Below are 71,487 nucleotides of genomic sequence, written 5' to 3'. Positions count from 1 at the left end.
GATATCCCCTGCCCCTTATTTCTTGGCAATCTTAGCCCTTGGCTCAAAATCACTCTGTCTAAAACTTTCAATTCTGGGTGACTTCAATATACTTGTAGGTGACTTTCCAACCTCTGGCCTTTCACTTTCCTGAACTTCTTCTACAACTTTGGCCTTCATCTTACCTCAGCCACTCATTTCCATGGTCACACACTAGACCAGCGCTACTTAGTGTGGGCCATGGGCAAGTGCTAGTGGATGAACTCTTGTTACTAGTCCTCATGCGGTAAGCACAGAAATTCTAGAGGAAGCATTCAGATACTTTCATAGCAATTTGACATTGCTGTGACATCCAACCATGTGATCAGTGCTTTTTGGGTCAGTGTATTTTTAAAAATGTCTTAAAAAAGAAAAAACTCCATTTGTTCCAGTTATGTGTGTGTGTGTAGGGGGGGTTGTGATGGATTGCATGAGGGACAAAAAAGAAAAACACTTGCTCTATCACCACAGTTGGCTAGCTGGCTTGAGATGCCCTGCCTAGACCTTGTCACTACCAATAACCACTTCTGTGACATAATCTCACTCTTTTTAAAAAATATTTTATTTATGTATTTGAAAGAGAGAGAGAGAGCAGGAGGAGGAGGGACAGAGGGAGAGGGAGTGAGAATCCCAAGCAGACATCCAGTTGAGCAGGGAGCCGGCTGTGGGGCTCGATCTTAGGACCCTGAGATCATGACCTGAGCTGAAGTCAGATGCTTAACTGAGTGAGCCACCCAGGTGCCCATTTGTTTGTATCTTTTTAAGTGTGACATAATCTCTCTTCTCATGCCTTCCACTTCTGACTTCCATCACTTACGGTATCTCCAACAATCATTTGACCCACCAGAACCCCTAATCCATTAATCTGGTCACTTGTTCACTATCCCTCTTGCCTTTTGTTCCATCCCCACCGAGCTTACTTTCCATGATCAGTAATTATCATCACACCCTCCCCTTGCTTATCCCTCTTTCACTTCAGCATACTCACTTGGCAAAACCTCAAGACTGATTAAATCCACCTCTCCACTTGTTCTGGCTTCATGCCCATGGAGCTGAACAAGCTGGGGAAAAACACTTTCAATGCACATCAACAGCTTCAGTTGGATCCCTGATACTGCCCAGGATTCATATTACACTTCCCTTGTCCATTCACTCCCCTATTCTCCTAGATGGCTATTGCACAGATTCTCCTTTGTCCTCAAACAGCTGACACCTCCTTCTCTGTCTTCACTCTCAACTGTTGGCCTTGCTTCCTACTGCAAGGATCTTAGAATCTTAGCATGTATCTTCTACATCTCCTACTGCCCCATCTACCCAGCTTTACCATTGGCACCCGCATACTCTGTTACCATAGATGCTGCAGTCATTATTCATGCTCTTATCTAAAGCCAATCCCTCCCCTTGAACATTAGATCCCATCGTCTCTTGTTCATTCAAAGAAATCACTCCAGTGATTTCCCCTTCCTTCCCCACACCATCAATGTTTCCCTTTCTCCTGGATCATTCTCATCTGGACAAAAGTACACTGTTGTTGCTCACATCTTAAAAAACAACACAAAACAAAAAAATTATCTTAATTTTACTTTAATGATCATCTACCCCTCTATGTCTATACTTTGCAGCCAAACTCTTCTGAAGGGTTGTCTGTGTTACTATCTTTAGTTTTTTTCTGCATTCTCTCTTAAATCCTCTCCATTCTGGCTTTCATGTTCACAGAAAAAAACCCTGAAGCAGTTCTTTTCATGATCACCAACAACCTTCACGTGGAGAAATCCAGTCTTGGTCCTCCTTTTCCTTAAACCATTAGCATTTGACACAGTTGATCACTCTTCTACTTCACCGGATCTTAGGACATCTGGTCTCTTGGTTTTCTTTCTACTCATTGGCCATTCTCTCTCAGTCACTTTTGCTGGTTCTTCACCTTCAACTACCTCATGCTAGAGTGAGTGTCCAAAGACTCTTTCCCTGGTCTCCCTCTATTTACATTTATTTCATTGGTGATGTCATCCAATCATATAACCTCAAATTCCAGGTATATAAAAACCCCAAATTTATATATCCATATAGACTTCGATCTCAAATTCTAGACTTGTGTATTCAAATGTTTACTCAACATCTCTGTTTAGATGTCTGGTACACACCTCACACTTATGCACAAACTGAACCTTTGATCTTTGCCCACAAGGTCCTGTATCCACAGCCTTTCCCATGGTGAACTCATTCTTCCAACTGCTCAAACCAAAAACTCTGGAGTCATCCTTGATAGTCTCCTTCTCTTAAACCCAACACCCAACCCATCAGCAAATCTGGTTGATTCCATCTTCAAAGCACATCTAGAATTCACCTACTTCTCATCATCCCCACTGCTTCCATCCAGGAGCAAGCCACCACCACTTCTTGTCAGGATTATCAAAACACACTTAAGACTGGTCTTTTGCTTCTATCCTTACCCTCTACAGTCTGTTATCTACCCAGCTGCCACAGTGATGCTTTTCAGTGGTAAATCTGATTGTGCCGATTCTCTTCTGAGAACCCTGCAATGGCACCCATTCCATTCAGAATAAAAGCCAAAATCCTTCCTGTATTCTACAGGGCACTAAATGATTTGACCCCACCATTACCTTTCTGATCCCCTCTCTTATCATTCTCAACCCTGACCGTTCCACTCTAGCCACACTGCCCTCGTTGTTATGCTGCAAACATGTTAGGCGTGGCCCCTCTTCAGAGTCTCTGGACCTGCTATTCCCTCTGTTTGGAATATTCTTCTCCCAGAGGCCCACACAATTCCTCTGTCAGCTTCTGCCCTTCTTTGCTCAATATCACATGGTCAGTGGAGGCCAACACTGATCATCATATTTGTAATTGTAATCAGACTTCTTCTCCTCACTGGCACTCCTAGTCTTCTCACCCTGCTCGGCTTTGCTTATCACTTTCCAACATGCAATTCAAGCTATCAATGTATATTTGCATCATTTGTTTTCTCCACAAGAATTCCTTAAGGTTAGATATTTATCAGATTTGTTTATATACATATATCCCAAGTACCTAAAACAGTACCTGACACTTAGTAGTCACCAAATAAATATTTGTTGAATGAATTTAGACTCATAGGTACAGGAAACAAATTGATTACAGGAGGGTGGGTGGGCAGCAAAATAAGTGAAAGGGATTAAGAGGGACAAACTTTCAGTTATAAAATAAATGTCATGGAGATATAATGTACAGCATGGGAAATATAGTCAATAATATTGTAATAACTTTGTAAGGTGACAGATGGAAACTAGACTTATCATGGGGATCATTTCATAGTGTATAAAAATATCAGTATACATCTGAAATAGGATATTGTATGTTAATTATACATCAATAAAAAATATTTGTTGAGGGACGCCTGGGTGGCTCAGTCGTTGGGCGTCTGCCTTCAGCTCAGGTCATGATCCCGGGGTTCCAGGACTGAGCCCTGCATCGGGCTCCCTGCTCTGCAGGAAGCTTGCATCTCCCTCTCCCACTCCCCCTGCTCACATTCCCTCTCCCGCTGTGTATCTCTCTGTCAAATAAATAAATAAAATCTTTAAAAAATATATTTGTTGAATGAAGGAGTGAATGAATGAAGAGTGAAGACAGGGCTGAATAAGAAATCACAAGAGAATCCTTATTTGCAGACTCAATCTATCAGTGAGGCTGGGGAGGATGAGGGGATGAAGAGATATTCCTAATTGTGAGCAGAGTTGGTCTTGGTTGTTTGAGGAGAGGTAAAGACTAAAATAATTCACTAACCATGAACCTTATGTCATGAGTAGAATTCTTTTTTTTCCCATGAGTAGAATTCTTGATGTCTTATCTTATGTCCTGACCCTTCTTCCATACATTTCTCCTGCAAATAGCACCACAGAGAACTCACTTCCTTTAAAGATTAAATGATGATAATAATAATTATAGAAGAAGAAGAAGAAATGTTAAAGGATGTATACAGATACCCACAAGAAAACAAAGGAGAGGGGTGCCTGGGTGGCTCAGTCGGTTGAGCACCTGACTCTTGCTTTGGGTTCAAGTCATGATCTTATGGATTGTGAGATTGAGCCCTATGGCAAGCTCCTCAGCGGGAAGTCTGCTTGAAAGGTTCTCTGTCTCTGCCCCTCCCCCTGCTTATGCTCGTGCTCTGTCCCTCTCTCTCTCAAAATAAATAAATAAATCTTAAAAAAAAAAGGAGAAAAATAACAGAAAAAAATGGTAGATGAAGAGCTCTCGCCAGAAAAATGTCACCTAGGAGTAGACAAAAATTTGACCATACATATTGCCATGACTTACAACATTCAACAAAGAAAGCTCAAGAACACAAATTAGAGCTCCACAAGATTAATAAGCTATAATGAGATAGCAAAAGGAAATGAAGGGAGTGACATGTGTAAAATGGTGGACTAGAAAGCCCTACCTCAGGAATTTCGCTTCTTACTTCAGGAACTCATTTACCCACAGAAACATTGAGAAAACAACAAAAAGCTGTCTGAATAAACATGGTAGGAGCTCTAGAAACCAACAAAAGGTTTTAGCAACGAAGCAAACACTCAATCAAGAAAAAACCACCTTCTCAATGGTGAGAAAGTTTTGTGGTAAAGGTAAGTACATGAATAAACATAAAATCCATATCATATGATAGTATTTCATATTTTATTATATTAAACTTCAACATTTTACATTTTATAATTGCAATACTGTTTGTAATTCCACTTTCTAGTTGCTGCAGGATTTAAAAGACAAATGCACGAAAATAATTATGTTAGTGTGTACAAAATTACATAAAGATGTAATTTGTGACACCAAGACATAAGAACATAAAGAAGAGGGATAGAGCTTTATAGGAGTAGAATTTTTGTGTGTAATTGGGTTAAGTGGTATCAATTCAAATTAGATAGTAATAACTATAAGATGTTATATGTAATCCCCAGGGTACCACAAAAAAATCTATAGAATATACATCAAAGTAAATGAGAAGGATATAAAAATATGTCATTGCCAAAAAATCAGCTAAACACAAAAGAAGGTAGTAATGGAAGAAATGAAGGACAAAAAAGTTATAAGACCTACAGAAAATGAATAGCAAAATGGCAGAAGTAAGTCCTTCTTTATCAGTAATTACTCTACTTTTTTAAAAGATTTTATTTTTAAGTAATCTCCACACCCAACGTGGGGCTCGAGCTTACAACACCGAGATCAAAAGTCACATGTTCTACCGACTAAGCCAGACAGGTGTCCCCTATCGATAATTATTTTAAATAAAACAGATTAAAGTCTCCAATCAAAAGGCATAGATTGGCAGAATGAATTAAAAAACATGATCAAACTATATGCTCTCTACAACATACTCACTTTAGATTTAAAGATGCAGAATAATTTGAAAGTGAAACAATGGAAAAAAATATTCCATGCAAACAGCAACCAAAAGAGAGCAGAGGTGGCTACATTAATATCAAACAAGACAGATTTTAAGTAAAAAACTGTTATAAGAGATAAAGAAGCACATAATATATTGATAAAAAGGTCAATTCACCAAGAAGATATAACAGTTATAAACATATGTACAACAAACATTAGAACATCAAAACATAAGAAGGAAACATTGGCAGAATTGCAGGGAGAAATAGACATTTCTATAATAATAGTAGAAGACTTCCACATACTACTTTCAACAATGATAGACAATCAATAAGGAAATAGAGGACTTTAACAGCACCATAAACCAAACATATACAGAACACTTCTCCCAACAGCAGCATATACATTCTTCTCAACTGACTTCCTGAACATTTTCCAGAAAGACCATATGTTAGGCTAAAAAACAAGTCTTAATGAATTTTAAAGGATTAAAATCAAAGTATCTTTTCTGATCGTGATGGAATGAAGCAAGAAATCAATGACAGAAGGAAAACTGGAAAAGTCACAAATACATGTAAATTAATCACATGCTTTTACACTAAATTCCACACCAGAAACTAATATTACACTGTATGTTAATTAACTGGAATTTAAATAAAAACTTGAAAAAGGAAAAAATAAACAGCATGCTTTTTTTTTTTAAAACTTTTATTTATTTATTTGAGAGAAACAGAGAGAGCATGAGCAGAGGGGAGGGGCAGGAGAGGAGGGAGAAGCAGACGCCCTGCCCAGCAGGGAGCCTGATGCAGGGCTCCCTCCCAGGACCCTGAGATCATGACCTGAGCCAAAGGCAGACACTTAACTGACTAAACCACCCAGGCACCCAACAGCATGCTTTTAAATAAAAAATGGGTCAAAGGAGAAATCACAAGGGAAATTAGAAAATACCTTGAGACAAATGAAAACAAAGACACAAAATACCAAAATGTATGGGATTCAGTGAAAACAGTGCTAAGAGGGAAATTTATAGCAGTAAATGCATACATTGAAAAAGAAGACATATCTCAGATCAATAACCTAACCTTACACTAAAAAGGGGAGCAAACTAAACCCAAATCTAGCAGAAAGAAGGAAATAATAGAGATTAAAGCAGAGATAGAAGTGGAATAGAGAATAGAAAAAACAAATAGAAAAAAAGCAACAGAAAAAATCAATAAAACTAAAAGTTAATTCTTCAAAAAGATCAATGAAATAAACTTTTTTTTTTTTAAAGATTTTATTTTAAGTAATCTCCATACCCAGCGTGGGGCTTGAACTTACAACCCTGAGATAAGAATTGCATGCTCCACCAACTGAGCCAGCCAGGTGGCCCTAGACAAGCTTTTAGTTCAATTGACTGGGGAAAAAAAGATATAAAAGACTCAAATCATCAAAATCAGAAATGGAAGTGTGGACATTATTATAAATTTTGTGGAAATAAAAATATGAATGTTTATATGCCAATCGACAGGATAACCTAGATGAAATGGACACATTTCTAGAAACAATCTAACAAAACTAAATCATGAAGAAATAGAAAATCCAAATATACCTACATCATTGAGATTGAATAAGTAACCAAAAACCTCCCCACAAAGTAATGTCCTGGGTCAGATGACTTCACTGGTGAATCCTACCAGCTATTTAAAGAATGAACACCAATCCTTCCCCAATTCTTTAAAAAACTGAAGAAGAGGAAATACTATGCTATGAGACCCTGATACCAAAAACAAAGACACTATAAGAAAAGAAATTTACACACCAATATCCCTGATGAATTTTGATGGAAAAATCCCCCAATAAAATACTAGCAAACTGAGTACAAATGATAATTGGCCCTGCAAATAAAAATTTGGATTTGTTAAAAAAAAAAAATACCAGCAAACCAAATTCAGCAGCATATTAAAAAAGATTATCTGTCTTGACGAAGTAAGATTTATTCCTGGAACGCAAGCCTGGGTCAATATACAAAAATCAATCAGTGTAATACATCATGTTAACAGAATGAAAGAGAAACCCACATAATCATCTTGGCTGATAAAGAAAAAGCATTTGACAAAATTCAACACACTTTTTAATAAAAAAAAACTCCCCACACTTAATAAACTAGGAATGGAAGGATGCTTCCTCAACATGATAAAGTCCATATATGAAAAACCAATAGCTAACATAATCCCCAATGGTGAAAGACTGAAAGCTTTTCCCCTAAGATCCAGGACAAGGCAAGGATGCCCACTTTTGCCACTTCTGCACAACCTAGTGCTGAAGTCCTAGCCAGGGCAACCAGGCAAGAAAAAGAAAAGGCACCTACATTGGAAAGGAAGAAGTGAAATTATCTCTATTTACAGGTGATATACTTTTATATGCAGACACCCCTAAAGAGTCTATACACAATAAAACAGAGCTAATAAATACAGCAAAGTTGTGGGATACAAGATCAATGTACACAAATCACCTGCGGTTTTTTTAAGGATTTTATTTATTTATTTGTCAGAGGAGAGAGCACAAGCAGGGGGAGTGGCAGGCAGAGGGAGAAGTAGGCTCCCCACTGAGCAAGGAACTCCATGTGGGACTCAATCCCAGGACCCTGGGATCATGACCTGAGCTGAAGGCAGACGCTTAACGACTGAGCCAGCCAGGCATTCCTCACCTGCAGTTTTTTAAAGATTTATTTATTTTAGAGAGAGAGAGAAAGAAAGAGCACAAGTGAGGGAGAGGGGCAGAGGGAGAGGAAGGCACAGAATCTCAAGCAGACTCCCCACTGAGCATGGACCCCCCCCCCCATGCGGGGCTTGCTCTCAGGACCCCAAGATCATGACCTGAGCCGAAATCAAGAGTCAGGCGCTTAACGGACTGAGTCACGCCGGCACCCCCAGCTGGATTTCTATACATGAACAATGAACAGTCCATGAAAGGAATTAAGAAAACAATTCTGTTTAAAACAACATCAAAAATAATTAAATACGTAGGAATGAATTTAACAAAGGAGGTGAAAGACTTGTACACTGGAAACTCAAAATATTACCCCCCCAAATTAAAGAAAGATATAAATAAATGGAAAAACATTTCCTGATGAATTGAAAGACTTAGCACTGGGCAATATTCCCCTAAGTGATCTACAGATCCTGTGCAATCCCTATCAAAATCCAAGTGATATTCCTTGCAGAACTAGAAACACCAATCTTAACATTCATATGCAATCTCAAGGGACCCCAAATTGCCAAAGCAATCTTGAAAAATATCAAAGTTGGAGGACTCAGATTTGATTTCAAAACTTATTATAAGCCTACAGTAATTAAAACAGTGTTGTTCTGTCTGGCATAAGGACAGACATATAGACCAATGGGATAGAATAGAGAGCCCAGAAGTAACCACTCACGTATATGGTCAATAATTTTTAACAAGGGTGTCAAGTTCACAGCAAATGATGCTGGAGTATCTTGTAGCGCCAGAAAGTAAGCAAGTATGAGGAAAAAAAAAAAAAAAAACCCATTGGTGGGGATGTGTCAAAGGGTACAGGAGCCTGCTGAAAGAGCTCCCAGTGGCCAAAACTGCAACAATTTGAGCCACAAGATAAAGAAATGCTGTGTTATAAACCAAAGTATAAAAGAAGTATTTGTGAGTCCACACTGATATAAATGATTGACTACATTACTAAATGGGAGAGAAGAGACAAATCTCCTATACAGAATTCCAAATAAATTAAATAGATCCTCCACTGAATTCACAGCGATCAATTTCAGTGCCAGAGGAAAAATTGTGTTGGACTTACTGAAATGAAGTCTATTGATTCCAACACCTCACCTTCTTAAGGGATTTTCAAGGGCAGTTTCAACGGTGATTTTTGCTTTACATGCTGAGGGCTGACTTCAGAAGTTAAACCTGAAGATGATGGGACCCTGTTAAATTCCCTGCCTGTTAAAGCCCACTACAGGGCCATACACGAGGCAGAGCTCCATGTTTGCTTTTTAAAAAGTCATAAGGGTGGGGCGCCTGGGTGGCTCAGTTGGTTAAGCGACTGCCTTCGGCTCAGGTCATGATCCTGGAGTCGCGGGATCGAGTCCCGCATCCGGCTCCCTGCTCGGCAGGGAGCCTGCTTCTCCCTCTGACCTTCCTCCCTCTCATGCTCTCTCGCAAATAAATAAAATCTTAAAAAAAAAAAAATTTTTTTTAAATAAAAAGGCATAAGGGTGCGTTAAGGGTGTCACGTGATATGAGTTTCCGCACTCATTTGGTGTTGAGATTGGAACGTTCACGCAAAGGTCAGATGCTGGTGCTGATGGAGCTGACACACTCCACCTTCTTTCTAAACAAATCGGCCTCCTCGCTGCCTCCTCTTTCTATCAGAGACCTGCCCTGTACAGCCTTCTCATCCATTGCCTTAGGTGTCCGCCCTCACCTGCTACATTCGCGCCCACCGTCTATCCCACTTTAAACCTATGCCTTCCTATTAATATCTCCCACTAGAGTACTGATGATTAATATTCCCTAAAACAGAAGTGACTTGGAAACCCAGCTTTCCCATAATAGCTGCAAAGACCTGGCCCCGATTCAAGCCCACAAAACACAAGCCAAATTACACACTGGGTGGTGAAGGCATTTTTCTTTTTTCTTTTTCTCCAAATCCTGCCCTTGTGTGAGTTAAAGTGGAAGAAGTATTTGTGACCACATTGTTCAAACATAGGGAGATGATTGTACTCCTCCAGCTTGGTTTTCATTTCTTGGTTCTTCCCCAAGCCCCTGATTTCCGACTGTACTTCTTTTTGATGTCTCCTCTTCCTTAGAAAAGGGCGGAGGGGAGGGCAGAGGGCAGTATGGGGCTTCATCCCCTAGAAGTGCAGAGCCATAGAGGTTTCTAAGAAGGTCAGATTTATATTTTTGTCTTAGAAATTAAGCTCAGGCTGATGGCAGAGGTTGCGTCTCCCAGTGATTTTCCATAGGAAGAATGATCATGTAAGCAATCAATTTCAAAGGGACTTCAAGGGTTGAAAACGACTCAGCAAGGGTGGGGTACCCTCAAAGCCCGCAGGCTTCCAGCACACCTGAGTTTGAGCAGATATGCTTCTGAGGCTTCCTGTTTTTTTTTTAAGATTTTATTTATTTATTTGAGAGAGAGAGAAAGCACATGAGAGGGGGGAGGGTCAGAGGGAGAAGCAGACTCCCTGACAAGCAGGGAGCCTGATGCAGGACTCGATCCAGGGACTCCAAGATCATGACCTGAGCCGAAGGCAGTCGCTTAACCAACTGAGCCACCCAGACGCCCCCTGAGGCTTCCTGTTTTAATGTCACCACTGGCCCCGTTTCCAATGCCCATCAAAACTGACACTGAAGGGACAGGAGTTGTGAATGGAGCACTATTGTCCCTCTATGGGGAGAGCAGTGGTCATTCTCGGCACATCTAGGTCAGTCCAAAGTTGAGAGGGGTGGGAGCTCATATGATCTCAGGATACCAGGACACTAGGAGAAAGGCAGAGACATGAGGTTCAGAAGTTCTGGCCCAGAAAACAAATTGTGTTTAACTAGCCATGTTTCCAAATCTTTGTCCAATCCTGATATACATAAAAAAGGGGTATTTGTATAGCTCGCTGGGATCAGCTTGAGGGAGCTTGGATAATTCTAAATGGAGCTTCCTGGAAGGGCGCCTGGCTAGCTCAGTTTGTAGAGCATGAGACTATTAAATGCAACTTAATGGATAATCATTATTTACATTGTCTTTATATATATTCTTAAAAAAATAAAGATAAAAACAAAAAAAATCTATGATACTCTATAATTATGAGAAGAAAAACAAAAACAAAGTGTGGGGGCAGATTTAAATATTGAATCCATGTAAAATTTCCTGGTAACAACTCTGTGATTTTTTTTTTTTAATGAAAAACTACAGCTTGTTTCTCTGTCTCTTTTTTATACCAAGTTTTATGTTTAAATCTGCACAGAGGGGCACCTGGCTGGCTCAGTCCGAAGAAGGTATGACTCTTGATCTCAGTTTTGTGAGTTCAAGCCCACGTTGGGTATAGAGATTACTAAAAAATAAACTTAAGAAAAACAAAAATGAAAAAAATGAAAAATAAAATGTCTGCACATAAATTCTGATCAAGACTTTTTTTTTAAGATTTTTAAAGATTTGTGATTTAAGATTTTTTAATTTATTTGAGAGAGAGAGAGCACAAGCAGGGGGAGGGGCAGAGGGAGAGGGAGAAGCAGACTCCATGCTCAGCTGGGAGCCCGATGCAGAGCTGGATCCCAGCACCCTGGGATCATGACCTGAGCCGAAGGCAGACGCTTAACCGGCTGAGCCACCCAGGTGCCCTGAGCAGTCGAAATTATATTTAAAGGCTCTAGTAGCTCTTTTCTTCCATTAACAATGGTAATGTTACATTTTTTTTTCTGATAATGTGACTGGATTTTGAATCCCAAAGAACTCAGTCACACTAAGTATTTGGAAACGATGAAACTCATCTATGATTTGGGCAAGCTTGGTGAGGGGCCTTACTGCTGCCCCCGCTGAGATGTCACCAGAAGGCCCACTGAGCTGCAAACGAAGAGACATTTCTTAAATATGTGAGCAAGGATTCAGGACCACTCCCAGCAGCAGTAGTGACAGGAGCTGTCCCCCTCCCCCCAGGGCCCAGGGGTTCCCATCTTAAGGCTCCCTGGCGGGGATACTCCAACTTGCATTATCGCCACCTGCCTGGCTTTGGTGCAGCCGTGATACTAATTCTTTGTCTCAACCAGAAAGCCAAGGAGGTAGCAGACATATCATCGTACCCATAGTACAGAGGAGGAAGCTGAGGCCCCAAAGGTCAGGGATTATCCCCCGAGTGAAGCCAGAATCCCTGCTTCCCACCTCTTTGTTCCTGCAGAGCCTGGCTCACAGAGACTATCTTCTGAGAACAATATTCTGCTGGATGCTGCAAGGCTCTCCTATCAAAAGGAGGAATGGAAGACCCAAAATCAGAATTCCAAGGGGCCATATGAATGGGGCACATCTCTCAGAAGTCCATTTTCCAGTGAACATCCCAGGGAGGTGATTGCTATTCTCCCAGAACCTATGGAGGGTTCCTGGGGGATTTTTCTGTTTTCTTGTGGTTCTCTCTCCCTCCCCTCTCCCATCAGTGCCTAGTCCTCTCCTCCTCTTTCCTCTCCTCCCTCTCTTGCTTAACTCTCTCCTCCCACTTTTTAAGTCGTTAAAATACAGGATTGGAAGATTCTAGATACACATATTCTCCTTGTATCTATTGACAGAAGATATATGTTCTCTGTTTTAAACTTTAAACCAGGCAAATTTAATCTTTTATGTCTTTGAAAACAAAATTAAAAACCAATTAGGTTGCTCTGTAACTTTCTGGCTGTGGGCTCTGGGCAAGTTATATACCGCTCTGTGCCTCAGTTTCCTCACCTGTAAAATGGGGACACAAACAGCACCCATTTTGTAGGGTCATTGTGAAGATGAAATGAGTTGATACATATAAACAGTCTTTTTTCACCTTCTTTTAACAGCTTCAGTGAAATTATTAATATATCATAAAATTTACCCTTTAAAGTACCCAATTCAGTGGGTTTTAGCAGAGTCAAGAGTTGTGCACCCATCCTCATGATCTAATTCTAGAACATTTTCATTACCCCCAAAAAGAAACTCATTTGCCATTACTCCCCATCTCCCAAATCCCCCAGCCCTTGGCAAACAGGGATTTGTCTATTCTGGACACTTTAAATAAATGGAATCATACAATACCTGATCTTTGGTGCTTCTTTTACTTAGCATAGCGTTTTCAAAGTTTCAAGGTTCATCCATGTTTTAGCATATAGCATATTTTTTTTTTTTTTTTTTTTGGCATTCTTAAATGAACTTTTTTTTTAATTAACACATAATGTATTATTTGTTTCAGGGGTACAGGTCTGTGATTCATCAGTCTTACACAATTCACAGCGCTCACCATAGCACATACCCTCCCCAATGTCTATCCCCCAGCCACCCCATCCCTCCCACCCCCACCACTCCAGCAACCCTCAGTTTGTTTCCTGAGATTAAGAGTCTCTTATGGTTTGTCTCCCTCTCCGGTTTCGTCTTGTTTCATTTTTCCCTCCCTTCCCCTGTGATCCTCTGTCTTGTTTCTCAAATTCCTCGTATCAGTGAGATCATATGATAATTGTCTTTCTCTGATTGACTTATTTCACTTAACATAATACCCTCTAGTTCCATCCACATCACTGCAAACGGCTATATCAGTACTTCTTGTCTTTTCTTTTGATGTGTGTATATGTGTATGTATAATTTATTTTTTCTTCTTGGTGCTTTAAAATTTTTCTTACAATTTCTTTTCTTCCTAACTTTATTGAGGAATAATTTACAAATAAAAATTGTTTATATTTATGGTGTACAATGTGATGACTTGATACATCTACACATTGTGAAATAATGACTGCAATCAAACTCATTAACACATCCATCACTTCAAATTGTTACCTTTTTGGTGTGTGGTGAGGACACTTAAGATCTACTCTATTAGCAAATTTCAAGTATACAACACAGTATGATTCACTCTAGTCACCATGCTGTGCATTAGATCCCCACAACTCATTCGTCTTATAAATGAAATGGTCAACAGGTAGATGAAAAGGTGCTCGACATCACTGATTGTCAGGAAAATCAGAAGACACAAATTATAACCACAAAGAGGTATCACCTTACACCTGTTAGAGAGGCTGTCATCAGAAAGACAAGAAGTAAGAAGTGTTGGTGAGAATGTGGAGTAAAGTAAGTAGGAATGTAAACTGGTGCAGCCGCTATGAAAAACAGTATGCAGATTCCTCAAGAAATTAAAAATAGAACTATCATGTGATTCAGCAGTTGCACTTCTGGGTATACATCCAAAGGAAATAAAATCAGGATTTTGAGGAGCTATCTATACTCCCATATCAGTTGCAGCATTAATAGCCAAGATATGGAAACACTGTAAGTGTCCACTGACAGATGAATGGATAAAGAATATCACACACACACACACACACACACACACACACAGGAATATTATTCTGCCTTGAAAAAGAAGGAAATCCATTTGCAACAACATAGATGAACCTGGAGGGTATAATGCTAAGTGAAGTAAGCCAGACACAGAAAGACAAATACTGTATGATCTCACTTATATGTGGAACCTAAAAAAGTCAAAGTCACAGAAGCAGAGAGTAGAAGAGTGGGAGCTGGGGGTGGAGGAAATAGATCCTGGTAAAGAGATAAACAGCTTTGAAATGCATGTAGCACATTAATGTGCTAAGTGCCAATATTATGAAGTGATTTTTTTTAACCCTCTCTGTGGGTGGGTGGGTCTCAATTTTATGCCTTCTACCTTGTAGTAGGAGCTCTGCGATTATTTCAGGAGCACCTCTTACTGAGATTCTCCAATGGTTAGGCAGGACTTTTCCATTTAGTTGGCATAAGTGATGATTTACCATTGAGAAAAAGAGAGTGAGGAATTCAAGACCAATCAGCACCTGGCTCCTGGAGGACAGTTGCTGGAAGGTTCTGACAGAGAACTGGGTCTTGAATCTTCTATATTAGGTGATACTGACTCTGGAGCAGGAATCCACACCCATACTTAACTTTGGGGAACAGTTCATTGCTGTCTTAGCTTGGGCCGCTGTAACAAAAATACCAAAGACTGCATGGCTTAAACAACGGAGATTTGTCAGTTATGGAGGCTGGGAATTCTGAGATCAGGGTGCCAGCCTGGTTGGGTTCCAGTGAGGGCCCTTCCTGGTTTACAGACAGCCGTCTTCTTGCTATGTCCTCACGTGGTGGATAGCAAGCTTTAGTTTCTTGCTCTTCTTATAAGGACACTAATCCATCCTGGGGGCTCTACCCTCATGACTTTATCGAAACCTAACTACCTCCCAAAGGCCCCATCTCCTATAACTAAGGGGTTAGGATTTCAACATAAGAGTTTTAGGAGGGGACACAAACACGCAGTCCATAACGAATGCTACTTGTTAACCGTCTCCCTGTCTTTTTTTTTTTTTAAGATTTTTTAATTTATTCATTTGACAGATAGATACAGCGAGAGAGGGAACACAAGCAGGGGGAGTGGGAGAAGGGGAAGCAGGCCTCCAGCAGAGCGAGGAGCCCGATGAGGGGCTCCATCCCAGGGCCCTGGGATCATGACCTGAGCCAAAGGCAGACGCTTAACGACTGAGCCACCCAGGTGGCCCTCCCTGTCTTTTTTATTGTGATTATTGGATATAGGGGTCTGCAGTCATTCTCTCATTTCAGTCATTTATGTGACAGTAATCACACAAAATACCCTGTCAAGGGTCATAAATATTTAAATAGATAATCTACTTTTTCATTTGACATTGTTAACACATAAAGGATTTTTAAAAGTAGAATAAAACTACATTTAAAGAAGACAAATTGAAAAATTAGTCACAATAGAATGAAAGGCCATCTAACTCTGACAAATTCTAAGGCCATGTAGCTCTGCTGAAGGCTCACTGACTCAGAGAAAAATATCTGGAGTCCACCACAAGTAAAAAGCAGTCCAATATAGTTTTTTTTTTTCTATTAGAAAAGTATACAAATATACTTGAATTAAAGTTCTTCTAACTCCACGGTCTATTAAGGCAGGAACCCAGTTTTCCAATTCAGTGGTACATCCTCCTCTGGCTGAGAAAAATACTGTGGACAAAATGTGATTTGAAAAGAGTATTTAAATTTTTTTATTTTATTACATTTCTTAAGAGCAATAATCAGGGCGCCTGGGTGGCTCAGATGGTTGGGCGTCTGCCTTCGGCTCAGGTCATGATCCGTCCTGGGATCGAGTCCCGCATCGGGCTCCCTGCTCCTTGGGAGTCTGCTTCTCCCTCTGCCTTTCTCTCTCGCTTTGTCTCTCATGAATAAAAAAAAAAAAGAGCAATAATCACCTCATGCCATTTATGCTGAAATAACAGAAACTGGAATAGCAAGGCACTACAGAAATGAATGATGGAGAAGCCCTTGGGTGATCCTAACCAAGACATGGCCCTAATCAACATTGTCCACAGTTGTTTCCATAGGAAGAAGCTTACTCCCTGTGAATTCCAGTGGGAAAGAATGACTTAATGGGAATACTCTTCATTGTCTGCTCTATCAGATACTTTATAGTTTCTGGAAAGCCAAACTTCTTTCTACCATAAGGAAAAGTGAAAATGATGTCTTGCACAATGCCTGACGCATTCTATCATTCATTCATTCATTTATTCATTTTCCTAGTAATGTGGGAATCGGGAATCCTGTCTTATTGGTGCGGGAACTGAAGTTCCAAAGGTATAAAGGTGATCTCTTAAAGATTACACGGGAAACAATTTGACCAGCGCTTTTCTTATCAGGAGGCAACGAGGCATCGCTGCTCAGTTAGCATGCTCTTTAGCCAGAAGACTTTCGGTTTTAAGAAAAATCAGAGCCTGACCAGGCAGCACACAGCATCAAGATGAAAACAGGTGACAGTGTCTACAACATTTAATTATGAATCTTCAAGCAAGAACTCCATCTTCTGGTGGCACCTGCCCCTCCAAAAGGGCAATGAGGCTGCGTTTGGGGAAGCTGGTATGGAGCAAAGGACCCGGCTCACCGTCGCGCTCAGAGGGGACAGGTGTGTGTGTGCGTGCCACGGTCGGGAGGAGAGGCAGAGGCACTCCTGCCCCATGACCGCACCCGCAGCCACGTTTTCCGCGGAGCGAGACGCCGCTCGGCTCTCGATTGCTCGCGCCTGGCGCGGCGGGCGGCGCACCCGGAGGCCGGGGCTCTGCGCTCGAGCGGTCGAGCCTGACCCGTACCCGGAGAGAATCGCTCAGCGACTGCCCCGGGCTCGGGGCGGGTAGGAGGAGGCCTCAGTGGCCGGCGCGGGGATGTCGAGGAGCTCGAAGGCGGTGCTGGGCCTCTCGGTGGTGCTGACGGCGGCCACCGTGGCCGGCGTGCATCTGAAGCAACGGCAGGACCGGCAGGTCGGTGTCACGTGACCGCCTCTTCCGGGGCCCGCGCGCGGTGGCCGCGGCGACGGCGACCTTGGGCCCGCTGGTCTCTCTCCGCGTGGTTCTCCGCTGCTCCTCGTCTTTCCCTCTTTCGTGGGCTCCGCGGCGGCGCGGCCCGCCTCCTCCGCGCTCTCGCGACTGCGGCCTGGCCGCCGCCCGCCGGGTCCTGGGCGCCGCAGTCCCCGCGGCCGCGTGCACCGGGAGGCCCCGGGCGACCCCGTCCTGGCCGGCGCCTGGGAGCCCCGGCCCTCGGCGCTGCAGCCGCCCGGCTCCCGCTAAGGCCCGCCCGCGGCGTGGTCGGCGGTCCGGTTCCCAAGTCACCGCCAACCTGCAGTGACACCGACCTTTTAGCGTCTCACCTGGGCTGCTGCAAAGTCGAAGCGGGGAAGGGGTTTGCGTGGGGTGCACTCAGCAAGTTGTCGGCCTCTCCCCAACCCCAGGCCCAAGGTTGAGGCTCAATCCTAATGTGTTTCAGTGCTAGTGAGATTTTATCCCAGGATTAAGGAGGCTTCCCCGCATTCACTTTCCGTGCCTTTGGCCAAGGTAATTTGATGGATGCTTTTTTTTTTTTTTTTTTGTCTTTTGTCTTTTAAGGAGCAGTTTGCTATGGAAACCAGATTCCGGGAACTGGAGATACCAGCCTGCATATTTTCTTTTTTTCGGTACTTGTATTTCTGGAAATAACCGTGACTTACTGATGGGTAGAATGGCCGTCCATTCTGTGTCTCTCAGTTCCTATTTTCTTTACTCTAGTTGGCGCATGTTTAATGACCGATCTTTGTGTGTTAGGCACCACACTAGGCACGTTGAGAAACAAAGATAAGGAAGGACAGGCGTCCCTGAGTCTGTAACTGATTCACAGCAATGCGGAACATTGAGTGTGAGAACAAGCAACTAGGTCAGCGCGTGTGTTAGGGTTGAGCCTAGTTTGCTAAGGGTGGAAATGAACTGGATGAACTAGTAAACAGTCTTTTCTTGCATTGGGCTGAGCAGTGTGCTTGGTATACAGAGATGAAGCAGATGAGGTCTTTGTCCTTGTTGTTCACAGTTTGTGGAAATCAGAGAAAGGTGTGATGGTGTAAGAATTTTGGGGAGGGGGTGTTGGGATGAATCATGACAGGGTGTGAAAGGTTAGAGATTTGGGAATAAAGTATGGCTTCTGAGGGGGGTAGCTTTTGGAACACAGGAGAGTTCCTCTTCTAAGAAGTGAAAGGAAATGAGGGTGATCAAAAGAAATTTGAGATGGAGTAGAGGATTTAGCTCTGAGGTCAGTGAAGGCAGAGATTTTCAAAGAGTATGGGGTAGGATGGGTAAGAACTTGGTTCTGAACTAGCCACACATCTCATGTTCCTGGGAAGTTTTTTACAACCTAACCTACTCCAGACTTCTTAAATCAGAATCTCTTGGAGGTGGGGGATCCAGCTTAGGTATGTTTTAAAAGCTACCCAGGGAATTCTAACATGCAGGCCGGGTTGAATATCACTGTGCTAGAGAATGGAAGAACAGAAAGAGCTAGATATTTGGAAGTTAGGTGAAGAGAAGATTGACCAGAATAACCTGTGTTTATTTTACATCCAGTCATTCACCGTGGACTTTCTTTCTCGCCTGGGAGGGAGTAAAACAGATGATTGGACACTGTGGGTGTGTTGGAAGTTTCAAGGAAGCAAGAAATAAAATAATGACTGTAGTTTACTATCATTTTTGACTGTCTGCCACATACCAGGTACTGACATTCATCCTTACAGGAACCCAGCAAAAAGAGTAGTGCTATATGAGTAACGGTCAAGAGGTCTTGGTGGTTAGGAAGACAGTTAAGTGGAAGTCACAGGCAATCAGCATATATTGAAACTTGGAGGAAGGTAGCAAATGGTGGCCGGAGAATAGCTCCTAAGTCATATGCTTAAGTCTGAGAGAAAGGAAGGGTGGGAGCTCAGAGGCAGGTGTGGGAAGAATGATTCCAGCCAATGGTGTGCGCTTTGGGAGGTGGGGTGGGAGTGTGGGTGGGTGTGTCATGGTTCATGGAGCACAGGACCAAACACCGGGAGAGGGAGGAGTCAAATGTCTCTGGAGATGTGGTCAAGGAGCAGTGTTCCAAAAAGTTGGTTTTCAGTTGTATTGTCTGTTCCAGGACTCTTAAATTCCCCAGACTCCTTGGTAAGAGCAAATGACACTCTAGGCTTGGAGGAGGTCCAGCAAGTAGGTACTTTGTGAGTTTTTAAAATAGACCTGATAGTTTAAAACAAAAAAACAACCCCAAGCCTGGGCCCCACCCCCATTAATTCTACCTCACAAGGCCACTGTTAAAAAAAATTAGAGTATTTTGTGACCTAAAAACTGTAAAATGGTAATTATTAGTAATGACTGGATTTTTGCTTTAAAAAGTCTCACCTTAAGTGCTAGGTCCATGTTCTGGAATTTTCTGCCTGTCTTTAGTGCTTATCAAAGTAACTACCACTGATGGGCCTTTATTTTTTTGTCTGGTAGTAGCAGAGTCTCGGTTATGTAACTGGTTGGTAATTCTTTATAATTTTTGCTTCTTCTCTTTACACACTAGAAAAAACCAAGTTCTTTCCTTTCTTGCATCCTATTTAAATTTCAGTAACCTTTTTTCTTTCTTTGATGTTTATTATTCAGTGAGGATAATTGCTAACATGAGTGTAGTTCATAGAGTTACTGTGGTAAATCTCACCAAGTCTTTTAAAGCATTGAGTATCAATTAAGCTTTTAAAGTTCAACACAGGAGCAGTTTTTTCCTTTTTAAGTTAATGTTATTTCCCATTAAGTTTCTATATTGAATGTTCAGGAATTTCTTAAAATAATGGTAAGAAGTCATTTTAGTGATAACACTAGTGGAGCACACTACCAAATTAATCTGATGGTTTATTACATTTTACATTTATGCAGAAAGTTGAAATAGTAATTGGGTATTTGGAGTCTGAAAGTTTTCAGTGTATTTTAGTAGCACTGTTACTCGGATTGAATGGCACGAGGATGGGAACCACCTGTTCAAGGTGTTACTGAAATCTGTTTCTTACGTTTTTAGAGGCTTCATGATGGAGTGATCAGAGACATTGAGAGACAAAATCGGAAAAAAGAAAACATTCGTCTTTTGGGAGAACAGATTATTTTGACTGAGCAACTTGAAGCAGAAAGAGAGAAGATGTTATTGGCAAAAGGATCTCAAAAAACATGACTTGAAATGGATGTCAAATATTGATGGGACAGTGTCAAGTGTGGGTGTGCGAGTGTGGATGGAGAATAGCTTAGTGAGGTCTTTAACCTTTTTTTGGTCACTGTCCTTTCCAGCTTGACCAAAGAAAAGGACAGTGGACCATATATTCTAAATTACTGCTTTAAAAGTCCCTTCTGAGTCAAGAAGCAGGCAGACACTCTTCTGAAGAATTTCTGTCTGTGTGGTCCTGGTAGAAGCCCCGGTAAGCTTGGTGTCCAGAGCTTAGGATTGTTAGTGAAAAGCACTTTGGAACGGTGAGAGGAAGGGATGGATAGTAACATGCACCTGAGTAGTTTGATAAGCCGGCACGATGATGAAGCCACGAGAACATCTACCTCAGAAGGGCTGGAGGAGGGGGAGGTGGAGGGGGAGACTCTCCTGATCGTGGAATCGGAGGACCAGGCATCAGTGGACTTATCTCATGATCAGAGTGGGGATTCCCTCAACAGTGATGAAGGAGATGTGTCGTGGATGGAGGAGCAGCTGTCCTACTTCTGTGACAAGTGCCAAAAATGGATCCCGGCCAGTAAGGAGCTTCTCAATTCCTTTGATTTGTCAATTCCTGCGTGAAGGTTGTTTTTCTAACCTGTGAGCCAAATATGAATGTAAAATGGACCTAAATAAAAAGATAATTAATATATTTATTATTAGTTTAGTTGGTTAATGACAGATTTATATAAAACATAGACACATTTGTATTAATAAAAATTACTGTCAACCTCTCACGTTGTTAAATTAACGTTCTTGATGGCAACCCAATAAAAATCAGAAAATTGGAAATTCTGCGTTATTTAAAGAATTAGCCACATTGTTCTAACAAGATCATGTTACGGATTTGGGGCCAAATAATAGGCCCAGTATAGAATTAAAGTTCAAGTTACTCGGGTAATATTTAACTCCCATGGAAAACTGCTGTTGTATGCTGAAGTAAGTCAGAATTAGCAGATTAAGAGTATTTTGTGCTCTTTTTTTGGGACCATTCTTGTTTTCTGCTTGCTGGCCTCCTAGATCTGCTGGCAAGAGATACACACACACGTGCTCTCCTGATACCTCACTCTTTCAACTTAATCTTTGCATCTGCCAGCTTCCAGGCTCTCAAGGAGCATGCTCTGCCAGCCATCATGAGTCTTAACCAAAACAGGATTTTCCCATTAGGCAGAGACTAGTAAAGGAATTCTTTGTGTAATAGAGTTTGTAACTAGGTCAGAGGAATTTGTGTGTGTGTGTGTGTGTGTGTATACACATACATACATGTGAAATGGGTCATTTTCTGGTATGTGGAAATGTGTTTAAGATGGATTTAACTGGGCGCCTGGGTGGCTCAGTTGGTTGAGTGACTGCCTTCAGCTCAGGTCATGATCCCAGGGTCCTGGGATCGAGTGCCGCATCGGGCTCCCTGCTCTGTGGGGAGCCTGCTTCTCCCTCTCCCACTCCGTCTGCTTGTGTTCCCTCTCTCGCTGTGTCTCTCTCTGTCAAATAAATAAATAAAATCTTTAAAAAAAAAAAAAGATGGATTTAACTATTCAGAATAATAGTTACTATTAATAAATTAACATTTTCATAGGAAACAATCTAGAACTTTCTATGCCTTAGCTAGTGTTTGCTTCTGAGCAGTTTCTGCTTATTGATTCACGCACCTGCCTGAAAATCTCAGTGGCATTCCCCTTGTCCTCTCAGGATGTGTTTTAAGCTGTCTTTCACGATAGGGTCCCTACTAACTTCAGCTTCTCTCTTCAGTATCCTGTTGCCACACAACCAGCACTTTGCAGTTAGGGTGAGCTTTTCTTCTCCACAAACATTTCTTTCTTACCCCAAGGTCTTCACACATTTTCATTTCCTCTCTGGAATATGTGTCTCTCTAGCCCCCATGGCCTCCCTGCCAAACACACAGGCACCCCTTTTCACCTGGCCAATTCTAGTCATCCTTCAGGCCCCCTGCAGACCCACTTTTTCTAGCCCTCCCATCTTCCTAATATGGGTTGGGCTTCCCTTCTCTGTGCCCTCACATTGCCCTATGGCACACACTGCGTTCCATTCCAGTGGTTGTCTTGTCTCTCAGAGCATCAGCATCACCTGATTCTGGTGATTCAAGGCAGAGACCCAGACCCCACTTTCAGAGAGTGATTCATTCCAGGAGGATGGAGAACACTGTGCTGTTGTGATGACCTATTTCCTCATCTGTGGCCCTCCAAATTTGTAAAATGCCAAGAGCACACCTGCCTTGGGTACTGTGTATTCCAGTTCCTACACCAGTACCTGGCATGCAGCAGGAACTCAGATATTTCTTGAAAGAATGTGTCAAGAGACCCATAGGAGTAAGGAATGTCAACAGTTGGAAAACCCAATGACAGCAATAAAAACTTGCTTTTTCAGTATCTTTCTCCTAAAAGTTAGGGAACCACAGAGCTCAACAGGTATACACTATGTTAGAAAAATAAAAATCTTTTCTTCTACCTTCCCCATTCCCATCCTGCTGTCATGGGTTGGCTAAAAAAGAGGAAAAACATGGGAAGCAAGGAAAATCTGGTTGATAAACGATAAATGCCACTGTAAATAAACCTATGATGTGCCTTTTTGTTTTTCTCCTAGGTCAGCTGAGGGAACAGCTCAGTTACCTTAAGGGTGATAATTTTTTTAGGTTCACTTGTTCCGATTGCTCGGAAGATGGCAAGGAGCAGTATGAAAGGCTGAAGCTCACGTGGCAGCAAGTGAGTAAAAAGCTCTCCCCCCTCGAATTCATGAGGTCGATCCTCCAAAGAATTTAGTGGAATGAATATTCAGAGAATGAGGAGCTTACTTCTAGGCTTTTGAGCGGTTTTGAGAGTCACTTTCTATACCACAATGAAAATCATATTCCAACTATATGGAGAAAGGAGTTCTTGGTAAAAATACTCAACGCTAACTTAGTGAATTAGGTTTGAGATTCTTGAAAACCTCAGATACACATAGAATTTCATTTATATATAATACCAAACTCTGATTTTAATGGAATTAAAAGGTTCACATTTTTTCTGGCAGCCATGTTTAGAACAATAAAACCATTTTTAAAAATGTAAAGATGGCCACATTAGAAATAGTTGAAAGGTATAATGTGGCAGAAGCCAACATAAATCTGGCTTTTCTGTATTTGAACACAGACATGCTTGAAAAATTTTTTTCAATCAATGCCTATGGCCACCTTTTAACCATCTTTGGTACCAGCACCCTAGTCCAAGCCAATTATAGCATGAACAATAGCTTTTTACTGATCTCCAGCTTGCATTAAATTTTTTTGGTTTTGTTCTTATATTAATATGTCTATAACAGGGTACCAACGATAACAGTAAGTTCTAAAAATGACTGGAGTATACATACTGAGTGCCTCGGACAAACCCGGTGCTGTCGTAGGCCTGGAGACTGCTGTGCTGAGTGAGACAGCTGGGGAGCTGGCATTCTAGGCATTTATTTTCAACAGTAAGCAGACAAACAAATAAGTTAATTACCCATAGCACTTTTTTTGCTAGGAAATAAGCAGGGTAATGAGAAAGAGTTTAGATGAAATGATCTCAGCCACTTAAGGTATTCCTTATAAACTGCAGTTGCTTTAGCAGCTTAGACTGTTATCTTAATTATCAGTGCTTCCCTAGGAGATGTACTAATGAAATCTGTCAGTGGTGAATTTAGGGAGCCTTTTTTTGACTAGCCAAAAATATGCAAGTAGAAAATGAAGGGAAGTTTGTACTGAGGATATAACCTCATAAATGTAATTGTGATGTTTTTCTCAACATGTACATGGGATATTGCATCTAGGCAAGGTCAGATTAATATTAATAGATTATTCTGATGCATATACCCACGACAGATTTGTGTTTGATCTGCAAGTAGCTTCTCAAAAAGCTGTAAAGTGGAAGAAATAGCAAGTATGTATAGTTTATTTGCAAGAATACGAGTTTTCTGTGGAGGTTCTTTTGAAAAGAACAACCAGCTTTTGGTTATATTGCTTAGAAGATATAATATTGGTTCAGTTTGCACTTTTAATTAGACTAACATCACTTGAAAATTATGTTCTCACTGCCAGAAGACAGACTGATGGGAGATAATACCCTGGTATGATGAAGTGGCAGATCAGACACTTGGTAGATCTGGTCTTGGTAAACTACTGACCAGTATTTCTAGTTGCACCTAAAAGACCGAGACTCTCAAGAAAGAGCTGAAAGAGAATCAGATGGTTTTGGATAGATTCTATTGATGTCACCAAATAGGTGGGTTTTCTATCCTTTTAAATCTTAAACTTTGTTGATTTTTGCAAGTAATAAGTAGAAATGCTTGTTTGATCACAAAATACCATTAGTAAAGCAGTCTGGTCTCCTGACCTTTCTTCCATGTCCTTTCTTGTGTCCTCTCCTCCTTAGTGATTTGTGAACCACAGTTGGAAATGCAGGAGAAACTCTATCATGTGTTTGGGAAGGGTAGGGTACTTGTTACATTCTCATCCTGGACACTTACTCTTCCATGGCAGGTAAAGAATGTACCATGATCTGTACTCATTATTTTTCTAGGTGTTTCCCAGCTTGTGAAGTGCCTACTGTGGCTCAGCCAGCCCTGAGCTCCTCCCTGGGGACACACTGTTACTGATGGGCTTGGGCTGCTAGTGGGAGAGCAGAAAACCCACCTGGGATTCCTTTTCTTCAGATTACAGATTTCAGGAGAGGAGGAAAACCATGTCCTTCATATATTGAGTTTGTAGTTTGCGCAGTAAATATTAAGTGATTATAGAAAAAGTTATTTTCAAGTAAATATATGAATTTTAACTTTTTAAATATTTCACACATACCAAAAAAAATATGTATATATATACACCAGAAATAAAGTAGCAGACAATGTCTCTACCACTGAGATTAACAGTGAATACATGTGTCTGAGGTAGTCTACAGGGGTCTGGGAGTAGGCAGAAGCAGCTCATTTCAGTCTCTCCTTAAAGTATTTCTTGAACAATAACTTTTTTAAATTGTGGTAAAATATATATAACATGAAAGTTTACCATTTCATCCATTTTTAAGCATATAATTCAGCGGCCTTAAGTACATTTACAGTGTTTTGCAACCATTGCCGCTATCCATCTCCAGAACATTTTTATCTTCCCAAGCTGAAATTCCATATCCATTAAATAGTAAGTCCCCGTGGACAGTTTAACTATTTTAAGGAAGATGTTTGTTGGCTGATGTGGACCTGTTGCAAAAATGCGTGGAAGAACTTGAAAACTCTGTTGATGGGGTTAATTGTTTGGTGGGCTATCTATAGGTTTCACGAGTCTAAGGAGGGGAGAGCTCGGGTAATGGAAGCGTCAGCAGTATTAGAAGTGTCAGCATTACCAGGCCCTTGGAGTCAGAGGTTTTCCCATGGACCATCGGGGGTCTCAAGCTGTGAGCACAGGTGCTGGGGAGCCTGAGACGCAGTTTACTAGCCCCCTTACATTTTCAGGATGCGCTTTCTGGAAAGAAGAATCAAGTTAGATTCTTTTCATGGATTCTTTGTCCCCTTTTCAATTTCAATGGCCCCAAATCAATCACTGTTTCTATTAGGTTGAAAACATAGTTTTGAATAATTGGTATCATTTTGTCCATTTACACAAAATTACATAATTCAAAATTGCATATAGATGTAAGAAGAAATGCCTGAAAGCATAGTCCTTGAATGTGTCAAAAGTGATTGTTTCTTGATGGTAGATTTAGAGTGATTTTTACCTCCTCCCTTGCTCTTCTATTATTGAAATCTTCTACAGTGAACATGTGTTACTTATATTTCTGGAAGACACTTCCCAATTCGGGGCCATGAATGCATTACCTGTAAACGAGGAAGCTGGACCAGATGAGGAGTTTTCACGTGGAGCTCCGGGGGTGTCTTGGAGCCTCTGGCTGAGCAGCCAGGCCTCTCGGCTCTGGGCCCCTGTCTAATGCTAATGTCATCCAAAGAAAGATTTCCATGTATGAAAATGGCCAAACACTGAGTAGATGGTGACTACATTATTTTCAGCTTTGAAATTCTGAGAGTCTTTTGTTTCTGCTCCTTACAGAGCTTAGAAAAACATATAGGCAGGGGTGACTTTCAAAATATTTAATAAAGATCAGCCCCAGCAGTCAGAAAATGTGGGCTGTAGCAGGTACCTGGAGGCCTCACGGCCAGAGGTTATCACCTTACCTAGTGCCGCATTGTGTAAAGTGGAGAGATGCAGGGACAGGGCTGGGGGTGGGGGGTGTACAACAGGTAGATTGCTTAGTTGCTTAGGATGGCAGTTGTTTATCATAATCAGTTCAGCCACACCTCAGCCCTGCATATGCAGCGTGTAAGGAACAACTGTACATACTTAGGTGGATTAGTGCTATTCATCTAATGAAAGCAAAACAGGAAATAAAATTCTCTACTGAGACTATTCCAAGGTAGTATCCTTTCTTTAACCCCTCTGTTCCCCACCATTCCTGCTCAGATTATAAAAAAACGAACATTTCCCCTGGAAGGTTAACATCCCTAGTCATGCTTTTCTCCCAGCCCTTGTTGTGTTTGTGTTCCAGGTTGTCATGCTGGCAATGTACAACTTGTCTCTGGAAGGAAGTGGCCGGCAAGGTTATTTCCGGTGGAAAGAAGATATCTGCGCCTTTATTGAGAAACATTGGACCTTCTTACTAGGGAATAGGTAATGTGATTTTTGAAAAACTTACACTTCCATGAAGAAGTAAGGAACAAAGTACATGAGGTTTGAGACAGCCTAACGAAGCCCCTTAGGAATTAGTACTTGTGGCAATTACAAAGAATATTTTAATTCCAGAAGATATTGTTACTTTTTTAAGTTAAAAAACTTATTTACGGAAACTAAAGTGGAAGTATATACTATTAAAAGTATAGGTTTCCAGGGACGCCTGGGTGGCTCAGTCGCCTAAGTGTCTGCCTTCGGCCCAGATCATGATCCCAAGGTCCTGGGATCAAGTCCCGCATCGGGCTCCCTGCTCAGCAGGGAGTCTGCTTCTCCCTCTGCCTCTCCCTTCTGCTTGTGCTCTCTCTGTGTGTGTCTCTCTCTCAAATAAATATATAATATCTTTAAAAACAAGTATAGGTTTCTAGACTTTTCTCATCCTACTTTAGAGGAAACTCTTAGTTTCTACTGAGCATGAAGAGATTTGAAGAGATTCTTAGAAAGTTAAAAAATAGAGCATTGGATTGCATGAGGCTGTTTAACAGTTGGATGAGTAACTCTGTAACGTGAGGATATAGGATCATTAAGTCCTTTTGAAATGAATATCTTACAGAAGGTCAGAGGAAGAAAAACAGTGGCAGTGACGGGCTGTACCTATTTAAATTGCTCCTCGTTGATAGACTCTTACCCGTTCGGTATTTGTTTTTATTAACTACCAGGTAGAACCTGTTGATAAAGTTTTGGTATTATAGCGCTTAGCAAAGTCTAGGCATGTTAATACACATACGGCTTGTTCATTCATTCCTCTCCATGATAGTGCATTGACTTTACTGCTGAGCATGCCTCCTTGGTGCTCTGCTTTGGCTCGGCAGACCTGGGTATGCCAGTGCACAGATGTTGAGACCACATGTTTTAACTAAAGGTCCCTGCAGATCAACAAGATTTTTATTGCTATTAGGGATTAGCGAGTTTGCAACTGCATTGGCAAATTGTGTGAGATGCTGATTGTTAGTTGCCATCTGAAGTCCCGTGTGAGGTTCATAAATCTTGCCTAATTGGGTCAGTGTAGACGTGCCACAGGCTCTGATCACAATCAGAACAGGGAGTTTGTGCCTGCCCTCACTCTGAAGGCACTGCAGCCTCTGTTTCCTGGGGCACTGAGAAGTCAGCTCCGCCAGCATCGCTCGGAGCTCAGGGCGGGCAGCCGACAGGAGCGGCAGCTTTCTGAAGGCTCGGCTGCGGGGAGAAAATAGAAGAGATTCAGTACGGTTGTACAAAAGGAGTTATTTTTGTTCTTGAGTTATTTAGTGCTACTAAGAAAAGAATTGACAGTATAACTGGTTCTTTTCTTAAAGAAAGGAAATCTGTTGTCTTAGTTTAATGATTTAGCACTATTTATGGAACTTAATATACCCCATTTATAAGGCGCAAGAAAGGGAAAAAACCGATAAAATTAGATCTTGGAACATTTTCCTGATCTCTCAGTGCCATTCTGCTTAGTAGATTGTCTTCTGGAAGAAATTGGATTTAAATTGCCTGTTTTTAAGGATTTTGCCATATTTTAACATAAGTTGTTCAGTTGTTTCATTTGTTCATTTGTATAGCATGTTCTGAGAGGAATCAGCCAAGGCTTTTTTTTTTTTTAATACTTTACTGAAAGGCATTAATTACTCTCCAGTTTCTGTGTAATTTAACCATTAAACTAGTGGGTTTTGGCCGTGTTAGTGTATCACTTGAATTACCATTTACTTATTTAAATCCAGTCACTTTTTTTTAAATAAATACATTCATTTTAAAAAGAAACTTCAAACCACCATGATAAGTAGAAAACCTGTATCATTTGCCATACATAGAATGGCACTATAAAAATAGGTGTGCTAAAAATAAAACGGTGCTATTAAATTATAGCTGGATCCCAAGGCCTGTAAAGGCAATCAAGGCCCTCTGTCTTGATTAAAAAGGGTAGTAGCATGTGTTGGGGAGAACTTAAAGCAGTGAACTTTCTCCTTGATCCCACCAGAAGGAATGAAAGATCACTAAAATTACTCTGTGTGGGGCGCCTGGATGGTTCAGTTGGTTAAGCTTCTGACTCTTGGTTTTGGCTCAGGTCATGATCTCAAGGTCGTGAGATTGAGCCCTGCCTGCTCCATGCTGGGGGTGGATTCTCTCTCTGCTCCTCCCCTGCCTGCTTGCGCCTGCGAGCTCACATGTGCGCTCTCTCTCTCTAAAAAAAATCACTCTGTGATTCCTTGTCACTCAGTTTTCTGCCTCAGTGCTGTCCTTCACTTTGGGAACTCTGCTGTCAGTATCCGTGATTGGAAAAGCCACCTACCTGAAACCCCTCTCCAGAGGCAGTCACCACATACTCACATCTCTGTGTCTGAACTTCATACACGGAATCACTATGCCCCAGGGAAGCAGCCTGCAGAGGACATGCACATTTAGAGTTTTTTCATAGCTACTGAAGATTTAAATTCTGCTATCCATAGAACATTCTTTAAATTCTTAACGATAAGCATTTCTCATTTGCCATAGAATCTAAGAGTATAGTATACTGTGTAATGAAGTATAAGATTTGAATACATTTTCTTTCAGATGTTTACAGGCTTTGCTTTTATGCCTTTAATGTTTTACTAAAGTTGGAATAGGTAAAGGTTTATTCAAATGACTTTATGTACCTATTGTGGAAACAAGTTTAAACGGATACGAAAGCTTTAATTAATTGCTGCAGCTTAATTGCCTTTGTATGTGTGATCATTTAATCTGCTTTTATAATCCTGGCCTTGAATTTTTCTAGGAGGTGTAACTTTTTTCTTTTAATTCCAGTGTAGTTTAACAGAGTCTTCTATTAATTTTAGTATATAGGAGGTATATCTTTGATTAGTGAAGAATACTTTGGGTTTTTTTTGTTTGTTTTTTAAAGATTTTATTTATTTATTTAGACAGAGAGACACAGCCAGAGAGGGAACACAAGCAGGGGGAGTGGGGGAGGGAGAAGCAGGCTTCCTGCGGAGCAGGGAGCCAGCCTGATGTGGGGCTCGATCCCAGGACCCTGGGATCATGACTTGAGCTGAAGGCAGACGCCCAACGACTGAGCCACCCAGGTGCCCCAGTGAAGAATACTTTGAATACTTTTCTCTATTACCATATTTCATTGATTTTTACGATGCACACATTTTTAAATTTTCACATCTCTGACAACTGGATACAAACTGGACACAATCTTGTAAGGGCTAGTGTGTCATAACTGATGGCTAGTTTTCTTTTTTTGTTGTACATAAAATGGTGTATCTTAAAGTCAATGAATCTTACATTTGATGAAATATGATAAAACTCATTCATAGTATTTAAAAAATTTTTAAATAATATGACAAGGATTCTAGGGGGAGGGCAGAGTAGGAAGCACCAGAAGTATCTCCCCACCTAGAAAACAGTTGAAATGGCAGAATCTGTCTGATGTAACTATTTTGGATCACTGGGTCTATTTTGAAGGCTTGCAACTTCCAGGGGGAGGCTTGGAAGGTAAATTGCATTGATTTTGGTGGATTTCAGCTCTTAGCACAGTGACATTTCCCCATTCCACACCTTTTAGCCCCGTGGCAGCCAGCAGTGCACTTGTTCCCAAAGCAGCTTATACACAGCTTGTGGGAGTCAGGGTAGACAAAAAGGACCCTGTCCTCCAGATATCAGGAATCTGCTCTGATCACTGATTGCTGCTTCTGATCACAGAAATGAATATGAAGAGGTGGGTTACACCTGCCCTGAATTGTTGTAGACCTTTTTCCCTCTGGCTGCAATGACTTCAAGGGGACTTAAAAGGCCGGCACTTTCCTCCCTGCCTTCATTTTTCCCTTTGTCCCCTTTTTGGAGCCAGATATCGAAAACTGAGACAATCAAAAGTAACCACATACACAGAGGAAATTAGAAAGTCACCGTGTATGCCCAGGGGAATGACCAGAGAAGAACTTAAATTTATACCTCAGGCTGATCTTTGATACAGAGACACCCTACAACAATCAGAAAAATAAAAACCCTTAAACCTCAGGGAAGGAAAATAATCTGATTTCCAGAGTTACTACATTTTAAATTCAAATATCCAGTTTTCAACAAAAAATTACAAGGAATACAAAAAAACAGGAGAGTATGGCCCATTCAAAGGAAAAAACAATAAACCAACAGAAACTGTCCCTGAAAACGACGTACCGATAGATCTACCAAAGACATTTATTTATTTATTTTTTATTTTTATTTTTTTAATTTATTTATGTTTAAGATTTTATTGATTCATTTGACAGAGAGAGAGAGAGCACAAGCAGGGGGAGCGGCAGGCAGAGGGCGAGAGAGAAGCAGGCTCCTCGCTGAGCAGGGAGCCTGACACGGGGCTCGATCCCAGGATCCTGGGATCATGACTCCAGCAGAAGGCAGATGCTTAACCAACTGAGCCACCCAGGCACCCCCAGACAAAGACTTTTAAGCAACTGTGCTAAAGATGCCCAAAGAAGTGATGTGGAGAAAGTCAAGAAAATGAAGTCTAAACAAAATAGAAATATCAGCAGAGAGATTAAAAACCTAAAAAGAAACCAAAAAGAAATTTTGGAGCTGGAAAGTACAGTAGCTGAAATGAAAAATTCCTTGCAGGGATTCAGAAGCAGGTTTGAGCAGGCTGAAGAAAAAGTAAGCGAATCTGAGAATAGGAGAGTGGGAGTTACTGTGAGCAGAGCCTGAGGGACCTGGGGAAGGGACACCATCAGCTGGACCAACATACCTGCTGTGTGAGAAAGCAAGTGGAACGTGTCTCCCCACCCCACAATATCCTTTGGGCAAGAGTGGGGTTTGGAAAGGTTAGGAAAAGGTATGAATGTGGGAGAGATGCTCTGGGACCAAAACACTGGGGCGGAAGCTAAGGTGCTCATGCCTATCTAAATGTTTATATTTGTGGTTTTTGTTTTCTAGCACATCTTTGTCTGTAAGAATGCTTTTTTCTTTTTGCCTCCTTAACAATATTTTCCAACTGTTAAGGCTGGTCTTCTTATGAGAGACTGTGTTTCAGGATTTCTGGTAATTATGTTTTCAAGGTGGAAATACAACAGTTGCCTTTAAAAGCATTTTCAACGGGAATCTGAATAGTTGATGTTTTACGTATCATTTAAAGTTTTTGTTATATACTTCTTTTTTTTTTTTCAAAGCTGGTTATTCCCCCAGAGTTCAACTCTATTTGTGGAACATACTGTATAGTTTTATTCCACTCTATTATGTACAGGCAAATAGGAGCAGACTGAGAGGTGCATCTGACTCCTGGGGTAAAATGAACTGTTTACCAGGGCTAATGATTCTCTTGCTTGCTTTCCTGAGAGCTGTGTTTAATTCACATATAAAAGCAACTTAAGTTCACTTCAGTTAGCCTGTGGAACTCCATAATCATGATGATTGTGATAAGTGTTTTATTATGAGCTTTGTTTGAATTATTTAATTTAATCCCCATAGCAGCCTTATGAGCTAAGTTCTGTTATCCTGATTTTAAAGAAGAAACTGAGGCAGCCAGAAGGTGGTAGAGCCAGACAGGCTCCAGAGCCTCTTTTTTTTTTTTTTTAAGATTTATTTATTTATTTTCAGAGAGAGAGAGAATACACATGAGCAGGGAGAAGGGCAGAGGAAGAGGGAGAAAGAGAATCTCAAGCAGACTCCCTGCTGAGCACAGAGCCCACGTGGGGCACAATCTCATGACCCCCAGATCATGACCTGAGCCGAAACCAAGAGTCAGAGGCTCAACTGACTGAGCCACCCAGGTGCCCCCAGAGCCTCTCTCTTGACTATTAGGCTCTGTTCCTTCAAAGATTGGAGGTTCCCTAGCATATCATAGGCTTTGAGTCCTAGAGTTATACAGAGTATATTTTCTACATAATGAGAGAATTGAAAAGCCAATAATTTTTAAATTCTTGGACTGTCCAGGAAAAAGACTTCGACTTGGTGGAGCACAGTAGCAGGTTGCCTCAGCGTGGGAAGCCCGATGTTCTTCCGTTCAGGTGCTCAGGAGTTCGGAGAACCAGGATGGTGGAAGCTTGTTCACAACAAGCCCCCAACAATGAAGCCTGAAGGAGAGAAGCTGTCTGCCTCAACTCTGAAAGTAAAAGGTACTCTTGTGAGAGTGGTACAGGACATGCTGACCAGGCTGAAGCCAAGCAAGCGTGAGCTTACGAGACATCCTGCTTGTACCAGGCATGGCCCATCTGCCTCTCTGGAGTGACTCTGTCTGGCAATTTCATTATGACACATATTGTGTGTGCTATAAATAAATACCATACAAAAAATATTTGATCATTTCCTAATCAAGTGGCCAGTTGTATATGTGCTCCCAAGGTGAGCATTCAAGTTATGAGTTCTGTAAATTTCCTTTGGTATCTGAAAGGTTCTCTAGTTCCAATCTCATTTAGTTTTACACCTTTTTAATATGGAAATTTTTAAACATACACCAATATGAATAGAGTAATGTAATGAATCCCTATGTACCTTTCATCTCGCTTTAGCAGTTAACTGCTAGCAGTCTCATTTTATTTAGATCCCTGGGTGCTTTCCCCCAACCCTCCACCCATCCCACGCCTTGGATTATTTAGAAGGAAATCCCAGGCATCAGCATTTAATTCTTAAACATCTTAGTATGCTGGGCACCTGGGTGGCTCAGTCGGTTAAGCGTCTGCCTTTGACTCAGGTCATGATCCCCAGGGTCTTGGGATTGAGTCCTGCATCGGGCTCCCTGCTCAGCTGGGAGCCTGCTTCTCCCTCTGCCCCTCCCCCCACTCGTGGGCTCTCTTGCGAGCTCTCTCTCTCTCATAAATAAAAAATAAAATCTTAAAACAAACAAAAAACATCTCAGTGTGTTAATTTTAGGAGGTAAGAACTCTTTCGTAGCCTAACTATGATGCCATTCTCACACTGAAAAAAAAAAAATTAACTCTTTACAGTCACACATTGATCAGATTTTTTTAATCTAAAAAGTTTTAGTGAGCTTTAAAATTTTAAAAATATAATTGAGAAAAAAAATCAAATAGTATTGAAAAGTAGAAAGCCTGACAGTGTCCTTCTCCCCCACACCTACACCTACGCTTTTTCACTCCCCAGAGTAACCACTGCTATCTCTTGTGAATGCTTTTGGAAGTTATTTCTGCATATTTCAGCATTTTTATTGAAAAAATAAGTAAAGTCATACTGTAATACCTGCTGTTTATTCCCTCTTCCCCTTACGAGGATACCTTGGATATCTTTCCATAGCAGTACATGTAGATCTACCTTCTTTTCTTTTTTTCATTGTATCCCAGTGAGTGGCCTTAATATGGTGATATATAATAGGCCATTCCCCTGTTGATGGATGTTTTGGTTACTTCTACCTCGTTGTTGTTGTTATTTTGAACAATATTACAGTTGTACGCATTTGTGTGTAAATTATTTGTGATAAATTCCTGGAAACAGGTTGCTGTATTGAAGGGAATTATTTATTCAGAATTTTAATTGGTGTTGCCAAATTACCCTCCAAAAAGTTGTAATAAAATGTGTGCCTTACTAGAAAGGCATGAAAATACCCATTCCCCATATTCTTGCTGAGCATTACCAAACTTTTTTTTTTTTTTTAATATTTTATTTATTTATTTGACAGAGAGAGACAGCGAGAGCAGGAACACAAGCAGGGGAAGTGGGAGAGGGAGAAGCAGGCTCCTCACTGAGCAAGGAGCCCGATGTAGGACTCGATCCCAGGACCCTGGGATCATGACCTGAGCCGAAGGCAGACGCTTAACGACTGAGCCACCCAGGCACCCCCATTACCAAACTTTTAATGTTTACCAATTTCAATAAGGAAAAGATAACATTTAATCATTTAAATTTGTGTTATAATCCCTTTTTTCTTAAGAAAGCTCTAAGTCTTAGTTTAGGGCATTCATTGAACATTTCTCTATTTTGAACATGGTGGTAAGTTCACAATAATAAATTAGCAAAAGAAGCTAAAGCTGAGGTATTTATTCTTTAAAATTTAGGTATTTATTCTTTCCTGGCAGCCTCAAAACCAACTTTAGATCCCATCATTACTGTTGAGGGCCTTCGAAAACGGGCGAGTCGGAATCCTGTGGAATCTGCCATGGAATTAAAAGAGAAAAGGTCTCGTACTCAGGAAGCAAAGGACATTAGGAGAGCCCAGAAGGAAGCGGCTGGTTTTCTTGACAGGAGTACTTCTTCGACTCCGGTGAAGTTCATAAGCCGTGGCCGCAGGCCAGACGTGATTCTAGAAAAAGGAGAAGTGATCGACTTCTCATCCTTGAGCTCCTCTGACCGGACCCCTCTGACCAGCCCATCTCCTTCTCCATCTCTGGATTTCTCTGCCCCTGGGACCCCCGCCTCTCACTCGGCCACACCCAGCTTGCTTTCAGAAGCAGATCTGATTCCAGATGTGATGCCACCACAAGCCTTGTTTCATGGTAAGACCTGCCTTTCTTGCATCTTTGGTTTTATGTGTGGGCCATGATATAATGCATGTGTTTTCACCTCGTGGGCAGTGTGCGCTACATTTCTTCTTTCCTCAGTCTTGATCACGCTGTCTTGCGCTCTGCACAGATGATGATGAGATGGAAGGCGATGGGGTCATAGACCCAGGGATGGAGTACGTTCCACCCCCCGCTGGGGCAGCAGCGTCCGGGGCAGTAGTCGGGGGCAGAAAGAAGGTCAGAGCGCCGGAGCAGATAAAGCAGGAGGTAGAGAGTGAGGAGGAGAAGCCTGACAGGATGGACATTGACAGTGAAGACACAGATTCCAACACATCTTTGCAAACCAGGGCTCGAGAGAAGAGGAAGCCTCAGCTGGAGAAGGACAGGAAGCCTAAAGGGCCCAAGTACACCCCTGTGAGCATCTACGAGGAGAAGCTGCTCCTGAAGCGGCTGGAAGCTTGCCCCAGTGCGGTAGCCATGACACCGGAAGCTCGCAGACTGAAGCGGAAATTGATTGTCAGGCAAGCGAAAAGGGATAGAGGATTACCACTTTTTGACTTGGATCAAGTTGTTAATGCTGCTCTTCTGTTAGTTGATGGGATTTATGGAGCCAAAGAAGGAGGAGTTTCTAGGCTTCCAGCTGGACAGGCCACATACAGAACAACCTGTCAGGACTTCAGAATCCTTGACCGATACCAGGTGAGACTCGGGCGGGCAGTGGAGGTGGGGCAGGGAGCACCACAGAGTGGGCACAGCTGTGCTGGGGCTTAAACTCCTGAGTGATTCTGGGGGAGAGAGAAAACAGCAAGGGAGAAAGATACCAAAATTGCCGGGCTTTATGTTTTGAAACTATTCATTATGAATACCCCTTAATACATCGGGGTTTGTTTGTTGCCTTTTGGGTGTTCAAGACAGAGCCTTGACATTTTCTTTGTCTCTCCTAGTCCCTGGCGGGTACTGAGTTTGCACATGGTTTGTGTCATAGCTCTGAGTGACACTTCTGTGGAGGGCATAGGATGTGCCAGACCATGTGCTGAGCAGGCTCCGAGGACACGTAAACATCTGTGTAGGTAGGAGACCACACATAAGAGTAGATGAGTGTGTGTCATTGCTGCTCAAGAATATCCAGAGGAATCCAGGTCTGTGAGTGCTCCCGGGAATGATTAATTCCACTCAGAACTTAAAGAATACACCTTTCCACAGCAGGAATGAGAGGTCTTATTTTCCTGAATCTTTGCTAGCTCTTGGTCCTAAGCAGCCTTTAACTACTTTTGCTAATCTGATGGCTGTGAAGTGAAGTCGTATTTTTTATTTATATGTCTTTGTTTACAGGTGAGTTTAAAACATTTTTCATGTTTCCTAGTTGTTTCTCTGCCGGTGAATTGCCTATTTGGATTATTTGCACATTTTTCTGTCTTCTTTGGAAACTAGTGGGCTGATACTGCCAGTGTTCTGATCTTATTCTGTAATGTACCATGTGTGGGGCTTTTTCTTCCATTGTGTTGGCCATGTGGTGTGTGGGCCCTTTCAGTTTGACACTCTCCTGGAATTCTGGAACATCTTCTTCATTTCCTGTCTTCTATTTTCTCTCTTCTGTCTTTTTAGAACACACCTATTATTTGGATATTGGACCCTCTAGACCAGGGGTTGGCAGGCTTTCTGTAAAGGGGCAGACAGTAGATGGTTCTGGCTTTGCAGCCACACAGTCTGAGTTGCAGCTACTCTGCTCTGCTGTTGTGTGAGAGCAAGATATAATGGATGGGTGTGGCTCTGTCCCAATGACACATCATTTACTACAACAGGCCGATCTGGCCTGTGGGGTATAGTTTGCCGACAACCCCTACTCTAGATGGATCCCTTAATTTTTTTATTCCTCCTATATTCTATCTGTCCTGGGAGGTAGTGACCTGCCGGCCTGTACCCTAGGGGTGAGTAGGGAGGGCCGGGAGCCTACCATTCAGCTGGCAAACTTCCCTGAGGCTCCCTGTTTTCAGTCCCACCCTTGGCTGTGCCACGAGGTCCGATAGTCCAGAATCTCTGCCGAGCTTCTCCGGACAGTCTAGCCTTCTGCCCATGGAGGGAAAGATTGTTTTTTGGATGTGGGCAGTGGAGAGGTAATTGGAGGCTTTAACCTCTTAAGTAAAGAGACTCTCAGTCCATAGTCCTCTTGCCCACTCTCAGTATTAGCAGGACCTGTTGCTTTGCTGTCTTTTCTGAGGCTCTGCCTGTAAATCATTCTGCTCCTGGCCTGTCTTCACTGCTGCCTTAGGCTCTGGCTCTCTGGTCTCAGCCGTTTGTCCTTACTCATCCACTTTCGTTGCAGTCATCTCTCCTCACCTTTACTTTGTTCTTTTGGGTTTGTCTTTTTAATCCCTATACTTAACTTTTTAAATTGCGAAATGTGTCCTATAACTATAGAAGAATACATAGAACATATCAGTATAGTTTATAGATTAATAAAATAAATGCTTTTGTATCTATCTCTTGGGTTAAGAGGCAGGAATCTGCTTCTCCCTCTCCCTCTCCCTCTGCCTGCCGCTCCCCCTGCTTGTGCTATCTCTCTCTCTCTGTCAAATAAATAAAATCTTAAAAAAGAAAGAAAGAAACAGAACATTACAAGCACAATGGAAATTCTGTGTACTGCTTCCTCCCCCCTCCCCCCCCCCCCCCCCCCCCCCCGGCCAGAGGGAGCCACCCTGAGTTTTTTTATGTCACTTTTAGTTTTAAAAAAGCTAAGTAGGAGGCACCCATCTAGCTCTGTAAGGACTTTGCCACTATTAGAGGGAGGCTTCCAGGAGAGGGTAAGCTGAGCTGAGTCTCTCTGGGTCATTGCTACAGAGTGAATTGTGCCCCCCCCCAAAGGATGTATTGACGTTTTCGTCCCTGGTACCTGTGAGTGTGACCTTGTTTGGAAATAGGGCCTTTGCAGATGTAATTAGTTAGGATGAGGTCACACTGGAGCAGGGTGGGCACTTAATCCAATATGACTGGTGTCCTTATAAGAAGAGGAGAAGAGACACAGACAGACCCAGGGAGACTACCATGTGATGGCTGGGGCAGAGCAATGTGTCTGTAAGCTAAGGGACACCAAGAATTGCTGGCATCACCAAGAAGTAAGAAAAAACATGGAGCAGATTCTTCCTTAGAATATTCAGAGAGAGCATGGCCCTGCTTGACCCCTTGATTTCTGACTTCTGGCCTCTAGAACTGTGGAAGAATAAGTTTGTTATTTAAGCCACCAGGTTTGTGGGCCATAGATATGGCAGCCCCAGGAAACTCACACAGTCATGTTCTGGCTGCAGCTTCTATGACCCCTTTCTAGAGAAGTCAGTGTTCAAGGTCATTAGGCAGTCCTAGGAAACGTAAGGCTTACCACAGTCTGAGCATCAGGCAGGGCTGCAGTGTATATCACACAGAGTGGCAGAAATCTGGGCAGGGGCAGTGGGGCCCTCTATTTCCTGCCTCCCAACTGATGTGCTTCCCTCTGGTTTGTAGGAGGTCAGAGTGTCCTCTGCTGATCCAGGGAGTGGGCATGGAGGGAGTAGAGGAGTCTGAGAGTACATGGTGATACCCAACTGAGCACTGATGAGATTCTGGGCTACAACTCCCTGGGTTTAATAGATGGTCCAGTATTTACCCCCAAAATACAAATACATGAACTCAGAGGGATATATGTACCCCTGTGTTTATTGCAGCATTACTTAATAGCCAAACTACAGAAGCAGCCCAGGTGTCCATCAATAGATGAGTGGGTAAAGAAGATGGGTTATATATATATATATGTATATACATATATATGTATATAAATACACATACACAACGGAATATTACTCAGCCGTAAAAAAGAATGACATCTTGCCATTTGCAACAATATGGATGGCGCTAGAGAGTATAATGCTAAGCAAAATAAGTCAGAGAAAGACAAATACCATACGATTTCACTCATACATGGAATTTAAGAAACAAATGAAGGGGGAAAAAAAGATAAATCAAGAAACAGACTTTTTTTTTTTTTAAGATTTTATTTATTTGAGAGAGAGAGAATGAGAGAGAGATGTATTGAGAGGGGGGAGGGCCAGAGGGAGAAGCAGACTCCCCGCCGAGCAGGGAGCCCGATGCGGGACTCGATCCAGGGACTCCAGGATCATGACCTGAGCCGAAGGCAGTCGCTTAACCAACTGAGCCACCCAGGCGCCCAAGAAACAGACTCTTAATTATACAGAACAAGCTGCTGGTTGCCAGAGGGGAAGGAGGTGGAGAGAAGGGGGAAACGGGATGGGGATTAAGGAGGGCACTTATGATGAAAAAAATAAAATGACAAAACTAAATAAAAGATGATGTGCTGCAGCAGGGACTTAAGATGATGGCCTCAGTGTGCCTGTCCCTCGAGTGACACTTGTCACTCAGTAGTGGTCCAGGGACCTCTCTTCACTGGAGACTCACTCGCCCTTCCTCTGTATTGAATCTTTAGTTTCCTGTGCCACAGCTTCACCTTTTTGTAGGTTTACCCCCTTGCTTTCATGGAGTGCATTCTTAGTGGCTTCTGGAGGAAGGCTGCCTGGGAGGTAAACTTGGGAGACCTTACATGTCCGAAAGGCCTTGAACTTAAGCCAAAATCCCAAGCCAGTGTTGGGTAAAGCTGAGAGACACCTGAGCAGTACTGGAGTGGTGCTTTCCCATTCTGAGGGAAAACGAGGCTCAACCTGGATCTCTATGTCCAGACCCATTATCTGGGAGCATCCTTTGATGTGGACCCCCACTGTCTCTTCCTTGGGGGTCTTTCTCCCGGACCAGTCAGTCTTCCAGTCTTGGAACCCTGGTTACCTCCTAGGGGCAGGGGGACCCTAGCCTTCAACTTGTGGGACTCATACCTCCGTGCCATGGGAGCTGCCTCTCCGGAGAGCCGGTTACACCTTCTCTAGAGATGGGACATCCAGACATCTGTGGGGAGGCAGCCACCCGGCAGCAGGGGAATGAGGGTTTGGGGATCGAACTGCAGTGCACACAGCTTTTACCTGATCCTTATTCTATTGCCTCGTTTTTTCCCAGCTCCAGAGGAGTCTGGTGCTGCCCCCAGGTTTTAGGAGGATGCTGCAGTACAGATTGGCCTGGTTCTCACCTTACCCAAAGCCAGCTTGGAATTTTGGCTTTAAAGCAGTTAGTATTTGTCCATCTGCTTCCCAGATGTTTCTTCCCCTGATCTTTCTATTTCTGTATGCTTCTCTCTCTTTTTTTTTAAGTCTGATTCTATAGTTTTAGTGGGTTTGGGAGGGGATAAAATTGTGTGATTAATCCCCCATCCTCACCTGGAATTTTAGTATCATTTTAATGCAGTTACACAGGGGAGCAGCTATCAGTGCACCTGTTCAATCCATACTCCTTATGTTTTCTGATAAATACAGTCATAGCTATAGATGTCCCTGTAATACTGCTTTAGCTATGAATTAGGACTTTTGAAATGATGAGAGCTTATTATCAATCAGTACTTAGCAGTTTGTAATTTTTCTCATTATTTCCTCTGTAATCCGACTGACTTAGTGCTTTTTGCTTTTTTTTTTTTTTTGGTTTTTAGATATGTAGGAACTTTTAAGGTCTCTTTTAGTAATTGATTTAATTTCTAATCAGATTATGTTGTGGTCAGAGAAAATAGTGTATATGAAGTTGATTCTTTGCTATAAAGAAAGTTACATGCTCTATTTTTATTCTTTTTGTAGGTCCTAACTTACGACATGTATTTCTTTTTCTCTGTTAATTTTTTAATATTATCATGTGGTCTTTCTTCCAAACAGAATATTTTCGCATGCTCTTATCTGTCTTTTTTCTTTTGTACTGTTTATTTAGATAACAGTAAACCTCACTAAATTGTTTACTCTTATTTCCCATAATTTCTTCCTAGATTAATTTTTTGTTAGACTACTTCCTTTAACAGTTTTTTATTTTTATTTATTTTTTAAGAATTTATTTTTTTAGGGCGCCTGGGTGGCTCAGTTGGTTAAACGACTGCCTTCGGCTCAGGTCATGATCCTGGAGTCCCTGGATCGAGTCCCACATCGGGCTCCCTGCTCGGCAGGGAGTCTGCTTCTCCCTCTGACCCTCCCCCCTCTCATGTGCTCTCTCTCATTCTCTCTCTCAAATAAATAAATAAAATCTTTAAAAAAAAAAAAGAATTTATTTTTTTATTTGACAGCAAGAGACACAGTGAGAGAGGGAACACAAGCAGGCGGAAAGGGAGAGGAAGAAGCAGGCTTCCCGCTGAGCAGAGAGCGCAATGCCGGGCTCGATCCCAGGACCCTGGGATCATGACCTGAGCCAAAGGCAGACGCTTAACGACTGAGCCACCCAGGCGCCCCAACAGTTTTTTAAAATACGGTCTTTTTTAGATTAATTTTGAATACCTGTATGCCTAAGATTATCTTCATTTCACTCTTGCATTTAAATGATTGCATAGCTGGATATAAAATTGTAGTTTTATTTTTTCCTTCCACATTTTGAAATTATTACTCCATTATCATCTTGCATATAGTGTTGCTGCTGAGAGCCCCACTGTTGGTCTTATTCTTGTTTCTTTCTAGGTAGTCTCCTGTTTTATTCTCCCACACCCTGGAAGCTTTCAGAATTTTGTCTTCGTTTCCAATCTTTAATTCTATTTGTGCATTTAAAAGTTTTTTTTTTTTATCTCATTTATCTTGTTTGACAGAGCTTCTCCTTTGGTCACAGGTGTCTTATATGCTGATTTGTTGTCAAAAACCACTAACCTCTGTGCTTCAGAGCCAAGTACAACACAAAGACAGAGTTTGGGATAAAAAGGAACAATAGCTTATTGCTTTGCCAGGCAGAGGAGGCTGCTGCAGGCTAAGGCCTTCAAAACTGCAAGCCGGTCCCAAGGAGGGGGTGGGGGTTTTATGGGGAAATACAGGATCTAGCTGGTTTTGACAGAATTGTGTATGTGCTGCCAGCCTCATTGGACATGTCTTCAGGATAGTACCGGGTTCCTGAAACAAAAAGCTAGGAAGGGAAGAGGAGTGGTTGTGCAAGAGAGGAACAAGGTGACTTTAAAATCGAACTTCAGGGCGCCTGGGTGGCTCAGTCGGTTAAACATCTGCCTTGGGCTCAGGTCATGATCCCGAGGTCCTGGGATGGAGCCCCGCATCGGGCTCCCTGCTCAGCGGGAAGCCTGCTTCTCCCTCTCCCACTCCCCCTGCTTGTGTTCCCTCTCTTTCTGTCTCTCTCTCTCTGTCAAATAAATAAATAAAAATCTTTGAAAAATAAAAAAATCGAGCTTCACTGAAGCATTAGTGCAACCATTTTGATTTTTGTTCAGCTTTATGCTTTTAAGCGGTTTCATCTTGACATTTATCCTGCCTTTGTTCTCTGAGCTTCCCATATTTGTGGTTTTGGTGTGGTGTCTGATTAATTTGGCAAAATTCTCAGTCATTACTGCTTCAAATATTTCTTCTGTTCCTTTCTCTCTTGTTCTGGTATCCCTATTATGTGTATTTTACACCTTTTGTAGTTGTAACACAGTTTTGGATATTCTGTTCCGTTCTGGTTTTTTTAGTCTTTTTTTTTCTCTTTGCTTTTCAGTTTTGGAAGTTCCTCTTGTTAGGTCAGAGGTTCTTTCTTCAGCCCTACCCAGTCTACTAATGAGCCCACCAAAGGCGGTTCTTCATTTCTGTTACACTGTTTTTGATCCCTAGCATTTCTTCTTGATTCTTGCTTAGCATTTCCATCTCGCTGCTTAAATTGCCCATCTGTTCTTGGGTGTTGTCTTAAATTCCCAGTCTAATAATTCCAACATCTCTGCCATGTCTGAGTCTGGTTCTGATGGTTGCTCTGTTTCTTCAGACGGTGTCTTTTGCCTTTTAGTATGCCTTGTAATTTTTTGTTGAAAGCCAAATATGATATCCTAGGTAAAAGGAACTTGTTTGACTTTGGGATGCTACCCCCCACCCCGCCACCATTTTGTCATTCAGCAGACCTAAGCTGAGTACTTCATGTGTGCCAAGCACCCCTCTAGCTGGGGATGCTGCAGTGAAGTAGGGCAGAAGGTGCCCGCCTGATGGAGCAGTGCGGTGACAGGACTAACTCACCAAACGGGATCATTTCCTGCAGGGTGGGTGCTGTAGTGGGTGGGAGAGCAGAAGGCAGCAGTACCACTTGGAACAGTGTCCCCCGAGGTAGCACTCGACCCCATCCTCTCCACAAGGAGGAGCCGGGCTGAAGAAAGTTCAGGGCAAAAGGCCTGGGTGCAGGCCCCAAGGCAGCACAGTTTGATGTGTGAGGCTGGAGCATAGTGGTGGTGGAGGAAGTGTGTGGGAGATGGGGCCACAGAGATAACAGGTAGATCCTGCAGTCACAGGTAAGGACTCTGAATTATAAGGGAAGCCACATAGGAGTTTTGACCAAGGGAAGTGAATGTATTTGTTTTTAAAAGACGCATCTGGCTCTGTGTGGAGAATGGGTGGCAGTGATCCAGGCAGACATTGTGGGTGGGCTAGGTGGAAAGAAGTTAGGGTACTGGATGACATCTGTGGAGTTCCACACAACTCACCTCGAGACATGAACCAGATCGTCCATCATGGGCCAGTGGTTCAGTGATCTGTTGCTGCATTGCAAACCACTCCAAAACTTAGAGGCTTAAAGCAATGTTTAATCTTCTGATTCTGTGGGTTTACTAGGCTCAACTGGGTGGCGGTTCTACCCCATGTGCTGAAGGCTGAGGTCATGCCCGTGGCTGCCTTTAGCAGGGAGTTCAGTCAGGATCGGAATGATCAGGATGGCTTCTCTTCCTCCAGAGCCCATCTCCATGTGGCCTCTAGACATTCCGGGGTCCAGCCTAGACACCATGGCAGCTGGACTGGAAGAGAGAGAGAGTGGGAGCTGCTGGTCCTCTTAAGAACCGGGCTCAAGGTCCCAGAATGTTACTTCTGACGCTTTGTCATTGGTCAAGGCCTGTCCCAAGGCCCACCCAGATCCAAGGGGAGGGAACAGACTCTGCCGCTTGACAGGAGGAGCCACACGTCCCCACGGGCGCGGGAGGAAGTGTTGAGGCTATGTTTGGAAACTATATGCCATTGCTCTGAATTTCCCTCTGAAACCTATTTGAAAATCCTGGAAGAATTTCAAAGTCATCCTTTGAAAATTTTGGTGTCCAGTTGGGGAAAGTAATGAGAGCAAATTATAAAAGAAGGAATTCTTGCTCTCCTTCCAACAAAGTTATTTTCTAGGCTAAAGAGCAAACGGACTCTCCAAAAACAACTCAGGTTTCTAAACTTCATCCAGCCCTTGGCAAACCACTTTATAAATGTGCCTTTTAATCTTCCATCTGGGCTCTTTGCTGTAAAACCCTAATTGCACATGTTCTGTTCCTACACGACTGAGGGCCCTGGAGCAGCACTCCCAGAAACAGACATCTCTGTTCGGGCTCCCAGGGTGAAACCTACCTGTTCTGTTTGGACACCCACCTGAGGAACCCAGAGCACCTCCTCGTTCGACCCCTGGGAGGGCCTCTCCGCTCTCGTGATATGTCATAGGGACAACGGTCTACATCAGTCCTGCTCCTGTCAAATATACCCAGTGGAATAGAGGCCTGTTTTACTAAACCAATACGCAGGGGCAGCAGTAGTTGGCCCCTCCCGCTCTGTGGATAACAGACTCCCGCAGCGTGACCCACGTGTTGAGTGGGTTAATATCTGGTGACTGGATTGGAGGTGTTATTAGGCAGAATGCAGCCTACAGAAGCTGTAAATCCGGTGCTCAGTCCTGCATTCCACTCACTTAAATGACTTAAACTTTTTAAGTAACTTAAAAATTTTTTAAATTATTTCAATTTTATAAACTGTTACAACCAGCATTGGTTTTTCGTATCTGATTTTATGCAGAGGTACCTATGAGGTTTGTATTGAAATTTGAGCATTCCAGGTAAGTAATACAAAAAGACCTACTTTCTGACACATAAAAATGTCCTACGTACTAATTATCCCTGTGAAATTAAGCCAATCCTTTGAGTGACTTTATTTCTACATAACCAGCATTTCTTTCTCCTAGACTGCCTTGCCATCCAGGAAAGGGTTTCGGCACCAGACCACTAGGTTTCTGTATCGTTTGGTGGGATCGGAAGATCTGGCCGTGGACCAGAGTATCGTCAGCCCTTACACTTCTCGGATCCTGAAGCCTTACATCAGGTACACGGAGAAGAGCTGTGATGTTGAGTGTGTTGTGAGGAAGGGTGTTGGTGGCTTCTGCACCATGGTCCCCCACTGGAGTGAGTCCAGACCCTCCCCTGGGAGCAGGCATCAACATGGACTGAGACTGTGCTCCATGTCCAGTCTTATCCTTGGCTTGTTTCAACTGTAGTTTTTTTTTTTTTTTTTTTGCAGAAAGGACAGTCCTTTGAAAGAAATGTAAAAAGCAAGAATAAGTTAACTCCATTAGATTTCATTATGAATATTATACTCATTGTGTTTCTTTTCAGTTTTTTTTTTAATATTTTATTTATTTGAGAGAGAGAGAGTGAGCAAGAGAGAGAAAGAGGGAGATAGAGAAAGAAAGCATCAGCAAGGGGAGGGGCAGAGAAGCAGGCTCCCCACTGATTAGGGAGCCCGATGCAGGACTTGATCCCAGGACTCTGGGATCATGACCTGAGCTGAAGGCAGATGCTCAATCGACTGAGCCACCCAGGCTCCCTCTTTTAAGTTTTAAAGTTGTATATATTTAGTAATCTGTAAAATGAAAAAAATTGGAGAGACATCTCAGTTGGGCTTACATCTGGGGATGATGAGTCTTGTTGTCTAGGCAGTGCTGTGGAAGCTGAGCTGACTAGAGGCCCCTGGTGCTGTCTTGAGAAAGTGTGTTGTCTTGTTGATGGTACTTGCTTCAGAGTCATGTGATCCTCCTTGCCCAGCACCACCGTCCACTGGGCCTGTGAGAGGCAGTGTGCGAGCCTGCCCCTGAGGCCCCGGCAGAGCTGGACCCTCCCTCCCTGGGCTCTGTCCTGGGCCAGAGCACGCAGGCTTGAGTCAGGCTGCTGTTTGGTCCCTCACTCTGTTCATGAAGGCTCGCCGCCAGCACAAGTAGGGTTCCTGGCAGGTGCAGAGGGCAAATTTTAAATTTCATACCAGAAAAGTAGCAGGCTTTCAAGTTGTCAAGCGATCTGCCATAGAAAGTAGCACAAGTTAGCTTAAAATTTCAAGCAGAGTAAAGAGTTTATGTGAATCACTTGGCTAGGAATGATATGGAGTATTTTTCTTGACTTGAGTTTGTTTTTTTCTGCGATCCTGGAGACGTGATTATGAAACAAAGCCACCCAAACTGCAACTCCTGTCACAGATTCGTTCCCACCTGCACAGGAGTGACCCTCACTGGACGCCGGAAGCCGAGGCACCTCTTGATTACTGCTATGTCCGGCCAAATCACATCCCAACGATCAACTCCATGTGTCAGGAGTTTTTCTGGCCTGGTATGTTCCCCTCCCAAACTAGGCAGATCAGTTTTCTGTGTAGTTCACTTTAGTGATATTTTTAAATTAGTGTACGTCATGTGACTCTAAAACCTTTACTCATGATTTCATTTAGTCTGTCTCTGCTAACATAGAAATAGTAAAATATGAACACCTCTTTCTTCCTAAGATCAAGAAGAAGCCAGCAATTAAAAGTAATAAACAGTATTTTTGTATGTTTCTCTTCCCTGTCTCTGCTTCCAGAATAAAAGATTCATCCTGTTTTGCTTCTACATATGTTTAGATACCAGGTAGTGTCTACCAGTGATACACTGAGTGGTAGCTTGGGCATGTTGGGACACTTTTGGTTTTTTGCTTAATAATTCTGTAATTTTGTTTGTTTAGCTATTCCTTGGGGAGAGTGTAAATAAAGCCAAAAGGCATTTTTAAAAAGCCAGCTACCCCAATTTGAACTTTTTTTTCTTAAAGATTTTATTTATTTATTTGACAGAGACAGCGAAAGAGGGAACACAAGCAGGGGGAGTGGAAGGGGGAAAAGCAGGCTCCCGCTGAGCAGGGAACCTGATGCGGGGCTCGATCCCAGGACCCTGGGATCACGACCCGAGCCGAAGGCAGAAGCCTAATGACTGAGCCACTCAGGTGCCCCCAAATACCCCAATTTGAAAATAAGAGTAAACCCAATATGATTTGTCATTTTACCAGCCTCAATATATTTCTCTCTGTAGACCAAAGCCACCAAGTAAAGAGTGAACGCATTTTCATTGCTAAATATAAACACGTTCTTTGTGGATCTGTCTTACCGTGCTGCTTTGAAACGTAAAGGAAATATTACATGTCTTCCAGATGTTAGATAAGATTTCATCGGGAGTAGAGCTGTGTCATCTTTGTTGTCTGATAATCATGTAATAGTGCACGTGTGGTGGCAGAGTTGTGCTCATCTTTTAGGAGTGGTATGGGGGCCAAAAGGAACATTCTGGGAGCATCTACTACTTCCTGACCTTACTCTGGGTGCCTCCATACCTTATGCATGCAATCATTGTTTGCTTATCCCCTTTACTGTAAAATGTAGCCTTTGTACAAAAGAGCTTGTAAACTGTACACATATGAGGTGAAGAACACAACAGTATGAGGTCTTTGCTCCCACCCTGTGAGGTCTGGGTGTGCAGACGCTGAGGCCCACATCTAGAAAGGTGTCAGCGGACACACATTGTAGAGAAGGCTAAGTTCAAAGCCAGATATGTCCAGTTCTAGACCTGTGCACTCTCTACTACCAGCCCTATCCTGCTTCTCTTTTAACATGTGTACTTAGAAAAGACGGTGTTAGTTTTGATATTTTCTAAAATGCACTTTATTTGTGTGATCTGAATGTATGATGTCTATGCTAATATCTTTGTCTTCAGTTTTGTTTTTGGTTTTTTGGGGTTTTTTTTAGCATGCAGGTGTAGTTGTAAGTCCAGACTGAACAGCTTGGTGTTCGTTAATTCCAGAAGGCACAGAGTTTGAATCTCCAATTATCTCTTTTCCTTAGGCATTGACCTGTCTGAGTGCCTGCAGTATCCAGACTTCAGTGTTGTTGTCCTTTATAAAAAAGTCATCATTGCCTTTGGCTTCATGGTTCCCGACGTAAAGTACAATGAAGCTTACATTTCATTTCTGTTTGTCCATCCTGAATGGAGAAGAGCAGGGATTGCAACATTCATGATTTATCATCTGATTCAGGTAAGCTGTCTGTGCTACCAGCTTGCCTCTGGGCTCCCCTGGAAGACATGGAGGAGGCATGGAGGGATGACGCTGGGCTGAGCCTTCCCAGCACGGCCGAACAGAAGGGGTGGTCTCGGAAACCCAGTGAGAAAACACCAGTCACTATCCCTCCTGAGGCTCTTAACACACAGATAGAAATCTTCGCCCCTCTGAAATACGATCACCGTTTGGGCCCAGGCTTCAAAGAAACCAGTTTGTAAACACGTATAGTAAACAAAATGAGAAAAATACCAGAAGTGAGAGCCCGGAGCACTCAGAGGACCGACCCCTATTGGTACCTCCTGCTGCTCTTAGCCCGCCAGCCCGACTCTGAGGAGCGGAAGCGGAACTGTGGTCTTCGGGGGCTTTTCCGTACTGGCGTGTAGAGGACATACGAAACATTCTCCTCTCAGCCGCACAGTGTAACGATGTATGTTGTGAACCAACAGTGAGTCTGGTGACATCCGTCACCACACATATATCGCTACAAACATTTGTTTTCTTGGGATGAGAACTTTTAAGATCTACTCCCTCGGCAGCTTTCAGATACGCAGTACAGTGTTGAGAGCTCTAGTCTCCATGCTGTGGGGGACAGCCCCCAGACTGACTGGTTTTATAACCTACAAGGCTGTTCCTTTGGACGCCCCTGCGGCCAGTTCACTGCCCCCCCCCAGCCCCGCCGCTGGCAACCGCCAGCCTGTTGTCTGTATCTGGGAGTTCAGCTTTCACTATGTGTTTCTCAATTCCACGTATAAATGAGATCATGTAGTACCTGTCTCTGTCTGACTTCTTTCACTGAGCGTAATGCCACCTATGCTGTTGCAAAAGTTTTTAAGTATTTTTAAACATTTTAGCAAAACTGTATCAACCAGGACTACATATTCTATTATCGCTGATTATTCTTCACTCTGTTATCACTGTATGAGCTGTATAAGCTTTTGAGACTTGATTTGAATATTGAATTATAATTCATCCTTTGATATATCTGTACCACTGTTGAAGAAAATATACCATATATTTATAAACTAACATCAGAAAAACATGTAAGGAATTTCCCCCCCAGAATTTTTTTTTTTTTTTTAAGATTTTATTTATTTATTTGACAGAGAGAGACACAGCGAGAGAGGGAACACAAGCAGGGGGAGTGGGAGAGGGAGAAGCAGGCTTCCCGCGGAGCAGGGAGCCCAATGCGGGGCTCGATCCCAGGACCCTGGGATCATGACCTGAGCCGAAGGCAGATGCTTAACGACTAAACCACCCAGGCGCCCCTCCCCCCAGAGTCTTTCTGGTAAACTTATCTCAGAACCATTTGGCTGGGGGCGCCTGGGAGGCTTAGTGTGTTAAGTGTCTGCCTTCAGCTCAGGTCATGATCCCAGAATCCTGGGATGGAGGCCCGCATCGGGCTCCCTGCTAAGTGGGGAGCCTGCTTCTCCCTCTCCCTCTGTGTGCTCGCTCTCTCCCTCTCAAATAAATAAATAAATCTTAAAAAAAAGAAACCATTTGGCATGGAGGATTGTGTGTTACGCGGGCAAGATTCCTTTTAAATAGAGGAAGGAGAAGATAAAATGTCATTTTTCCAATTTTAAAGATTTTGAGAGAGCGGGAGCGAGAGAGGGCACGAGTAGGGGAGAAGGGTAGAGGGAGAGATAGAAGCAGGCTCCCTACTGAGCAGGGAGCCCAATGCGGGGCTCCATCCCAGGACCCTGGGATCATGACCTGAACCGAAGGCAGACGCTTAACCTACTGAGCCACCCAGGCGCCCCATTTTTCCAGTTTTTAATGAAACGTGCTCAGTACTTCCCAGATGTCGCCAGGAACCTGGAATTGTTTTCTAGAAATTGCTTTCTTCCCTCCCCACTGGGCACTTAACACGTGCTCCCTGCCGTTGTGTTGAGACTCTGAGTTCTTTGTACCACACCCCATCCCCCACCACTCACAGCCACGACTCCCCCCTCCCCCCCCCATCCTGCCAGGAGCACTGCTGCCTTTCCCTTCAGTGGCAGGGCCCGCGGGCAGTGCAGGGCTGACACTCCCGTGTGCGCCTCAGAGAAGGCCTGGTGCAGGGTCAGTCCTTACTGAGCCCTCAGCAGGTGGGTGCGGGAGTGTTTATCCTTGTGCCTAGGGCCCAGCCCTCAGCCAGACTGTGAGCCCCAGGCCCCGACAGTACTGCTCAGCCAGGCAGTAGCACTCAAAGGTGCCATGGTTGGACCATGCACAGAACACTAGCGTTGCTCCACGAAATTCATTTCATACACTCATAGTAGTGCTGTTGGGCCCAGAACGTGAGTGAACAGAGAAAAGAGGAGAGCTGTCTACCTGAGAGGCCTCTTAAATCTAGGCCTGGGGGGGGAAACCAGGGGTTACAAAATCTCAAGGATCCTGTCAACCTCAGTATTTCGGTGCCTTCCTCATTAGAAAACAGGGTCTTAGTTTATATGACTTTTGGGTTTTTTCTTGTGTAGCTAATTAAAGAATCTTAAGAACTTGCCTCGTATTAACAGAATGAAGATTATTTCCGCCCCCCCCATCCCCCCCAGGATTAGGGCAGTGCTGAATACAGAAACCACAAGCTAGTTCTGCCAGTTTGGGAGGGATGGCAGGGGACCTGTGGGATTCTGAAGGTCTGTACCGGGTCTTTAGGTTTCATAACTAAACAAAAGTCCTAATACCTTGTATCCAGCCTCATAACAGCATCTTTTCTAGTAGGTGTAGGAAGGGCATTTTTACAAGTTTGAGCATAAGATAACATCTAGTTTTAAAAAGCAGAACTTCTCATCTTGTTCTCGACTTCAAGATTGTCAGTGTGCCAGGTATTGATATGTGTGATATTTGGAAGTGTAATTGAATTATAAATAAAATAATCCAGTTGACAATAAACTATCCCCCTGGGCCCTTTGCTTCAGAGCAAAAACAACCAGCACGCCATCCTTTTCCTCAGTCTCGAACGTTTCCGTGAGCGTGTGGCTTGGCCGCAGAGTGACTGGGGCTCCCAGCTGTTGCTGGGTGTTGGGCGTCCCAGCTGCCGGCCCTGCTGTCCCCGGTTGCCATAACTACCTACCTACACTTCACAAACTTCCCTCACCTACTCATTTCCCTCAGGCTCTTTGATTCTCATCTGGTACTTTTCCACCCTTTTGGCAGACCTGCATGGGCAAGGATGTGACCCTTCACGTCTCAGCAAGCAACCCCGCTATGCTGCTCTACCAGAAGTTTGGATTCAAGACTGAAGAATACGTCTTAGATTTCTATGATAAGTATTACCCCCTGGAGAGTACAGAGTGTAAACACGCATTCTTCCTGAGGCTGCGGCGCTGAGGTGAACGCGGCGCTCCACAGAGACGCGTGAGCTGTTCGACGTGGGTCCTCACGTAGGCCCGCGGGCAGGTGCTCCTGTCCCCGTGGGCCCTAATCTCAGACCTCTCCCTGGAGGCTAGACAGGCGGTGGGCGGTGGCATTGAGGAGCGAGCAGCCCTTCAGCAAAAGCGCTGTCCTGTCCCATCTGCTGAGGCCTCGGCCCCCACCTCGGGACTCCACTAGACCTGCGCCATGCTGCTGCCCTCCCGCCCGGCAGCCTGCAGGAATAAAGGAGTAGCTAAACTGATGTGCGCCGCAGAGACTCCGGCCTAACGTAAAGGCTGAGGCAGTGCGGTAGCCGCGGACGATGGAGGCCGTGCCCACGTGGCGCTAGCCCGTCTCAGAGGGCAGGAGGTCCAGCACACAGGGAGGCCAGCACTCTCCCGGCCCACACCGAGCCGTCGTTGAACCCTTGAACCTGGGAGGACTTCTGGGGCACTGAGCTTCTGCCGTCTCTGCCTGACTTTGGCCACAGTCGGAATAAACAGTGTTTGTGTGCACATGCGTGTCACCTGCTCTGCTGTTAGCATCTCTCCCGCCGGCGGACCCCTCCTCCCCGTGGCCGTGCAGCCGGTTTGGGGTCACAGGGTCTGCGCAGCTGGCTGGGGCTGTGGGCGGCGGAAGCAGAACCAGTGGGGGCAGAGCCTGTGGTGCCTACAGGACGAGGCTGGTGGGTTTGGGGGACGTGTTGGAGATGGACTGTCAGGCGGGGTGTTTTGGATCCAGCAGGAGCTTTTCCAAAAGTATCAGATGTTCTCAAATAAAAATCTTTCCTTGTGACAATCTATGGCCAGAGCTTCAGTCTAACCAAGTTGCTTTCAAACTCTCTTTAATGAAGAGCAGTGGTTCTTAACTTTGGGGGACATGGATCCCTGTGAGAATCCAAAGAAAGCTGAATACTCTCTAGAAAACTCTGCGTGCACATTTAAAATCTTGATTCCGAGATCTGTGGCCCTCAGTCAGGAGCCTCTGTTCTAGGGCCGCACAGAGAGCTAGCCCCGCGTCCCTTTGTTCTCAGGGAACGCGCGGCACGTCTGCCTGAGGGCCACCTGGGTCTGTCCTCGGAGAGCGGCCCGGGCTCCGGTCTGCCGCGTGAGGGCCGGGAGCGGCATTTCCTCCCTCCCTCCTGCCCTTCTTCCTGAGGGTTCTCTACCTGTTAAAGATTTGGGGATTATGACCCCAACAAGTAAAATGGAGAAAGTGACATTTTCCAAACTTGGAAACCAGCTTGTGATTGTTGTACATGAACATTTGCTGCAAAACGTGGCAGAAGCAGCTATCTCCGTAACTTCAAAGAGCTGAGGGATTCTGTGATTGCCTTAACTGACTCTTTGTTTTACATTTTTATTTATTGAAGGATTTTATTTTTAAGTGATCTCTACGCCCCATGTGGGGCTCGAACTTCAACCCTGAGATTAAGAGTCCCATGCTCCACTGACGGAGCCAGCCGGGCACCCCACGTTTTTAAATTATGCTGCAACAACCCCCTGCTCAGATTCAGTGATTATCAAGATTTGTGCCACATTTGCTTCATCTGCCCTTTGCTAAATATTTTAAGGTAGTCCCAGATATCATATAATTTCATACCTACTTTGGTAGATATTTCTAAAAAATAGGGGTATTTTCTTACATAACCTTAATGCCTATAACCACTCACAAGGTGAACACATTTTCGGAAATAGCTAGTAGTCAATATGTAGTCACACTTAGGGATTGCCTCAAAAGTGCCTTTACAGTAATTTTTTTGGGTCAGCGTCCAAGTGGGGGTCCCATAGGTGACTGATGGCCCTGTCTCCACAGTCTGTCCGTGCAGTCCTGCTTCAGCGTCCGGGCTGGGCTACCTCCAGAGGTGGGCCTGGTGACCCCGGTATAGGAAGCAGCTGCTAGTTTTGATCTGCCGCTGGCCTTCCCCCAGGCTGACACTGCAGAAACCTCGAAGCACCCTCCAAAAGTGATACTTACTGATGCATAGGGTGGGGGCTGAGGCGTGGAAGAGCATTCTCAAATTACCGTGTTTTGGTGGACTTTCAGTTATAATTTATTTCGAAATTTCAAAATTCCCAAGTAAGGAGGAGGGCTTGTTTTTTGTTTTACAAAAGCGGGTGTGAGTTTTAAAAAGCTGAGGAACCCCATCTTCAGCTGTGTGTCCCTGAGGAGTCCAGATGGTCCTTGACCTGTAGTCAGGCCCCCCTGCCCCTGGGGAGGTGGCCTGTGGTAGCCGAGTGGGCCTTCAGGGCCCCCATGCAGATAGTGAGACCAGAATTAACCAGGTCCTTATTTACCCAGAGTCTTCCTAGGGAGGCTGAGCTCTTTGCAGCAGGATGTTTGAGAACCAAAACCATAATTTTGAATTTTCTAAAATTTAGTTAACATACTTTATGCAAAATGCTCATCACCTAAAAGCCACACTTCCTAGGGGCCTTCCGTGGAACTGTCTCCTGCGAGTGGGCTCGGTGTCCCCACTAAACCCTAGGGGAAAGCATCCCGGGCCCACTCCACCAGGGCTGGGTTGCATGGCACACTTTTTGGTTAAGGATGTGCGTTTGCTCTTTACTAGCAGGAGATTGGGATAAAAAAGTGTATCTCCGTACTGGGGATGGCCAGTGGTTGTAAGACTCTTCATTGGTACACACTTACCTCATACTTGTGCGTTCACTAGCATGTGCTGGACTCTGGGAAACATGCTAAGTTAACTCAGTATCTTACCTCAGCTTGTAAGAGGGTTGATGATACCTGCCTGGCAGGTTTGCCGCAGTAGGCACAACAAGGCCCAGAAAATCACTAACAAAGGACGCTGAACTCAAAGCCAGGCAGTCTGGTGTTAGCCTGCGGCCTTCCCGGCTCGGGCCCCGCCCCAGGCTGTCAGACGGGTCAGCATGTGGTTGGCTCACCACTCTCCGCAGTGCCTAGAACCACCCGGCGCAGGGCTGGGACCCGCGAAGGCTGGGGTGAGTGAGGAGAAAATGAAATGTCTTACTGTGTGCGTCTGGGCTCGGTGCGGGGACAGATCTCAGTAGTGGCCCTCTCTCTCTCTTTTTTTTTTCCCACTTCCCAAATCTCACATGCACAGACTCTTTCTGTTTATCACAAATTAAAATTTTCTCACTTCTTGGAGTCTGCATGAGCACAGGCCCCTTCTCTCTGCCTGGATGGATAAAGGCGGCTCCTACCTCTTAGGTACCTCTTAGAACCTTACAATACTCTACACAGGTTCCACTGGGCTGGGGGAATCCTACCAGAGTAACCAGAGACCGTAACCAGATTTGGATTCAATGAGCTAAAGGAGATGACTGAAGGTTGCTCAGGTTAAGAGCTGGAAGGGGCCCATGGTTGTACTGTCATGGCTGGTGTGCTTCGGGCAAGCCCACGGATGTAGAGGGCAGCTCAGCCTCCCCTTCTAGCTTCGTTAGATGGTTTCTTACTGTGGGTGACGTTATAGCATGCGTCAGTGTCATGAAGGCCACCGGTTCAAGCATGGTTCCAGTGGAATGCCCTCAGCCCTCAGGGCAGCTGGAGCCCCTAGGTGTTTGTCTCCGGTGTCCTGCCGCCAGAGGTGTGCTGATAAATGTTTGACCACTGGTGGGGCGAGGGTCAGGGAGACATGAGCAGTAAGTCAAGGACCGATCTGCCGCATTTGCTGATTTCCATGGCGTAAACACTCTCACCATGGCGGATCCAAAGCTACCAATGTGATGTCACTGAACCCAGAGCTGCAAAGTCATGCACGTAACACCATCACACAGCATTGCTGTCACATAGAATGAATGGAAACCACCTCGAGAGCAGAGCTAACCGTCACATGGTAAAATCAGCCTGTGGTGAGTTTTGAGAATTTATTACCTTGATTTTGAACGTGATTCATGTAATTTTAAGTTTATGTAATTCAACATTTAATAATGGCTCACAAGATCACTGGAAATCTAACCATCAGCTCCTGCATGCAGCTTGCCCTGGGCTCTCAGCAGGGCTGGCTGCTCGCCCTACAGTCCTCCGAGCTGCAGACACATGGCCCTGTGAGCCCAGGTGAGGCCCCAGCTGCTGGGGAGGCTGGGCCGGGGAGGTCAGGGAGGCTCCTGGAGGCCCAAGGAGCCCTCTGTTCCAGCCTTACGTGTTGATCCATCTCTCTGTCCACGGCCACTGTGGCCTCTGAGCTGCCGCAGGGAGACCTCTCTGGTGCTTCTCCAGCATTTAAAAAGACTTCGCTAGAATTGTTCTGGATTCAAATTCCGTTCACATTTTCACAATTATCAACATTACGTGTGTCCAGGAGAAATACATCATGGGCTGCTAGACTATCATTTCAACTGTTAGAAATTTTTGAATTAAAAAAAGAGAAGTTTCAATGTCACCTACTTTCATCAACTACTTTTCTCGTGGGTGACAGTCAAGAACTACAAGAGAATTAGTGAACACCCGTGGTCAAGAATTGGGTATAATGATTTCAAACCTAATATCATATTTTTAAAAAATTACCTTCATGGAAGCCAGACCAACTTTCTCCTGGAAATATTTGAAGAGATTTTTTGGGGGGAAATGGTATACACTTTCAATCTTCAGTGCCATATTCCTTTATCTTTCTCCTACTGATGTAAAGGTCATTTTCTTCTAAGCCCTGGCCATATGTGCCCCCTGCCCCCCCTGCACCCAGCGGGCCGTGCAGATGTGCTTTGGCTCGGGCGCCAGGGCGGACGGGGAGCCGTGCCAGGCCGCCTCTCCCTTCCCGTCACGACGGGACAACAGTCTCAGACCCCGTCGTGTCCGCCGGCCGCGCGGGCCAGTGGTCGGCCAGTCACCGGGGCGCGGCAACGGCCGCAGAGGGAACGGTGTGTGTTCCGTGCGGTTTGCGGTCTTTAGGAGCTGTCTTGTTTTTAACCAATCGCTCTTTAAAAACAGAAGCAACTTGATCAAAGTTACATCACGGAATTTTGAAACTATTAAAATGTGAGGGAAAAAAGTGAACGTAAGGAACAATGGAGAGGCCACTTGCTGATGCCTCCCCACATTGTAATTTCACTTGGGAAACGCGAACAGACTGCGTAAAATGTTCGCTTGCGTCAGTCCCGCCGGACGCTTCGGCGCAGGCGTGCGCGCGGCGGTCTCTACTAACCAGGCGCGGGGCCCCCGGGAGCAGAGGCTGCAGGGCGCCCTGGTTGTCCTCCCCAGCGCCTGGCCCAGGGCTGGACTCAGGGAGTCAGTTGCCAAGTCCCCCCAAACCATGACGGCTTCCCTCCAGGAAATGAGTCCTCTGGACTCTTCATCACCTTACTCCCTTCCCCAGAGAACGACACCGGTACTTCCTAGCCTGGTCCTGCAAGGACCCCAACGGAGTGGGGGTCCTTTTTTTTTTTTTTTTAAAGATTTTATTTATTTATTTGAGAGAGAGAATGAGATAGAGCATGAGAGGGGGGGGGGTCAGGGGGGGGAGGCCCCCCCCCCCCCCCCCCCCCCGCTGAGCAGGGAGCCGGATGTGGGACTCGATCCTGGGACTCCAGGATCATGACCTGAGCCGAAGGCAGTCGCTTAACCGACTGAGCCACCCAGGCGCCCCGTGAGTGGGGGTCCTTTAAGGTTTAGGATTTTAGAATTACAGGTGTTTTATATTTACTCTTGAAGTAGATCTGTTTTAATGTTAAAATAACGGTTTTGGGGTTTTGTTTTGTTTTTCACCCAGAGCCTTAGGTCGAGTTGGCAGTCTGGGCAGATGGGAAGTTTGAGGGGGTGTGCCTGTGCACCACACATCTGCACTCTTGTTCTCTTCCTCCGCAGAGAAGACTCCGGGGCTTCAAGACAGATCTATCCTCACCTCGAACGACACCTTAGAATTCATGACATTTTTTTTTAAAGATTTTATTTATTTGACAGAGAGAGACACAGCGAGAGAGGGAACACAAGCAGGGGGAGCAGGAGAGGGAGAAGCAGGCCTCCCACAGAGCAGGGAGCCCGATGCGGGGCTCGATCCCAGGACCCTGGGATCATGACCTGAGCCGAAGGCAGACGCTTAACAACTGAGCCACCCAGGCGCCCCTGGAATTCATGTCATTTTGAGAGAGTTTCGAAGTGAAGATGAGCGGCAGTTGAAAAGCAAACATGCTGCTAGTAGGTTTACATGTGGCCAAAATGTCTAGGACTCTAGTTAAACTGAATATGGATAAAGGCTAAATTAAATGAAAAAGTCTGTCCAACGAAAGGCATCAGGCTCCAGGTAGGATGAAAAGCAAGATCTGTGGGCGACTAGGGCGTCTGGGGCCTGGGCCTTAGGCGGTGGGCTCGTGTCTGAGTAGTTTGTCACTACAGCAACAGCATGGCCTTGCCCCTGCCCCTCTGTGTCCGCAGAGGCGTGAGAAACGGAGGAGGGGGCCTCGCTCGGGCCAAAGGCTCCTTGGACACTGAATGGCGTCCTGTGGTTCGGAGCCACGCCATTCACTTCCACACTCACTCCGTGGCTGGTGCCTCCTTAGGCTTCCGTGCATGCTGACACTCCTTTGCCGGTCTCCCAGGCCGGAGAGAAAGCCTGGCAGTGGTGGTTTGCAAAGGCAGGTGCATGTGATGTGAGCGCGTGCGTCTGAGTGTTTTTCTGGGGAGGGGCCTGAAGCTTCAAGTGTTCACAGAGGTGTGTGAGCCACAAAGAAGTAACAAGCCCCGTTCGGACTGGAGGAAGGAACTTTCTAGAGCCGGCTGTGTGGTTGGGACAGAAGTTCAAAAGAAACGACTCACCAAACATTTCCTTTCCAGTGTTTTATCTTTACTTTTGACATAATTGCAGGCTTGACATAAAGTTGCAAAACAGTACAAATGTTAATATTTTACACACTTACTCCCCCTCCACATGCACACACACGTGTGTACATACACTTTTTTTTCTGAACTATTAAAAAGTAAGTTGCAGGGGTGTCTGGCTGGCTCAGTCAATAGAACATGTGACTCTGAGCCCCACACTGGGTGTAGAGATTCCTTAAAAATAAAATCTCTAGGGGTGCTTGAGTGGCTCAGTCGGTTAAACGTCTGCCTTTGACTCAGGTCATGATGCCGAGGTCCTGGGATCAAGTTCCGAATTGGGCTCCCTGCCCAGCTGGGAGCCTGCTTCTCCCTCTCCTGCTCCCCCTCCTTCTGCTCTGTCTGTCTCTCTCTCTGTGTCAAATAAATAAATAAATAGATCTTAAAAAATAAAATAAAATCTCTAAAAAAAAAAAGTTGCATATATCAGGCCCCTTTTAATAGTACAGTATGCGTTTCTAAAAGCAAGAAATGTTCTACACACCCGCAGCACAATGACCCGAATTGGGGAAGTTAATATGGACACCATTCTGTTCCCTGATCTACAGGCTCTAGATGGAGGACTAGTCACTTCTGCAGAGCACTGGCTAGTTGATTTGCAGGGTGTCCCTGAGTCCGGGGGCAGTTGCTCTTCCCTCCTGTTCAGAGTCCTATGTGGCTTTGGCAGGAACGCCCTGGATGCGAGGCTGAGGTCTTCTTAGTGCACAGCTGAGGAAACCCTTGCTGTCCATTAGTCCCATTTCTGGCAAAGTGAACTCTGATCCTTTGGCTCAGGTCATGATCCCAGCATCCTGGGATGGAGTCCTGCATTGGGCTCCCTGCTCAGCGGGGAGTCTGCTTCTCCTTCTCCCTCTGCCCCTTCCCCCTGCTCATGCACACGTGTTCTCTCCCTCTCCTCTCTCTCTCAAATAAATAAATAAAATCTTTTAAAAAAATAAATAAAAAATAAAATTTGTGAAAGATCAGGACACTTTACCAAAGAAGATATATGAAGAACAAATACACATATGAAAAGATGCTCCACATTATGACATCAAGGAAATGCAAATTAAAACAACAATGAAATATCAATACACATCCATTAAAAATTAGACTCAAATCCAGAACACTCACAACACCCAATGCTGGTGAGGATGTGGAGCAACAGGAACTTTCTCTCACTGCTGGTGGGAATGCAGAATGGTACAGCCACTTTGGAAGACAGTTTGGCAGTTTCTTACAAAACTAGACAGTTTTTTTTTTTTTAAGATTTTGTTTATTTACTTGACAGTGAGAGAGAGCGCACAAACAGGGGGAGTGGCAGGCAGAGGAAGAAGGAGAAGCAGACTCCCCGCTGAGCAAGAAGCCTGATGTGAGACTCGATCCTAGGACCCTGGGATCATGACCTCAGCCAAAGGTAGACACTTAACTGACTGAGCCACCCAGGCATCCCAAAACTAGACATAGTCTTAACCATATAATCCAGCAGTCATACTCCTTCATATTTACCCAAGTGAGGTGACAATTTCTATCCACACCAACATTTATTCATAATTGCCAAAACTTGGAAGTAACCAAGATGTCCTTCAGTAGGTAAATGGAGAAAATACTGTGGTACATCCAGACAATGGAATATTTTTCAGCACTAAAAAGACATGAACCATCAAGCATGAAAAGTCATGGAGGAAACATAAACACATATTAATAAGTGAAATAAGCCAATCTGAAAAGGCTGGATAGTGTATGAGTCCAACTATATGACATTCTGGAAAAGATAAAACTGTGGAAACAGTAAATGGATCAGTGGTTTCTGGGGGCTGGTGGGGGAAGGGAGGGATTAATAAGAAGAGCACAGAGGATTTTTAGGATAGAGAAAATTCTCTGTACGGTAATATAATGATGGATATAAGTTCATTATATATTTGTCCAAACCCATGGAATGCACATCAAAAGTGAACCCTAATGTAAACTATAGACTTTGGATGATAATGATGTGTCAGTGTAGGTCATCCTGTAACAGACATACCACTGTGATATGTGATGTTGATAATGAGGGAGAGGCTGTGTGTATATGGGGGCAGGGTTATATGGAAACCTCTGTACTTTCTAGTTAATTCAAATTCAAAATCCATTTTATGGATTCAAAATCCATTAAAAATTCAAATCCATTTTAAAAAAACAATCCAATTTAAAACTGGGCAAACTGGGCAAATGGGGGCGCCTGGGTGACTCAGTTGGTAAAGCATCTGCCTTCAGCTCAGGTCATGATCCTGGGGTCCTGGGATCAGCATTGGTCTCCCCACTCTGCAGGGAGTCTGCTTATCCCTCTCCCTCTGCCCCTCCCCCACTCTGGGAGAAAAAAATTCTTTTTTTTTTTAAGATTTTATTTATTTATTTGACAGAGAGAGACACAGTGATAGAGGGAACACAAGCAGGGGGAGTGGGAGAGGGAAAAGCATGTTTCCTGTGGAGCAGGGAGCCCGATGCTGGGTTCGATCCCAGAACCCTGGGATCATGACCTGAGCCAAAGGCAGATGCTTAACGACTGAGCCACCCAGGTGCCCCTCAAATAAACACATTCTTAAAAAAAAAAGGGCAAATGATTTGAAGAGACAGTTCTCTGAAGAAGATGTACAAATGGCCAATAAGCACATGAAAAGATGCTCAGCGTCATTAGTCATTAGGGAAATTCAAATGATGCTCACCAGCGTGGCTTTAATCAAAGAGACATAATCCATGTTGGCAAGGCTGTGCAGAAATTGGAGCCCTCATACATTGCTGGTGAGAATGTAAAATGGTGCAGTTACATTGGAAAACAGTTTGGCAGTTTTTCAAAATGTTAAACATGGAATTGCCATATGACTCAGCAATCTTCTCTAGAGAAATGAAAGCATATGCTCACACAAAGACTTGTACATGAATGTTAATTGCAGCATTACTCGGAATAGCCCCCAAATGGAAACAACTCCAGTGTCCATCATCTGATAAATGGATAAACAAATATGGTGTACAAATATGGTGTATGCATACAATGGAATACCACCCAACAATAAAAAGGAGCAAAGCACTGATAAATATTCCAACATGGATGAAACAGCCTGCATGAAAGCATTTCAAAACAATATGTTCACTGAAAGAAGCCACACGCAAAAGAATACTTATTGCATGATCCATATTTCTGGATGAAATATCCAGAAAAGGCAAATCTATAGAGACAGAAAGATTAGGGGTTACTCAGTACGGAGATAGGAATGAGAAGTAGCTGTAAATGAATACAACGTTTCTTTTTGAAAATGGTCTAGGGGCGCCTGGGTGGCTCAGTTGGTTGGGCCACTGCCTTCGATTCAGGTCATGGTCCTGGAGTCCCAGGATCGAGTCCCGCATTGGGTTCCCCGCTCGGCGGGGAGCCTGCTTCACCCTCTGACCTTCCCCCCTCTCATGCTCTCTCTCTCTTTATCTCATTCTCTCTCTAAAATAAATAAATAAAATCTTTAAAAAAAAAAGGTACTATATTTCTAAAAAAAAAAAAGGAAAAGAAAATGGTCTAGAATGGGATTCTGGTGGTGGTCACACAACTTTGTAAATAGGCTACAAAGTCATTGACTCCTACACTTATAATGGGTCAATGTTACCGTATGTAAATTATAGCACAATAAAGCTGTTATTTATTTATTTATTTATTTTTGAGGAGAAGAGAAAGAAGAGGAGGAGCAGAAGGAAGAAGAAACCCCAGGTCCCTTTGCTTGCAGTCTGCTCCCCTTGCTGTGTTTTCCACTCAAGAGCAGCACTGCACTCAGTGCATTGCCCAAATTAAACCTTGAGACTCGGTGTACCCCATCCCACTTCCTCCTGGCCAATCAGGATGAAGTTCTGCCATTCAGCTTTCTAAATGTCTCTCCACTCTGACCCACCTTACTCTCCTCTCCCCACTTTCCATCACCTTCTCTTGCCCGACTTGCTGTGTGAGCCTTCTCCGTGTCCCACTACTCCCGTCCACCTTCCATCCTGCAGCCAGGTGGTTGGACTTCTTTTTAAAAAATTGGATGTTTTGTGTATCAATTATTATAAACACAATAGAGAACATTTTTTTAAAAAAGGAAAAAACAATTTTGCGCTCTACAATTGCCTTCATGTTGGGGAGTCCACTTATTTTTTAAGCACAGTGTAATCATGATACACGTGAAGTTTTGCGCCCTGAGAGTATCACTTAATGTTTATATCCTCATCATTTTTTCCAATTGCTAAATGGTTTTCATGACCAATTTTTAGTGGCTCCATTTTCCTAGGTATTCTTCTGTTGATCCTCATTAAGATGTCTGCTTTTGTCAATAACATTGCCGGGACTTATTTGTGCTTAAGGATTTTTGCCATGGATTGGATTTGTTTAACTTCCAGATAGATTCCTAGAAGTGGAATCCTTAAGTCAAAGGATGTGAACATTTTTTGTTTGTTTTAGGATGTGAACATTTTATTGCCACTTTCTCCTCATCAATATGGTTCTTAATGGACTAAGGTGTCAGTCTTGCCCCCAAACTACCAGGATTGGGTATTATCACTCAAAGCACTTTTGGCTAATTTTCAAATAAGCAATAATTTGTCACTTAAATTATTAATGTGCTTGAACATTTTCTCTTGTTTGTTTCCTAGTAGCACTTCTTTTATAAAGGGCACGTGGATGGCTCAGTCAGTTAAGTGTCTGCCTTCAGCTCAGGTCATGATCGCAGGGTCCTGGGATGGAGCCTCACATTGGGCTCCCTGCTCAGTGGGGAGCCTGCTTCTCCATCTGCTGCTTCCCCTGCTTGTGCTCTCTCTCTCTCAGATAAATAAAATCTTTTAAAAAAATAAACAAATAAACTCTTCGTGGCCTTTGTTAATCTCAAGGCAATAGGGGAATTTGGTGCTTCTCCTTATTTATTTATATCCGTTCTTTCTGCAGTCAAAATAGTGATTTTTCTGAGTCTAACCCTACTGGTCCCATCTCGGGAGTTTGTGGGGAGGGTCCCTTGAAAGTTTCTTTCATATTAAAGAGGGAAGTGCTGAGAGGAGGGAGGGCAAGAGTAGGAAGGGACCAAAGCAAAACCAAAACAACCCATAGGCAGGTCTTGCAGCATTTTTTCCAGACCCTCAGCTGGTCTTCAACCAACTGCACTACTTAGTTCTGAGTCCTGGGAACAAAGACTGTCAGGAAAAACTGGGCTGCTTAGTCTGATTCCCGTCTCTCTGCTCTGGTTAGGCTTTGAAATCCTGGCCACACCTTCTCTGGGCTCCTCCAGTCAGCCACGGTGGACTGCTCTTTCTGCCCACCCAGACAGGGCCCTGTTTTGAACCTTGCGGAAATTTCTGTCTCCTATCCTAATTCTCAGGTCATTTGAATCACAGAGGTATGTGGTGTGGCTGTGAAAAACTTGGCAGCTGGCCGGCTCAGTGGTACAGCATGAGACTCTTGATCTCAGGGTCCTGAGTTCAAGCCCCACACTGGGTGTGGAGCTTACTTTTAAAAAATTTTTAAATAATAAATTTTTTTTAAAAAAGAGCTTGGTGGGCACCTGGGTGGCTCAGTCGTTAAGCGTCTGCCTTCGGCTCAGGTCATGATCCCAGGGTCCTGGGATCGAGCCCTGCATCGAGCTCCCTGCTCTGCCGGGAGCCTGCTTCTCCCTCTCCCACTCCCCCTGCTTGTGTTCCCTCTCTCGCTGTGTCTCTCTCTCTGTGAAATAAGTAAATAAAATCTTAAAAAAAAAACCCAACATGTCATTTGTTGTGGGAAACACCTGTGATACCATGTGGACTATCTGGCATGCTGCCTGGTAGCTGGTGGGCACGCAATAATGGTGTTTGCCCTCAGGGGAGTGGAGGAAGCCCCAGTTAAAATGGGGCCGGTACTGTGCATACCCCAGCCTTGCCCACACAAACCCCAGGGCCTGGGTCCCCTCCTCAGAGCACTTGATGTAGCAGGTCTGGGGCATGGCCAAGGCGCAGGGATTGTTAAAAGCTTCCCAACTTTGGTGATTCTAATGGATGCCCAAGATGGAGAACCCCAGGCTGGAGGGACTAACCAAGGATGGAAATCTGTGCACCCCCTCTCACACCCTCTGTACCCCCTGATACAACACCCTTGTGCTTGGCTCAGCCCTTGAAGGGCTCCCAGGTACGAGCTTCCTCATCTCTCTTTCTGAAATGCATACCTTCTCCAAGTCTGAAGGCTGGTCCATCTGAGCATTTGGTAACCAACCTCCTCTGACAGAAGCCAGAGAAGGACCCGCTTTCTCTTTTTTAAGTAGAAGCTGACGCTGTTCAATTTCATCTTGTGCTCACAACCACCTTTTCTTTAGCCTCATAGTGGTGTTTGTTCTCACCCGCTCTGCCCATCTATAGACAGGAAACCAGACTCATTGGCTTTTGTGCTCCAAAGATCTAAACCCTTGGAGCACCTTGGAGGATCCCAGGTGTAAACTAATGTTTGGGGAAAGCAAAGCTTTATCCCCAAGGTCATCAGAGATTCCCTGGGGCTGAAGATGAGGTCAGGAGGTGAGGCAGGGGGAAAGCTGTGCAGGTGGATCAGGCAGGATGCTTTAGGCTGCAAGTAAGATAAGCCCCAACTCAAAGTGGCTCAAACCACCACCACCACCAATTATTGTCATTCTAGCGGAAGTCCAGAGGCAATATGTCCCATGGTCACATAACTTTTTAGCTTATTAACTAGGTGACATTGTGCAAGTAACTTAAACTCAGTTTCCTCATCTGTGAAAAAGGACTGTTGCATGTATAATGACTTAATATAAGTAAAGGTCTCACAACATTCCCTAAATTGTTTTATAACCATTACCTATTGCATTGGTCAGTCATTGCTGTATAACAAATGAAAAATCTCAGTGGTCTACAGCAATAAATCTTTCTTTCTTTCTTTCTAAAGATTTTATTTATCATTTGACAGAGAAAGAGAGCACAAGCAGGGGGAGTGGCAGGCAGAGGGAGAGGGAGAAGCAGGCCGCCCACTGAGCAGAGAGACCGATGTGGGACTCAATCCCAGGACCCTGAGATCATGACCTGAGCCAAAGGCAGATGCTTAACTGACTGAGCCACACAGGTGCCCCGTAACTGTTTATTTCTTATGCATCTATGGGTTGTTAGGGGTTGGCTGGGCCACTGTAGATCTGTGTGTGCAGCTGGGTTAGGCTCGGGTCTGCCCCACACATGTTCCTTCTGGTTCCCGAGGCAACACTGCATCAGGTGCCAGGGGCAAGCTCTTCTCATGACAAAGGCAGAGGCAGAAGACACTGGAAAAACACAAGGCCTTGGTCGGGAACCACTCTGACCCCTTTCCTTTGGCCAAAGCAAGTTACATGTCCCAGCCCAATATTGGCAGGGAAGGAAACTAACCTCTACCCATTCCAGTGGGTGGGTGTATAAAGTCACATAACAGAGGCACCTGGGTGGCTCATTCGGTTAAGGCATCCGATTCTTGGTTTCGGCTCAGGTCACGATCTCAGGGTCATGAGATGGGGCCCCGTGTCCGGCTCTGCACTGGGTGTGGAATCTGCTTAAGATCCTCTCTCTCCCTCTCCCTCTGCCCTTCCCCTTCTTCACTCATGCTTGATCTCTCTCTCTCTCTCTCTCTCTCAAAAGTAAATAAATAAAGTCACATGGTAAAGGACATGAATTATAAACAGTCTATAAAGGAAACATGAGTCTGTAGCTTAGATAGAAGTATTATTCTTTAACATTGTTATATTCAAAACATTTTCTCATTTCCCCATGACTTCCTCTTTGACCCATGGGTTTTTTAGAAGTGGGTCATTTAATTTCCATATCTTGCAGAAAATTTCCATATATCTTTCTGTTACTGATTTCTAGTTTAATTCTCTTGGGATAGGAGAACATGCTTAGTATTAATGTTAAATTTCTGAAGCTGATGACTGCACTGTGGTCCTATTCTTAGGGCCACAAATACACACTGAAGTACTTAGTTAGGGGTAAATTTCTATGACATATGTAACTTACTCTCAAATAGTTTAGGAAAAAACTGTGTGTGTGTGTCTGTGTGTGTGTGTAGATCCCAAGCAAGAGAGAGAAAGAGAGGGAGAAAGTGAGGGATGGGGGTGGGAACATACATGAATCATTTAGCAAATAAAAAATAAAATGAAAAGAAATGATAAGCTAATAAACTTCTCCCACCCCACTCCTCCAGGTGTGTATCCTTCCATACCTTCTCCATACCACACACAAACTTATACTAATATGTATTCACTTAGATGGGATTTTGTTGTTTTATAAAAATGGGATCATTCTCCGGGCATTAATTATCGTGCAGCTTGATTTTCTCCCTTAACAATACATCATAGAGATTCCTTCCAGGTCAAAAGACCTAGGTTTAAGCACAGCTGCATGATATTCCAGAGGTGTATGATTCAACAATTTCTTCGTCCGCCTCCCTAACGATGGATACTCCAGCAGTTTTTTGCCGCTACACACAAGGAAGCAAAAAGCATCCTTGTGCATATAACCCACTGTATGGGTGCCGAGGTTGTGACTCACGTCTGAAACTGGAATTAGAGTCGGCACCACAAGTTCTTCGTGATCTACTTACGCTCAAAGCTGTTCAGCAGTGGGAGGAAGGCTGGTCTCCAGGGGCCATCTGCTCTCGTCCGGCTGCATGCAGTCCCCGCCTTTTCCAGAGGAGGGCCAAGAATGTCCGCGAGGAAGCGGGGCACAAGGAGACTGTTGCAACCCGTGTGCTGGCTCGCGGCAGGTGCCCCATATTGGCATGGCAAGTGAGTCCCACAAATTCACACATCCTTTCACAGCTAGTCCATGAGTGCCTGTGGATTATGTAACTGTAAGAAGTTTTGCCTGGACATTGTCAGCGGAGTCCAGGCTTCTGTAGGTGGGGCCACACATGGTCCACGAGTGGCCTGTTGGATGCTCAGGTGGAGTCCACTTCTAGCACAGTTTGGCAGAGATTCCAGTTTGGGACCCAAGGCCCCACACCGAGACTAACAGTTAACATTTATGGACTGTTGCCTGGTGCCAGCCACTGAACTAAACCCTTTTACACAGACCACCTCATTTCATTCTCCCTGCAACTCTGTGAGGTACCAGAGGCATAGAATCCTGTTACATCACTTTCCTACTGCTGCAATAGTTCTGCATAAGACCACCCCAAAACACAGCCACTTAAAACAACCACTCGTCGTTGGCTTGTGATTCTGTGAGTGAAGCATTTCTGTTGGGCAGTCCTCCTGGTTTTGCCTGGGCTCCATCATGTGTCAGCCACAGGTCAGCTAGCAGGCTCGGTTTCTAGGAGTTGGCTGGCTGTGGGTGGCTGCAGCGATGGGGGGGGTTTGACCTGGGGGGCACCCCATCCTCCATAAGGCTAGCCTGGGCTTGTTTACATTGTGGGGGCAGGACCGAGAGGGAAGATAGGTGGGGAAGAAGAGGGGGGAAGACAAGGGGGTGCCAAGGCTTGTTAGGTCTAGCTCAGAACTGGCACAACATCACTTTTGCCACATTCTGCTGTCCAAAGCAAGTCACAGATTGGAGGGGTGGGAAAACAGGCTCCACCTCTCCATGGGAAGAGCTGTGAAGTCACACTGCGAAGGGCGTGGATACAAGGGGGAGTGGAGGCTCGTGGGCATTTGGGTAACTTACCTCACTGGCTTCTGCAGGTCAGAAGAGTGAGGAACAGAGAGGTGTCTTAAAAGCTCACGAAGCCAGCGAGTGGGAGATGTGAACTTAGGCAGTCAGACACCAGTGACCACGTAGTCAACCTCCCTCCCATCTCTCCAAGCCCAAGTCAGGGCTTCCTGACTGTGAAGACAGCCCTCAAGGATGTCATCCTCTCCGAAATCCCCCAACACAGCAGTCAACCTCAAGAAGAAGAAAATCGGGGCACCTGGGTGGCTCAGTTGTTAAGTGCCTGCCTTCGGCTCAGGTCATGGTCCCAGGGTCCTGGGATGCCCCACATCGGGCTCCCTGCTCGGCGGGAAGCCTGCCTCTCCCTCTCCCCCTGCTTGTGTTCCCTCTCTCGCTGTGTCTCTCTCTGTCAAATAAATAAATAAAATCTTTAAAAAAAAGAAAAAAGAAGAAGAAAATCATCTCCAAAGACCCTTAGCTCCTCGAAGGAGAGACAGAAGTTGGAGGTGACGTGCCAGTGGGCTTGTGGATGGGTGACTCCATAGATGGTCAGGGGCCTCAGTGTGCATGCGATTGGATGGCTGGGTGGATGGGTTGTCATCAAGTACACAATGTGGTGGGCTCAGGACCGCGCAACTTCATCCCTGCTTGGGTTCTACTAAAGTTGAGGGGCAGGAAATAAAGAAATCAGAGCCTCCAGGTGGTCTTTCCTGGAAGCTCCAGCTGAGGGCCTACACTGGGATGAGACAGCCTTTGCAATCAAGGACACATGAGCAACTTGGTCCTCTGAGCTGGGGACAGTGAGTGCAGAGCCTGCCTTCCTTCGGAGGAGCAAGGGCCTGGCCAATTTTTGAAGGTATTCTTTCAATCCCAAGGCTTGGGATAATCATTTTCCAGGTCTTTTTTTTTTTTTTTTAAGATTGATTGATTGATTGATTTTTGAGAGAAAGAGCGCGTGAGCGAGCGGGGCTGGGGGGGGGGTGGCGGGCAGAGAAAGAGAGAAAAAAATCTCTAGCAGACTCCCCACTGAGCATGGAACCCGACTCAGGGCTCAATCCCATGACCGTGAGATCATGCTGTAAGCCAAAATCAAGAGCCAGCTGTTGAACAGACTGAGCCACCTTGGGGCCCCTCCATTTTTCTTTTAAATGTGTATGTTTTACTGAGTCAGACTGATGATTTTTTTTTTTAACCTAGGTATACCAGACACCTAGATGAAGAACACTGTGGAAAGTTACTTGTGCCTCTCCTTCTTGGCATGGTCCAAGGTCACCTCTTTTCTCACCTTTGTCCCATAGGTGAGTTTGGCTGGTTCCTGGCTGTCATAGAAATGGAATCATCCTGAATCCCATGCTTTCCTATGTTCGTACTTGTTAATTTGCAGGGCTGGAGCTCCCTGAGGGTAGGACTAGGTCTTACTCACCGCTGGCCCATTCCCTTCCCCCTAGGCTAATGCTGAGCAAGGTGCACAGTGGACGTTCCTTCCATGAAGGCCAACCTGCCTCTCCACAGCACATGGTGCAGGGTAAGAACACAGGCTGCCTGCATTCAAATCCTGACATTCACTTACCACTGTGTGACCTTGGACAGTTACCTAGCCTCTCTGTATCCAACCAGGGAGACCAATAGCACTTGCCTTATAGGGTTATGGTGATAATTAAGTGCATCAGTATTTATAAAGCTCTTCCAAATGTCTGGAACATAATGAGGCTATTTCAGTGTTTGTTAAATGAAAACATGGAAATATGTCTAAAGGCAGGGCTCTGCCTCTTTTTTCACCACCGTCGCCTGAGTCACAAGTCACCAAACTACGCCTTTGCACCACAAGATTTTGTAAATAAAGTTTTATTGGCATACAGCCACACCCATTGGTTTGCATATTGTTTATGGCTCCTTTCACACCTACAATGACAGAGTCAAGGGGTTGCAGCAGAGACAATATGGCCCACAAAGCCTAAAACATTTACTATCTCGCCTTTTCCAGAAGAAGTTTACAGATCCTTGCTCTGGGTTTTCTAAATGCTCCACCAACAAGGCCATGCTATAGCTTTAATGCAAACAAACTGCTTTGATGTGGGGGGTGAAATGGTTTCTGTGGATGTGGTGGTGGCATGTTTAAATGCCCTCAATATTCTCTCTGTGTGAAAGCCCCTTGACTTCCAAGGTTTTCCTTGGCCTTCATCCTGGTCTTCAAGAGCTGAGCCTCTGGGGGCCTCTCGTTTGGGGAGGTGGGGTGGGTTTGAACTTGTAATCTCTCAGAGTGGGAACAGGGGCGGAGAGAGCAGACACGTCCTCTGGGAATGAAAGGCCCACACAGAGAGACAGCCGGCTCCCTCCCCACCACAAGGGGCACAGTCACAAAACAGTCCTGTTTGAAGTAGGTTATTAAGTGTTGGCCTCAGGGCTGAGCTCTGGCAAGCTTGCCATTTCTTCTAGCGCTTTCCACCAAGCTTGCATTGGTGATTACTCAGGAAGGCACCAGAGAGGAGATAATGAGATGCAGTTTATTATATAAATCTGGGGCTGGTGTTAGCAGGCCGGCAGGGTTTACCAGGGCATCGCCCAGGGCCTTTCAGAGAGTCACTGTGATGTTATTCCTGGCAACCATCCACCCACATGTGGTTCATAAGATCACTTAACAGACTGCTGCCTTCACACACTCACTCATGAATTTGCCCTGTTTCCTGGGTCCTATTGCCAACTGAAAAAACAAAACAAAATGGCAAGAAGCCAAAACTTACTTGACGGG

At 44.2% G+C, this 71,487-nt stretch overlaps 2 protein-coding genes across 2 annotated transcripts; both read left to right on the top strand.

Annotated features, from left to right (window-relative positions):
- The first annotated feature begins 17,190 nt into the window (after positions 1-17,190).
- LOC110589976 (protein PET117 homolog, mitochondrial) lies at positions 17,191-20,650 on the top strand. Its single transcript, XM_021700651.2, has 2 exons — positions 17,191-17,409; positions 20,480-20,650. The coding sequence occupies exons 1-2, from the start codon at positions 17,314-17,316 to the stop codon at positions 20,627-20,629; spliced, it is 246 nt and encodes an 81-aa protein (XP_021556326.1). The 5' UTR covers positions 17,191-17,313; the 3' UTR covers positions 20,630-20,650.
- Positions 20,651-20,935: 285 nt separating this feature from the next.
- KAT14 (lysine acetyltransferase 14) lies at positions 20,936-53,126 on the top strand. The gene is made up of 10 exons (XM_021700650.2): positions 20,936-21,194; positions 23,258-23,376; positions 27,217-27,338; positions 33,285-33,466; positions 35,381-35,797; positions 35,934-36,502; positions 45,851-45,987; positions 47,086-47,261; positions 48,790-48,980; positions 52,143-53,126. The coding sequence occupies exons 1-10, from the start codon at positions 20,936-20,938 to the stop codon at positions 52,314-52,316; spliced, it is 2,346 nt and encodes a 781-aa protein (XP_021556325.1). The 3' UTR covers positions 52,317-53,126.
- The last annotated feature ends 18,361 nt before the right edge of the window (positions 53,127-71,487 follow it).

The sequence above is a fragment of the Neomonachus schauinslandi genome, chromosome 10, assembly GCF_002201575.2.
Source record: "Neomonachus schauinslandi chromosome 10, ASM220157v2, whole genome shotgun sequence".
Lineage (NCBI taxonomy): Eukaryota > Metazoa > Chordata > Mammalia > Carnivora > Phocidae > Neomonachus > Neomonachus schauinslandi.
This window is presented reverse-complemented; position numbering and strand designations above follow the sequence as displayed.

Bases quoted from the DNA above. Each gene is read 5' to 3' on its own strand.
- LOC110589976 (XM_021700651.2), top strand. From the start codon at position 17,314: ATGTCGAGGAGCTCGAAGGCGGTGCTGGGCCTCTCGGTGGTGCTGACG. The intron at 17,410-20,479 runs GTCGGTGTCACG...TTACGTTTTTAG, and splicing joins AGCAACGGCAGGACCGGCAG to AGGCTTCATGATGGAGTGAT.
- KAT14 (XM_021700650.2), top strand. From the start codon at position 20,936: ATGGATAGTAACATGCACCTGAGTAGTTTGATAAGCCGGCACGATGAT. The intron at 21,195-23,257 runs GTAAGGAGCTTC...TTTTTCTCCTAG, and splicing joins CCAAAAATGGATCCCGGCCA to GTCAGCTGAGGGAACAGCTC. The intron at 35,798-35,933 runs GTAAGACCTGCC...CGCTCTGCACAG, and splicing joins ACCACAAGCCTTGTTTCATG to ATGATGATGAGATGGAAGGC.